This window comes from Cryptomeria japonica, chromosome 3, assembly GCF_030272615.1.
Source record: "Cryptomeria japonica chromosome 3, Sugi_1.0, whole genome shotgun sequence".
NCBI classification, from domain to species: Eukaryota; Viridiplantae; Streptophyta; class Pinopsida; order Cupressales; family Cupressaceae; genus Cryptomeria; species Cryptomeria japonica.
In genome coordinates, this window is record NC_081407.1 from 188,415,800 (window position 1) to 188,487,888 (window position 72,089).

The window sequence follows — 72,089 nt, forward strand, 5'->3', positions numbered from 1 at the left end:
TAATATGTTTCTCCTTTGTACTTGCAATATGTGTCGGTATATCGTAATATGCACCAACTGCTGCAAGTCTATCAACATGTTTGTTCTTTCTTTTAGGAACCCTTTGAATGTTGAAGGCCTCACATCCTTCAATAGCATCCCAAATTGATGTTTATATGACTTGAACAACTTGTTCTTTTTTATTCTTTGAGCTCTGATATGATTAACAACAAACTCATTGTCTCCAAAGACCATTAGAGCTTTGATCTTCCTTCTTTGTGTCATTTGGAGACCCTGAATTAGGGCTTCATACTCAACAACGTTGTTAGTGCAACTAAAATGAAGTCTAGATCAAAAGTAAAATTTCTCCCCATTAGAAGAAATGAGCATCACACCAGCACCTACACCACTTTTGTTTCTTGAACCATCAAATAAAATATTCCATAATCCTTCTAGTTCCTCATGTGCTTTCATGAGATTTGGGATAGGAGTATCCTCTTCATGAATGCAATAAGTGCCGAGGCCGGTTTCTTCAACTTCACTGATTGGATCAAATTGAAAGGCATTATCCCACTCATCCAATAAGAAATCAAGGACCTCCTCCAAGAGAGGAGCAGGCTCATGGATCATACCCTCCTCATCATCATCATGCAAAGTACAATTCCTTTTTATACGACTAGGAGTATAGGGTTCTATATGATCATTAGCAATAGGCTCTACTTGAATGACAACCTTTGTGCCATATCTATTTCTAAATAGCATATGGGAACACTCTGAAGACAAGTACCTATTGTTAGATAGTTCAAATAACTGGAAGACAACTGAGAGGGGGGGTGAATCAATTGTCACAGATTACCAGAACCATTAGCAATTAAAACTTTAATATAGGAACCCAAAACATTAATACCGGAATAGCAGTTAAACCAATTAAGCATAAAAAATAATCATAGAATAAATACCATCCACATGATACCAAGATTTATGCGTGGAAAACTTGGTAAAGGGAAAAACCATGGTGGCGAGCCTACCCACAGTCAGACAATACTTCTGCAGTAAGTATGTGAATTACAATTGAGGGGCCTGCACTTGCAAGAAGGCCAACAGCCTAGAGCGCACTGCACATCACAAAAGGAGCCTCACTGACTACATAGAAATCCAGACTACAATCCGGAGAAGTGTTGAACTACAAAAGATAGCATCTCCTATGCCTGAGTACAGTTCTGGTTAAGCTCAACATCGGAGGACTAAATCCTCTTACATAAACCCAATTTGATCTCCAATGATCAACCAAATCCTTTGCTTGGATGATATTACATTATTCACACATTACATTCCTTTCCCATAGCCATATATGATCTACAATGAGATCTTACATCTATATATACAAACCCTCAACCATAAACAATTAGGTCGGTCACCAGATAATAAACCAATTACATAATTACAAACCATGTTAACCTTAGACCAAACAAATAATATCCAACACATAAGACATCTCAGAAACACATCAAGAGGGCCAATCCAAACGTTACATTAAAGTCGGTCCATAACCTAGATCAACTAGGACCCAGTATAGGTCCATGCACTACAGCCATGATCTCCATCCACCAAGTCTCGAACGTGATCACCAATAGCATCCTAAAACTCAACTAGAAGCTACACCAACACCACTTATGCAATTCATCAAAGATCTTCGTCAAAAGCTCTGCCGGTGAAACCCTTGCCGGAACCAGAAACTAAGCTTCTAAGCAAACAGGATAGCATTTGATCACTAGACCAAACCAACTTACTGAATATGAGCATGAGTATCATGAACAAGCCAATTCCATAACCAAACTATAATGGAGCCTACCAGATCATGTCGGATCCAAATCAACCAGAAACTACTCAACCTACCGGGACCAAAAGGGTGTCGGTAAAACATCCAAATAGCTAGTGTTGGCATCAATGACAAAACATCAATGCAACACATAATCAATTCCACCAAATGGCCAACAATCTCCCCCTTTGGCATTGATGGAAACACTAGATGTGAAAAACATCTAAGTACCAAGAAATGCCAAACAAGTCTCCCCCAATGGAAGACAACCAGCAATCTCCCGCATACAATTCTGAAATAAAGACCAAACTCCCCCTGTGAATAATATCTCTGTAAAGCTATGAATCTTTTTCTTTTTCTTTTTCTTTTTCTTTTTCTTTTTCTTTTTCTTTTTCACATCAATATCACTCCCCCTTTGACATCAATGTCAGAAATCGAACAAAATAATCAAAGCAAAAATATACACCACTAAATCAAAAAGATGACTACTCCCCTAAGCAGTAGCATTCCCAGATCAATGCCGAAATGAATAGTATCTATGATAATGCATACCTGATTGATGCCAAACTGCATCAATCAAGTCTCTACCGGAGGGGCAGAAACTCCCCATCTGTCTCTTAGGTACTCAAATGATTCCTTAGGTAAAGGTTTAGTGAAAATATCTACAATATGCTCTTTAGTGTTCACATAAACCAATCTAACTTCATTTTCTTCCATCTTTTCCTTCAAAAAGTTGTACTTGATAGATATGTGCTTTGTCTTAGAATGAAATACCGGATTCTTTGATATATCGATAGCAGCAGAGTCATCACAGTGAATAATTACCGGTGCATTACAATCCACTTTTATATCCTTCAACATTTGCTTCATCCATAAAACTTGTGTACAGTTAGTAGCAGTAGCAACATACTCACCTTCAGCAGTAGATAAATAAGTACATGATTGTTTCTTATTGATCCATGAAACCAACTTCTTTCCAAGAAAGAAAGCTCCACCAGAAGTACTTTTCCGGTCATCAACATCTCCAACCCAATCAGCATCTGTATATGAATTTAAAGTAAAGTCATCATCCTTAGGATATCACAAACCATATTTTGATGTACCTTGCAAGTATCTAAAAATCTTTTTCACCGCAATCTCATGATTTTCTCTAGGATCACTCTGAAATATTGAAACAATACAAATAGCATTCATAATGTGAGGCCTAGTCTGAGTCAAATAAAGCAGACCTCCAATCATAGATTTGTATCTTGTAGGATTTATCTGTGCAGAAACATCTTTTCTTGTCAATTTCTCACTTGTAACCATAGGAGTACTTACCAGTTTAGAATCTCCCATACCAAATATCTTCAACAATTCCTTAGCTTACTTAGTTTGACAAATAAAAATACCTTTGTCAGTATGAGTAATCTGCAAACCTAAGAAAAATTTCATCTCACCAAGCATAGACATCTCAAATTATTTCTCCATATTCTTAGAAAATTCTATGCACAACTTATCTTCAACAAATAATTCAATAATTAGTATATCATCATTAGTGATCTTATAATATAAATTACTGTCTGCATTACTCTTAGTAGAACCAAGCTTCAAAAGATATTTATCCAACCTTGCATACCAAGATTTGGGTGCTTGTTTCAATCCATATAAAGCTTTCCTTAACCTGCAAATCATGTTTGTATCATTTGATAGTGAAAAACAATTAGGTTGCTCAATATAAACTTCCTCATCAAGATCCCCATTCAAAAAATGCACATTTAATATCCATTTGATAAACCTTGTAGTTTTTATAAGCAGCATAGGCAAGAAATAATCTTATAGCTTCAATCCTAGCTACAGGTGCAAAAGTCTCTCCATAATCAATTCTTTCCTTCTGAGAATATCCTTTACAGACCAATCTAGCCTTATTCCTTATAACTTGACCATCCTCATTCAATTTATTTCTAAAAACCCATTTAGTTCCAATAACATTTTAATTTTTAGGTCGGGGAACCAAAGTCCGTGTGTTATTTTTCTCAATCTGATATAATTCTTCTTCCATAGCTTTCAACCAATATTCATCTTTACATGCCTCAATTACTGATACTGGTTCAACTTGTGAAATTAAACATACCTTATTAGTTATCAGTCTTCTTCTTGTCATTACTTCATAGTTCTTATCCCCAATGATCTGATCTTCTGAATGATTCAATCTCACATACCTAGGAGTCCTCTGACTCTTTGTTCCTCTTCCCTGTTCTTTAGTCACTATAGAATTTTCTGATACTGCCAGAGTAACTAGTTAAACACTTTGTGCCAATAAAGGTGCTATCGGTTCAGATATAATCATTTCCACTGTTGATTCCTTCTCACAAACTCTGATTTGTTTGACTTATGTTCAGCTCATCTACTTTGACATTAGCACTCTCCACAATTCTTTGCAATCTCTTGTTATAACATTTATATGCTTTGCTTTCATTAGAAAAACCAGGAAATGTGCCTTCATCACATCTAGGATCAAATTTTCCAATAATATCATCTCTCCTAATATAACATTTACTACCAAAAATTTTGAAATACTTAACTGTAGGTGCATTGGCAAACCATAATTCATAAGGTGTCTTACCATTTTCTCCTTTGATATGTACTCTGTTGAATGTATAAACCATTGTGCTCACTACTTCTCTCCAATAGATATGAGGTAGACTAGCTTCCATCATCATTATTCTAGCAGCATCCAAGATAGATTTATTCTTCCTTTCCACAACTCCATTTTGTTGAGGTGTTCAGGGAGCAGAAATTTGTCTTCTTATACCATGCTTCTCATAAAAGTTATTAAACTCACCGGATGTGAATTCTCCACCATGATTTGACCTCAAACATTTAATATTCAATCTTGTCTCATTTTCCACTTTAGCCTTAAAGATTTCAAACTTTTCAAATGCTTCATATTTTTCCTTCAAAAAAGTAACCCACATCATTCTAGAATAGTCATCAATAATTAGCATGAAATATCTATCACCTTGAAAGCTTTTAACTCTAGTAGGGCCACACAAATCAGTATGAATAAGATCAAGAATGCCATTTGATTTATATTTATACTCCTAAAAGAGGTTCTGACTTGTTTACCCATTTGACATTCTTTAAATACCGAATTATAGGGCTTCATAATCTTAGGTATATCCCTAACTGTCTTAGTTGAACTGATCTTTACAATGCAATCAAAATTCACATGACATGGAATTTTATGCCATATCCAACTCTCATCAATCTGTGTAATCAAACATGTCTTCTCACCAGAATTCAAATGAAATGTGTTACCTTTTGTCTGTGTACCGGTTGCAATCTCCAAACTAGATCTGTTAATGATTTTGCATTTTTCATCCTTGAACTATAATTGAAATCCCTTATCCACTAATTGTCCTACACTCAAAAGATTATACCTTAAACCTTCAACATAATAAACATTATCAGTATTGTTCTTACCATCCAATGATATAGTTCATTTTCCTTTGATCATACATGCTTTGTCATCTCCAAATCTAACTAGACCACCATCAAATTCTTGCAAAGATAGAAACTTCTCTTTATCTCCAGTCATCTGATGTTAACAACCACTGTCAATTACCCATTCATCCTTGTCTTCAATTTTAGCAGCAATTGCCTTCTCTTAAGGTACATTCTCTTCCATTGTCAAAACATCTTCCTTGATAGCCAGTAACACCCATTCCTTCCCATTGTCAGAACCACTAGCAGAGTCTTCTGTCGATTCATCATCAGAATCAGTAATGCCTTCCTCATCCACTATGTAGCATGATTTATCTTTTTTTTCCTTGTACTTATACATGTTCTGAAATCTAGGATTAGGCTTAAATGATCTTCTAAATCATTCTTCAAATCTTGAATTCCTTTCAGGACATCTAGATGCAAAATGACCAATTTTATTACATGCAAAACATTTAAAAGGTGCTTTTCCTTCATACTCACTTCTTATCGGTCCTTTAGGTACTCTTCTAGCAAATAGTGCTTCAAGTTGCTAAAACTCATCATCTTCTCTCTTCATATCTTCCAATTCCTTTGCATACAAAGTTTTCCAATATTTCTTACCTGTTGCAGATGTAGATGCATGAAAAGCAGGTTCAGTCTTCACAGCTCCAGAAGGTCCAAATTCTTCAAGCTCAAAAGCAGATAGTTTCCCAACCAAAGTATCTATGTTGACAAATGTATTAGCCATTGTTCTTAATTCATTAATAGCAGTAGGCTTCATTTTGTAAGCCGGTGGTAGGGCTCTCAGAACTTTAAAAACAATTTCATCTTCACTCAGAGTTCCACCACAACATTGAATTCCCATAACAATCTCATTTACCCTTTCCATGAATGCAGTAATCCTTTCATCTTCTTCCATCTTCAGGTTTTCATATCTCACCCACTAACCATCAAGTTTAGCAATCTTCACTATAGGATCACCTTCATTAAGAGTCTCCAACTTATCCCATATAGCCTTTCTAGATGATTTGTCGGTTAATCCCATTATTTGCTTATCAGAAAGTGCACACAAGAGGTCATCTATTTCTCTACAATCATTCTCAAGCTCCTTATCCAATTTTGTCGAAGGAGGATTGCCAGATGTTGGATTATAAGGAGTGACACCATTCTATGTGATTTCCCAAATCTCCTTGCCAAGACATCTCAGATGAGTCTCCATCTGAATCTTCCATACAGTGTAATTTGTTCCATCAAGCCTAGGAATGTCTCTCTGAAAGATATCTCTAGATGAACTAGATGAACTTGAGCTATTAGTTGTCATAGGATCTTCCTCAAGCAGTTAAGCTTTCTGCAGAGAAAAACAAAGCTCTGATACCAATTGTTAGACAGTTCAAATAACCAGAAGACAACTGAGAGGGGGGGGTGAATCAGTTGTCATAGATTATTGGAACCATTAGCAATTAAAACTTTAATACCAGAACCCAAAACATTAATACCGGAATAGCAGTTAAACCAATTAAGCATAAACAATAATCACAGAATAAATACCATCCACATGACACCAAGATTTATACGTGAAAAACCCAGTAAAGGGAAAAACCACAGTGGGAAGCCTACCCATGGTCAGATAATACTTCTATAGTAAATATGTGAATTACAATTGAGGGGCCTGCACTTGCAAGAAGGCCAACAACCTAGAGTGTATTTTTCATCACAAATGGAGTCTCACTGACTACATAGAAATCTAGACTACAATCGGGAGAAGTGTTGAACCACAAAAGATAGCATCTCCTATGTCTGAGTACAGTTATGGTTAAGCTCAATACTAGAGGACTTAATCCTCTTACATAAACCCAATTCAATCTCCAATTATTGACCAAATCCTCTACCTGAATGATATTACATTATTCACACATTACATTCCTTTCCCATAACCATATATGATATACAATGAGATCTTCCATCTATATATACAAACCCTCAACCATAAACAATTAGTCTCGCCACTAGATAATAAACCAATTACATAAATACAAACCATGTCATTCTTAGACCAAACAAATAAAATCCAACACATAAGACATCCTGGAAACACATCAAGAGGGCCAATCCACACGTTACATTAAAGTCAGTCCATAACCTAGATCAACCGGGACCCAGTATAGGTCCACACGCTATAGCAGTGATCTCCATCCACCAAGTCTTAAACATGATCACCAACAACATACTAAAACTCCACCAGAAGATGCACCAACACCACTTATGCAATTCATCAAAGATCTTCATCAAAAGCTATGTCGGTGAAACCCTCATCAAAACCAGAAACCAAGCTTGTAAGCAAACAAGATAGCATCCGATCACCAAACCAAAACCAACTTACTGAATATGAGCATGAGTATCATGAACAAGCCAATTCCATAACCAAACTCTACCGAAGCCTACCAGGTCATGCCAGATCCAAATCAACCAGAAACCACTCAACCTACCAGGACCAGAAGGGTGTCGGTAAAGAATCCAAACAGCTAGTGTTGGCATCAATGAAAAAACATCAATGCAACACATAATCAATTCCACCAAATTGCCAACACCCACCTATCTTGGCTGTGAAGTCTATGGATAAATAGATGGAAAAGAGAGAGGAGAGGTCTATGACTGAAATATCTTGCAAAATAGTACAACTAGGGCAAGCATGGAAGGTCATTTCCAAATTTTTAAGTATCCTCGTTGTCTTAACTAAAGTACCATCTAATTGGACAACACCTTTCATCACAAGTTCATACTTTATGCCAAGATTATCAACTATACTTTTAGGCATAATTGAGCCACTAGCTCCTAAATCTATCATGCAATTATGAACTAAACTATCTCCTATTATTAGAGTGAGCTAAAAAGAAGGTGTCTTGTTGATTTTTCTTGAATTTTCCTCCTCCTTGGGTTGTACTAGGCTGGTTGAAGCTAGAGTATTGCTTGTTGTTGTTGCTTCCTCTTGTTGATTGATGTTCTTTATGGCCTCTTGTAGCAAATCTCTATGAGATGCGATATAGAGAGAATCTCACATAGAGACATTGAGGCTAGCCTTCTTCATTTGTTCCATAATGTTGAAAGGAACACTTTCTGGCTTTGAAGTACCTTGAGCAACAACAAGGTCTATCTTTGATATAGGAGCAGCCTTAGGCTCATCTGGTTTCTTTCTACTCAGACTTGCATTCTAATTTATGTCTAGAGTAGCAACTTTGTCTAGTGTCTTTGGGGCTGAGGTGTGTGTGGTAACTTGAGAAGTTGAATCTTGACACATCATGAAAGGTGTACCATTTTCTACAACCCTCCTCTTTGATATAGTGTTGTATGCCATAGGGTCACTACTTGACTAGTTGACACCACAAAAATCTGACTCTTGCCAATTGGAAAAACTTGAATCCCATTGTAGATGATCTTGGTTACCAATGTTGGACTGATTGTGTTCATATTGTTATCTCGAATTCATTGTTTCATTATGAGCGACTAGACCTTGAGAAAGCTCTCCATTTTGACATGCAATCTAGTTATGAGGCTGATTGCATGGAAAACACCACTCTTGCTCTCGAGCAAGGTTATTTTGCACTAGAACCAATGCTTTTGAATTATTTGCAGCCTGATAGCCCATACTATTCAAAGGTTTTGGATTAATCTATTAGTTTTGCCCTTAAAAAGGAGGTCTATTCTACTAATAGTTCTAATTATGTGCCTGATACGGTTTATTGTTCTAAGTTTGTTGCATTTTCATTATCACCATTTCATTGCTAAGATTGTGTAGCATACTCTCTATCCTATTCATCCTTCCATCTTGTTCATTAGAGGATGTGGAGGGTGTGGGGGGCTGAATGGCAGGTGGAACAACTACTGGGATAGGAGTCAAAAGGGGCTGAGAGACTAGAAGCTCTAGGAATAAAGACATTGGAGGCCTTGGAGCTATCTTACCGACCTATATTAAACAATTTTCTGCCCTTATGTCTATATCATATGCATTTGGTAAGGAATCCCCACCCATTGACTAAATCATAACAACAACATCGTTATTAAGAGCCCTTAATAAGTATAAGAAGGCCTGGTTTGGGGATGGATTTAGTAAGGAGGGAATTATATTCCATGTCCTCTGATATCTGAAATCTGAAATTGAAGTCATCTGTGATCTCATGAGGTGATCTTTTAATGGTAGACAATTGCTCTATAAGTGATAGGTGATCACTATTATCTTCAAAATGCTTGCATAATTTCTCTCCTAACTCATCCAATTGTGAATGGAGTTATGAGGTATATCTTTGCACCACTGCAACTTTCCCTTTCAATGATGAGGCTAATAACCTAATAGCTACATCATCCTCAATAAAGTCATGAATATTCCAAATTTTTGAAACCTCTTGAATGTGCTCTATTGGAGTGAAATCGGGTATAGTTTTTAATGCAACTATAGGAATAGCATGTTTTTGAGCTAAAGCGAGAGGACTTCCTCCATTAAAGGTAGCAAAAATTTGATTTCTAGGGTGAGTCATGTGTAATAATGGTCTATTTAGCTAAGTGACTGGAACCCTAGGTTGTGAGGTTCTAACAGGTGGAGAAGTAGAATGAGATTCAGGGGAGTGATTAACTTCAGCTCGAATTCCCCTAACTGGTGATAAAGAAGATCTACTTCTCCTTCTTCTAGAATTCAAAAATGAGAGTGTTTTGAATATTGAAAAATACCTCTAGAAAATGACCAAGTTTGAATGTTGGGCATGAAGATAGTAGGCCTACTTTGAAAACCAAGATATAAACAGAGAGTCACCAAATGCTTGAAATTAAACCTCTTCTATGTTGGTATGCTAATAATAACATTAGATCCTTAGCATGGATGTTGAAATGCTTTATCGAGCACCATCTAACTAGCAAGTTGATGAAGAACTTGATGTAGTGGTCCCACCAGGTGTGTCAAAAACTTTTGTCATAAAATTTTGCATCCTTCTCTGACCTATTAACTCAGACAACCTTGTGAAATGTTGAAACAACCTCCAAGTGTGGGACCTTGCGCATGTGAGGCTGAATATTTAGAGGAGGCTGACTTCCTTTACAATTAGGGTGCAATGTTGAACCAACCCAACACTTATAAAAGATACCTCTAAACCTATTCTAATAACTTGCAAAGAAAAGGGAAAGAAGGAATGCAAAAAAGCAAAAGAGGTGATGCACCAAGACTAGAATTAGTCTTCCCTTGTCTATGAATGCACAAGGCATAAATAAAACTACCCTAACATACACAGATTTTCCATTCTAGTCAACTTTTAAAGACATATTGCAAAGGTTAGAATCTGGTAAGGTGGTAAGGAATGAAAACAATTCACCAAATGGAACCTACAAAGATGTTAACACAATCACACAATCTGGAAACAAAGAAAAATAAATTCAAACAAAAAGGTAAGATTCATTACACAAGGTGTTTCAATTGAAAAGAGGTAAAATAGATAATTCTATTGATATAAATGCAAGGAAAAATTACAAATACAGAAAGCATAAGTTCTATATGAGAATTGAAGGGAGTATAACTTTTGTTGATTTACAAAATTTGCCTTTATAGTGTAGGCAGAAACCCTAACCAACTAGGGTTAGGTTACAAAGAAGGAGAAAAAACATGGATCAGATCAAAGATTCAATCTCTTGCATGTTGGAACAAGTCCTTGGAATGTTGATGTAGTTGATGCAGGCAGATGGCCACAAAATCTGGGTGACATGTCAGGAGATGGTGTTTGAATGTTCTCTGCTAGGCCAGAATGTCCTATGTATGCAATAAATGGGCATGGGCAGTGTGGAGAAGCGTCTACAAAGTCTGAATGGAGTAGTGGTGATTACCCTACATTTCTTGATGGTATTTGGATCAATATCTAATTGGATTTGGGTTGTCGATGAGGTTAGAATTGATTATTGACCTGCCAGTCGGCAACCACCTCGGGCAGCAGTTTTAATTTTAACGTTCAACTCAACTTTGAATGGGGGTCGTTGTATTTGGTCTTTGCAAGCAGATGAATATCTCTAATGCACTATGGAAATATACATAATGGGCAATTAGAACATCGTCGTCGATCTAGGTCTGCTTACAAAATGGACAACTGAGATACCTTACAACTACCCCACAACTTCCTTTTAAATTTTTCCTTCCCCTCTTGTTGGGCTACAGTAATAGGACATCTTTACTGCTCTACCGCAGGCTTCCTACAAGCAAGCTATGTAACTATTGTGGCCTAGTGGGGTTTCATTTCCCACCCGCAACAGTCTGGTCTAGCATCTATGTCTTCGTCATGGGATAGTGATAAGATTACCGCAATACCGCGACCGTTAATTGGATGGTCTTCTCTCCCCCTACAGGATGGCGAGGTTAACTTTGAACTGCTACTTCACCCTTACTGTTGCCCCACAAGGTACTTTCCTCTCAGCCATGTGAACTTTGCGGGTTAGCGGTAAGCTCAACGCAATATCGCAAGGTTGCGTCAGCATTGACACTTGAACATTGGGAGACTGCAAAAGAGATAACATTGCATCGCCAGCTCGCGAGCTTGTCAATATTTTGACTGCTGACCTCTGTGGGACTATAGGAAATAAAGCTAACCCTACCACCCCACAAGAAAAATCTCGATGACATCATCACACCCGCAAGGATGTAGGGTGAGGGAAGAGATATGGGAGTCGGTAGCAAGTAACTTGGGGTCGGTACTACTAACAATTAAGTGACCTTCGATTAGTTAGCTTAAGTGATGCGGCCAGTTGGACAAGTCAACATGAAAATAGAACAGGGCTAAGAATCAAGGCTTGGAGGTTAGGCTTTAAGGCCCTTGGGGTTTTAGACTGACGAAGGTTTAAGTCATTGAAGATATCTCAGATCGGTTATAACGTATCGCTTAAGGGTGACATAAAAATGTCTCCACTGTGGTCTTGGAAAGAACAGTGCTAATTTCTTGATGAAAATGGAATGACTTCTCGGAAGACATTCAGGCACAAGGAGAGAGGACATTGGCAAAACAATTGGTTTTATACATGCCAACTGCATTTGTTTGAAATTTTCTAAAACCTTTTCAACACATCCATTTTGTGCAAATCTCGTGATCATTTCATTTGATGTGACAAACATCTCTTTGGGGCATTTTGTCAAACAATTCTCATGCCTTGTTTGTGCTTCAACATTTTGCATAGATAAAAAAATGTCAAAAAAATTTGAATCAAAGAATAGAATCACCTTTTGGCAAACAATTTTGTTATTAATATATAATTTGGCGTTTGCTAGGGTTTTTCTTGTTTGTGGTTTTATAGCCCATATTTGTTGTTTGTGTAAATGGTCTTCTCTAACCCATCCTATGCATGTTGTCTGTGACAATCTCTTGATTTTAAAGAGACATGTGTGGAGATTAAATAGGTGTCTTGAATAGGGGTTTTCCAAATTCTACAATCTAAAGAAAATTTGTATATAATGATGGATCATTTAACGTTTTAAGAAATATGGATTTAGATAAAAACAAATGCATATGCATCATCTACTTTTCTCCATATGCAATATCAGCACAATGGTTGTTTATAGTTTTGGGTTTTCTATAATTGCAACATAGTATTCTATTGTCTCATAGTGTAGATAAAAGCTAACTATTGAGTTTGATCTTTGGTACAATTCAAATTTTTGAGTAAAATAATTTTCTTTCAAATTCCATAATTTTTTGTCCTATGCCAGACAAGCTTCAAACTAAAGACTAATTCGATTTAGTTGTGAATATATTTCATGTTTAAATTCCACAGTTGTGTAGTCCATGTCCACCAATAGTGTGGATTCACCTCTATAAGTAAAATGATTCCAGTTTGATTCCCACGGTGTTAAGGATATAGCTTCATTCGGATTGAAGCAAGTAATATATAACGACATTGAATGAAGGTTCATGACTCTACATGGCATAAGCCACATAGAATTCATGCCCCTACATGGACATGACTCTTCATCCTTTTATTTATAGGCATAGACACATGTTGTGAACTAAAACCAATAATTGTGGCAGTTTCATGAACCAGCAAGCTATCGATATTATCATAGAAGATTAATAGTTAGAGTTATATGTATATACACATCGGAGGTAAAAAATATTCATTACAGTGATCTTATTAAAGTCTATCCTCACCACATATTACCAGACTATTGTATTCTCTATCTCTGAACTAAATTCCTTAACATGGTATCAGAGCCATGTTGGTAGAGAAATAATAAAATAGTGACACCTCTTTTCTAAAAAAATTTTGACTTGCACTCAGAATCAAAGGAAAATCAATCATGGTGAACAGTGTTAGAGTGGAGGATAGACTCGAAGGTGCATCCAACTTCGTCTCATGGAGAATTCGAATAACAGTAATTCTTCAAGAACTTGAACTAGATGCATACATAGAAGAAGATACTAAGATGCCCGAATATGAGCCAAACAAAACAACCTAGAAAAGACACAACAACAAGGCTAAGAAAATCATAATTGATGTTGCTAAAGATCACATTCTCCCAACCATCTCAAAACTAACTACAACTTATGATATGTTCAAGACCATTCAAAACTCATATGAAATAAATAATGCAAGCAGATTGCTCACTTTAAAACAGCAATTAATGCATATCTACATGAACAAAGGAGAAACAATCACATTGTATTTCATGAGGATTTCATAATTAAAAGACCAATTGTCAGCTATTGGGAATAATATAGATGATATGGAGCTATCTCTAATAGCACTTAAGGGATTACCATCCAGATGGGAATCCTTTATTCAAGGCATTGGTGCTCGTCCAACACTACCAAAATTCGATCAACTCAAGAATGATTGTACTCAAGAAGAATCTCAACTAATCACAAGAGGATTGGATCCAAACAAAGGGGGCGAAATTCAAGAACTACATGCTAACACAAGCAACAAAGGGAAGAAAAGGAAGTTCAAACGGAAGAGAGGAAATAATCACAAAAGCAAAGACTTCTCCAAGATTCAATGCTACAAGTGTGATAAATTTGGACACACTCACAAGTTCTGCCCAGAAAGAAAGAAAGCTCAAGCAACCATAGCTGAAGTCAAGGAAGTAGAGAATCCTCTATTTTTCTTAGCCTTATCAAGCGAACTAAACTGAAACAAAAATATGTGGATAATCAACAGTGGATCATCTCGACACATAACCAGTTTTAGAGATCAAATCGAAACCTTTGAAGGCCACTCAACTGAAGAAGTTACAATAGCAAACAATTCTACCTATCTAGTGAAAGGAATTGGAATCTGCTCAATTCAATTAAGAACAGGAGTTACATTACAATTGAAAGATGTTCTCTTTGTACCAGGTATCAAAAGGAATTCAGTCTCTATTTCAAGACTAGCTGATCAAGGATATTGTGTCACCTTCCATGAAGATAAAGTTCTACTCTGGCCTAAAAACTCTAACATAAAGAATGCTATTCCTATAGGATCTAGAGATGGTAGTTTATATAAATTATGTAATACTCAAAAACAAGCACTAAATCATGAAGTATAAAACTCTAATGAAATTTGGCATAGAAGATTAGGACATCTTCGATTTAGTGCCCTACCTTCTATAGGAAAAATTACCACAAGATTACCCAATCTAAAATTTGATCATGTTGGAACTTGTAAAGGATGTTCTCTAGGGAAGAACTCAAAAGGGTCATTTCCCTCAAGTGAACACAAATCAAAAGTTGTACTAGAACTTGTCCACACTGATTTGTGTGGTCCAATGTCATTACCATCACTAGGGGGATTCTTGTATTATGTGATATTTGTTGATGATTACTCTAGGAAAACTTGGATCTATTTCATAAAACTCAAAGAATCAAATGAAGTGTTATTAAAATTTAAATAATTAAGGCCCTAGTGGAAAATCAAACTGGGAAGAAAATAAAGACTCTAAGATAAAATAATGGGGGTGAATATATCTCTGAAAATTTTAAAGAATTCTACATTTCTGTTGGGATTAAGAGGGAGTGTATTGTACCTTATAATCCTCAACAAAATGGAGTTGCAGAAAGAAAAAATAGAACCATCATCGAAGCTCCTAAAGCCATGATGCATGATCAAAATCTACATATCTCATTTTGGGCTAAAGCCTCAAATACAGTTGTGTACATTCAAAACAAATGCCCTCATTCAACCTAGAGAATATAACACCTGAAGAAGCCTTTACAGGAAATAAACCAAATTTAAGTCATCTAAGAATCTTTGGTTGCCACATGTATATTCACGTTCCTAAAGAAAAGAGAACCAAACTAGAACCCTTCGGGAAGAAAGGCATATTTGTTGGCTACAGGGAAACCACTAAAGGATACAGAGTCTATATTTCAAGACGAAAATCCATTGAAATCAGTAGAGATGTCAAATTTGAAGAAGATGTTGCTTATAAACTATCTCTAAGTGCAGAAGATGATCTAACTGTAGAATCAAATGAGAATCCTACAATTGAAAATCAGGGGGAGAATAGCATAGAAAATCATGAACTTCAATCACCTAATTTCGAGAATGCTGAAAATCCTAACAACAAGAAAAGACCACTATGGGCAAGAAAGATGATTGAAGAAAATAATGTGGAACCCGATGAAATATTCAAAGAGAATAAGAAAACAAGAAGTCAATCATGCTACGTTGCCCTCATGACCGAACTTACAAAATCTGAACCATCAAATGTTGAAGAGGTTTTAACATGTCAAGCTTGGAAAGATGCAATGACTGAGGAATACCAATCTATCTTAAAAAATGATGTCTCGGACATTCTACCTAGACCAAAAGACAAATCAGTTGTCTCATCAAAGTGGTTATTCAAAATCAAATATGCACCAGATGGTAGTATTGAAAAACACAAAGCCAAATTCGTTGCCAGGGGGTTCTCTCAAAAGGCTAGAATTGATTACGAAGAGACATTTGCTCTAGTTGTCTGATATACTTCTGTAAGAACCATCATTGCCATTGCAACTTCCAAAGGGTGGAAGATACACCAAATGGACATTAAGACCGCATTTTTGAATGGTGTTATTGAGGAAGAAGTATATATAGAACAACCTGAAGGCTTTGCTACACAAGATAGAAATCTCTATGTGTGTAGACTAAAAAAAGATCTCTACGGCCTTAAGCAAGCTCCCAGGGCATGGCACGAAAGGATAGATAGTTATCTCTCCAAACTAGGATATTCCAAAAATGAAGCAGACTCTAACATATACTTCAAAATACTGAATGGTGACATGTTAATACTTGTTCTCTATGTTGATGACTTGTTGATAACAGGAGAAGATCACCTCATTGCAAAATGCAAACAAGATCTTGTGGCTGAATTCGATATGAAGGATCTAGGTCTACTGCACTATTTTATGGGCCTAGAAGTATGGCAAAAAGAGAATTATATTTTCCTAAATCAAGGAAAATACACCACTGATATCCTGACCAGATTTGGTATGATAGATTGTAAGCCTCTATCGATTCCAATGGAAACAAATCTTCATAAGCTCAAAAGTGAAGCAGTACATTCAGAAACTACAGATCCTACATACTATAGATAAATTATTGGATCTCTTATGTACCTGGTAAACACTCGCCCTGATATTTGTTACGCTACCAATGTGTTAACTCATTTCATGTGCGAACCTAAGAAGATTCACCTAATGACTGCTAAGCATATTTTGAGATACTTGTGTGGCACTATTGGACTTGGCCTGAAGTATAAAAATGTTGAGATACAACTCCAAGGGTATTATGATTCAGACTGGGCAGGAAGTTTCATTGATCGTAAAAGTACAATGGGGTGTTGCTTTAGTCTTGGATCAGCTATGATATCCTGGTTTAGCAGAAAATAGTCAGCAGTTGCTCAGAGTTCCACTAAAGCCGAATATATGGCTGCCTCAATGGGAGCACATGAGGCAGTATGGTTAAGGAAATTTCTAGTTGGACTATTTGGGAAGCCCCTAAACCCCACTGTGATTCACTTTGATAATCAAAGTTGCATCAAACTTTCTATAAATCCAGTTTTTCATAATTGATCCAAGCATATAGAAATCTCATACCATTACATAAGAGATATGGTAGACAGAGATGTCATCAAATTGACCTACATCAACACTGAAGAGCAAAGTGCCTACATATTCACCAAACCTCTTGCAAAGTTGAAAGTGGAGTACTTTAGAGGTAAACTTGGTATGACTAAATTATAATGGAAATTTATGATATTAATCTTAATCATATGTAATTGATATATTCATGAATATCTTGAATGCAATATTGCATGTATGTGTTATGTCATGGAAGGTGACAATCTTTCATGTGATGTAAGTGTAAGATCGCTATTGTAAGGTGACGACTTTCACAATAGCCTGATCTGTTATCAAGATTGACTACATCAAGTTGTTGTCCCGGAATGTGCCAAAAATCTTGATACTAAATTTGCTATGATGAGTTATTGAATTGTTATCATTAAATGATTGTTCTGAAATATGTCAAAAATTATGATAACAATCATATCATGATTGACTACATTAATTTGTTGTCCCAGAATGTGCCAAATATCATGATACTAAAATTATTTCACCTGTGATAATGACAATGTTACAATTGTCACTAGAATCAAGGTTGTAATATGATAAGACTTCAAGTAGTTGTTGTCCCAGAGTGATGGATATCAGATAATCTATATCTCTCTGAGATATGAAGTATTTCACTAGTAAGTGTTACTAAGTGAATGATCATGTCAAATGAATGTGTATATCTAGAATGTTGTTCCTTAAAACTTAATTATGAAATTCAATCCTCTTTTGCTAAAAGGGAGTGTTAAGGATATAGCTTCATTCGGATTGAAGCAAGTAATATATAACAACATTGAATGAAGGGTCATGCCCCTACGTGGACATGACTCTTCATCCTTTTAGTTATAGGCATCGACACTTCATGTGAACTGAAACCAATAACTGTGGCAGTTTCATGAACCAGCAAGCTGTTGATATTATCATAGAAGATTAATAGTTAGAGTTATATATATATATATACACATCGGAGGTAAAACATATTCATTGCAGTGATCTTATTAAAGTCTATCCTCACTACATATTACCAGACTATTGTATTCTCTATCTTTGGTCTAAATTCCTTAACACACGGTACCCTGCTCTAAGAGAATTGTAGCTTTTTTGTGGGGATTTACATTTAAACCTACATATTCAGTTCAAATTCCAAAATGGCCTATTCTAAGTGAGACGCTTATGCTTTTTGTGGGGATTCACATTTAAACCAACCATGCTCTGTTCTCGGAGACATTTGGTATCTTAGTATGTTGATATGGAGTTATATTTATAAGATGATTCGAATCTAGAATCTTTTGTTACTCTATGCTCTTGTCTTATTCTAGTTTTTTATCACTTATTTGAAGGTGCACAAGTCACTTAACATTGTGTTCTCTTTGGACCAGTTTATTACCAATTTTGTATCAATTTGATGATATGTTCATTTTGGATTAAGAAACTTTTCATCAATACAATTGGCATACTTAGCAACATAGACATATGAAAATCGATTTCTTAGAATAAAATATGTTGTGTTCGCAGTCTAACTTTTTTCATGAAATTTTGCATCCAATTGCTCTAGATCATGCAATTTGTATATATTTTAAATCAAATTAGATTACACAGAAATTCATATATGTTTTAAATTAGATTAAAATATGTTTTATGTTTTAGTTTTAGTTTAAAATTAGAAAATTTACATGAAACAAGAATAAGAGACTAATGATTGAGAAGTTTGATGGAGGATGGGATGATTATGTGATGCATTTGGATGAGAAATCTAGCAAAAGAGAATGAACAATAGAGGGATAGCAATAGGTGTGATGAGCTTGAGAAAATGACCTAGGGTGAAGCAAATGAGAGGTTGAGGGATTGGGCTAGAGGGGATGGGATAGATGGATTGGTGCCTGCTCATAGACAAGAGTTTCCTACTACACATAGCATATGTTTGCTATGTTTTCTTCATGGTACCTACCAATCATCATAGAAGTGGTTTTCAATATTGGATAGATTATTTCGCTTTACTATTTTTTATTTTTTGAGTTTTTTGGGATTTTGAAGATAGTTATGTGCTTAGAGAAGAAAGTATTTGAGATGCATGATGTTCATATTGTCATATAGCTCATTGAATTCTAATGTAGTTAGCTTGTATGATCTTGATCCAAACTTAGAGATGATGATACAAGGACCCAACCAATTTGGTTCAAACTTTCCTTTCTTTTCTCTATCTTGATTGGTACTCCTTTGATTTTCCTTAGGAACAATGTATCCAACCTCAAACTCTTAAGTTTGGTTGTTGTAGCAATGATGCAACTAGTTTTGGTGTGTTTTAAGGTGATTAAGATCATTTAGATGATTTTGATCAAGTAGATCAATCTTATTTAGTCGTACCACTCTATAGTATTTATCAAAGTTGAGGTTGTGCAAAGAAAAACACAATTACAATATCTCAAATGCAGTCAATAAGATGTCTTTGACATTGTGAATAAGAGTATATGGTGTGGTGCTTGTAGGGGTGTGGATGTTGGTTTGGTAAGCCCAAATGATATTATTAGGTTAAAGATGACAGTCAAAATCAACATTATTAACAAATTTCATGATCCTTTTATTGGATGCCTCAACTTAACTATTTTCATATGAGTAGTATGGGGTGTACCACTTGTTCTTAATAAGGAATTGTTCACATAGAGCTCACACTTTGTGATTTTCAAAGTATTTTCTATTATTGATCGTCACAGTGGGAGGGATGCCAAATTGATAGATGAGGTGGTTAAGAATGAACTTGGATATTTGGGTACTAGTAATGAAAGTGAGTTAAATAATGACTGTTGGAGGATGTGTGATTAAAATTATCAGTGAGGTCGAGACTCCATGTAGAAAAAGGGTCATGAAGGATTAATAGGTTGTAGATCTTGTGATTGATAATGAATTAGGTTCCTGTGCTTCTGGCATGCTAAAACTCTCTTCATGCATTGATAGGCATTTGATTCCATTGCAACCCAATAATATCTTGTTTGAAATAGCTTCATGGCAAGGATAATGCTACTAGGGACTTCTTGAAGTGCTAAGTTAGCCTTGTATATGTTGACACATCTAAGAAAAGTGTTATTGTAGCCCCTACAATAGAGAATGCCACCAATGTCAATGTAATAGGAGGCACATTGGATAGGTGATTTGTATTTTTAGATGATAAGTAGGATGGGATGGTATGGTCTTGGAGGTAAGCATAGATGTCACTATACTATGGGGTGTCAAGATCAACAATGTCATATATCATATCTAAGTAGGAAAGACATAGTCAAGGATGAGAAGTTGTTCTACAAGCAAATGGCATTCATGGTCATCATTTGGCATATCTAAGAGAGATCCTATTATGTCCATTATCTTTGCATCTTTATTATTGATATAGGGGACTTGCTCAAAAGATGTATCTAGCAAATATTGTTTGAAGCTATCCACTATACACTTATAGGGCACAAGCTTATCATCGTTAGTTAGGAACTCATCATTGACCCATCTAATAACTAGCTATGAATCACCAAATATATATAGGTATTAAATTTTCCATTGTACTACTAACTTTAGGCTAGAGATAAGAGCTTCATACTCTACAATATTGTATTTTTACGAGAATCCAATTAAGAATGCCTTAGGGGTGAGATCATCTTGAGAGGTGATAAATAAGATGCTTACACTAGAACCTTGAAAGGTAAAGGATCCATCAAAGTATAGTATCCATGGTTTGTAATCTTCAATACAAAGGATAGATTCATCACAAAATTCTATCACCGGTGGTTAATGAGCTTGAAGTGGGCCTCTACCAAATGATATACAATTACTTACCCTTTGATTACCTTTTGATTCATACATTCAATATCAAATTCACTAAAAAGAATGACCCACTTTGCTATTCTTCTTGTTAGAGTTTCTTAAAACAATAACTATTTAAGAAGGTTGATTTTGGTGATAAGATGGATATTAAAATTGAACGTGTAATGCCAAGTATTTTGTGAGGAAAATCCACTGATGAAAAAATATTTCTCTATGGGAGAGTAATTTATCTCACATCCCATTAACATTTTGGGAATGTGATAGATGACATTATCTCGTCCTTGATCATCATGTTGTACTAATAGAGCACCTAAATCATGTTGTGTAATGAAGATGTATAAAAGTAGAGGCTAGTTAGGAGTAGGTACCACTAGGATTGCAATATTGGAAATATATTACTTAATTATCAATTGTTGAGTGGCACAACTAGTCCCATTTAAAGTTGGCATTCTTCTTAAGCATATGTAAGAAAGGTTGGCATTTATTTGCAAATTGAAAAATGAATTATTAAATGAATTAGAGTTTTCCTTTTAGGCTACACAACTAGCTACGGTTATGTGGGAGTGGCATTTTCATTATGACAATGCTCAAACATCAAACTGCAAATTGTCCTTCAAACACTAGTCAACTAATTCAAAACATGCTTTAACCCAAGCAATACTAATCGGCCAAGTTGTGTCAAGAGTAAACACAAGTGGGGTTTTACAATGATGCCACTAATTCATGTGTAATACACACCCAACATGAAGTACATGCAAAGCATACAGCACAAACCTAACAAACACCTGCTCTTGACTTTGAATGATCAAAATCAATTGTTTATTGACTAAGACTTCTGGGAGACTTTAAAGCCTTAAGATGAAAAGAAACATTTAAAATTTAAAAACTATATGTAAATGCTTGTTACAGAACTCTTAATGAATGCAAATTTGAGAGGTAGAACGATATGCCAATAGATCTCAATTTGAGATCCCTGCAAAGCCTAATTGTTTTGTCTTCCCTTCTTTGGAATGGATGCACACTCCAAATCCAATTAAAGTGCTGTCAGAAAGCATGACTGACCAACATATTCATAAGATCATACCAAATTTTATTCAAATGACTGCTGCTATCATGGCGTTGTTTCGTATTTTTCTGTTACAAAATCTAATTGCGTGACTTGACCTTTATACCCTGTGGGGTCTTGAGTCTTCTCGAATATATTAACCAAAGGTCTAGTGATGGTCAACCCAGGGTTTCCATTAAACATATAAACACCATATTTATCTAGCATGTAATTATGCAAAATCAAATCACCGTTCAACGACTGAATATAGAAAGGAGGATGGTCCATATGATTTAATTCATTTCAATGTAAATTTCAGGTAACTCATCCAATTTGAGCTCTTTCAGCAAATTATTTCTTCCAAAAATGTAAATTTCAGGAACTCCATGAACATTTATATAGGTTTCTTTAAACGATGAAACCTACAGAACAAGGGAGGGAGATTTTTTTTAGAGTCGTCTGGAAGATTTGAGTTGTTGAGAAGCATCTCTCAACAGACAGTAGTAATTGCTTCTTTGACTCCCTTCCGTGGGAATTACAGTCTTTTGAGCTGCTCGTATTTCCAAACTTTAAATTAAAGATCTTCATGGTTTAGTCAGCTTGACCACTTCTGTAGCTTTGATTGAGTCTTCATTCAGGTAAACTGTCTTTTTCTGCGTCATTTTGCCTCAGAGACTAAGTTAAACCGAAAATCATCCGAACTGTCTGACATCGTTGATATCTCCTCAGCACCTCTCTGATTATTACAAAACAATTTGAGAGATTGAGGCTTCTGATTCTGTTTCTTTTTCTAGAAGACCGTAATCATCCTCCACACTCGAAACAACCATTTTCCACACAATGCACCCTGTTATAATGAAAGCCTCTGTAAATAACTTGGTTCACTCAGCATCACCAATAGTCTCCACAAGAACATTGCCCATGTTCAAAATGATGGAAACGATTTGCATCTCTCACAACAATTTTCCTTTCAACAATCTTCGAGATAAACTTAGTCGCAGTGTGGCAGTCACCACATACTCGAAGGTTCTTGACAACTGTAATAGTTGTTCCAGGGGATGTGTTTAACAACCCAAATGCAATAGCCAACTTCTCACTATGGTGGCAGAGGAGTAATTCCTTTTCTTCATCCTCCACATCATTCAGCACAGGTTTTGTATCGGGAATATACCCTGCTGCCTTCATCTTCCAAGATAATTTATCCAACTCTGCATAGATCTCCTGTGTTTGTGGGTGTAATCTGTCTCCTACATAAAAAACATGTACCATTTTATGGACTTCAATCCAGCTACATCCAGGTGTCTTAATAATTCCTGTATCTTTCATCACTCTCCTTAACTTTTGAAGTTCACTCCACCTGCCCACTTCTGCATAAATGTTTGACAGAAGAACATAAGATGCAGCACTTTTAGGTTCAAACTCAAAAAGGAGTGTCGCCACAAATTCTCCTAGCCCAATATTCTTATGTGATCTACAAGCACCAAGTAAACACATCCATACAACTAAATCAGGTTTTATTGGCAATTTGATAATAAAATTTAGAGCTTGCTCAAGATAGCCAGCACGGCCAAGAAGGTCAACCATGCATACATAGTGATCTGTATTGGGGATTATATTAGAGTCAGTAATGCAATTGAAGTATTTACAGCCATCATCGACTAGGCCTGCATGGCTACATGCAAATAAAACAGAAACAAAGGTTATATGATCGAGCTCAGTTCCAGAATGCTTCATTAGTTGGAAGAGTTCAAGAGCATCCTCGCTATAGCCATGCATTGCATATCCTGCAATCATTGCATTCCATGATACAACATTGGAATGATCAATTTTGTCAAACAATACACGGCTCCTCTGTATACTTCCACATTTGCCATACATATCTATTAGAGCATTCACAACTGCATCTGACAAAGATCCACTTTTGATAATCTTTTGATGGATTTCCATACCCTGTTCTAGAGCTCCAAGTTTGGCACAAGCTGGGAGGATGCTTGCGAAAGTTAATGAGTCTGAATTTATACCTATCAACTGCATTTGCTTAAAAATACACAAGGCTTTATCAACAAGTCCATTTTGTTTATATCCTACAATCATTGCATTCCATGAGACCACATTTTGTTGAGGTAGTTTATCAAACACTTTCCTTGCTTTCTGTAAGCTTCCACATTTTGCGTACATGTCCAGAAGGGCGTTCAAGACCACATCTGACATGTATCCGTTTTCTATTAGTTTTTCATGGACCTCTATGCCTTGCTCCAAAGCTCCCATTTTGGCACATGCTGAAAGAATAGTGGCAAAGGTTGCTGAGTCAGGCTTTATTCCCGCCAATTGCATTCGCTTAAAAAACTCCAACGCTTTTTCAACAAGCTCATTTTGTGTGTATCCAGCAATGATTGCACTCCATGAGACCACATTTCGTTGAGGCATTTCTTCAAAAATCCTTAAAACCCCATCAAGATCTCCATTTTGAGCATATCCAGTAAGTATCGCATTCCACGAGACAAGGTTTGCATTTTTCATTTTCTCAAACAGTTCACATGCTTTCTGTATATATCCACATTTTGCATACATGTCTATCAGTGAAGTCGTGGCTACCGCTTCTGACAAACATCCTGTGTCGATTATTTTTTGATGGATTTCCATACCCTGTTCCAAAGCTCCTATTTTGGCACATGCTGAGAGGATGCTGGAAAATGTTATTGAGTTTGGATCTACACCTGCAAACTGCATCTGCTTGAATATCTCCAAGGCTTCTTCAACATACCCCTTTTGCACGTATCCAGTAATTACTGCAGTCCATGAAACCACATTTCGAAGAGGCATTTTGTCAAATAATTCACGCGATTTCTGTATGCTTCCGCATTTTGAATACATGTCTATCAGGGCAGTCACAACTAGGACATCAGACAATAATCCGCTCTTAATTATTTTTGAATGGATATCCATACCAAGTTCTAATGCTTCCATTTTGGCACATGCTGGAAGGATGCTGACGAAGGTTGATGAGTCTGACTTGACACCTGCCAATTGCATTTGCTTAAGAATTTCTAGGGATTCATCAACAAGCCCATTTCGAGTATATCCCACTATCATAGCATTCCATGAGACCACATTTTCTCGAGGCATTTTTTCAAACAATTTGCGCGCCTTCTGGATGCTTCGACATTTTGCATACATGTCTACAAGGGAATTTGAAACTAAAACATTTGACAAAAGTCCACTTTCAATTATTGTTTTATGGATTTCCATACCCTTTTCCACATCTCCTTTTTCGGCACACGCTGGAAGGATGCTTATAAAAGTCGCCGGGTTAGGTTTTACACCTGCTAATTGCATTTGCTTAAAAAAGTCTAACCCTTCTTCAACAAACCCGTATTTTGCATGCCCTGTTATGATTGTCGTCCATGAGACCACATTTTTTTGAGGCATTTTATCAAAAAGGCTCAAAGCTTCATCAAGAGCACCATTATGTGCATACCCTGTAATCATCGCATTCCACGAGATCACATTTGCATTAGGCATTCTGTCAAACAATTGACGTGCCTTCAGTATGCTCTGGCATTTTGCATACATGTTCATCAGAGTATTCATCACAATGAGGTCGGATTGAAATCCACATCTAATGACTTTTCCATGGATCTGCCTGCCATTTTTAAGAGATTTCGTGTCGGCGCACGCGGGAAGAATAGTCGAGAAAGTGAACTGATCTGGTCGAGCCTCTGATAGTTGCATTTGCTGAAACAATGTCAATGCCTGTTGAGGAAAACCATGCCTTCTGTATTGTCCAATCATCATATTCCATGAAAAGACGTCTGTGTCAGTCCTGTGTTCAAAAGCATTGCGAGCGTCCACTAAGCTCCCACACTTGGCATACATATTGAAAAATGTTCTGTGTGAAAAGAAATTTGTGGGAAATGTAAGCCTCGTGTCATTGATGTGAGTGTATATTTTTTTAGCCCACAGTGCTCTGGGTTTAAGATTGATACGGGAAGTGGATGGCATTGAATTAATCTGCATTGTCATTCATTCTACCATAATTGAACACATTCTTCTGATTCTGATTTCTTAAGAAGAGGAACACTCTGATCTCTCTCATTCTGTAAATCAAGCCTATTGATTTTTCCCAGAACCTTCTGATACCTCTTCGGCATTTTTGATTTGCTAGCGATAGTAATGAAACTAGTTGTAAAGAACCGTCGAAGTTTTTGAAGTGCCGATTTTTGCACTTTCCTCCTCCTATTAGCACCTTGTCTGATAAGCACAATAATTATATTTCATAATTGTTTGGAGTATTAATTGTGATTGAACTTTTAAATTGCCCATAGCACCTTGTTTGATAAGCACAATAATTATATTTTATAATTGTTTGGCTCACTTTATATCACAATTAAAAAATTAATCTGAGCATTCCAACCTATTAAATTAATCTGAGCATTCCAATCTATTTACTTTTTATTAAATCTTGGATAGTATTGTTTACTCGCATATATATCTTAAGGACTATCTTAAGATAATCTATATAAAGTACTTCGATATATATCTTATTATATTATAATTTATATTAAATTATGATTATAAAAATAAAAAATGATTTTACAAATAATAAGAATTTTATTTATTTATTTTTTAATTTCATCTTAGAAATAAAAATAAATAGAAAAATGATTTACAAATACTTAATATTTATCTATTATAAAAATAAAAAATAAAAAATTATTTATTTATTTATCTCATTGTAGGAATAAAAATTAAAATTAAAATGTTTTACAAATACTTGGTGTTTATTTCTTATAAAAAATATAAAATATAACTATAAATGATTTTACAAATGTTTAATGCTTATTTCATTATAGAAATAAAAATAAAATAAAAAAGATTTACAAATACTTAATGTTTATCCCTTATAAAAATAAAAAAATTATAATAACAATTGTCTACATATCTATAGTTAAAATAGAATTGTTTGGCAATCTAATTATTATCTTTGTCCCAAAATAATTTTAGTATCTATCGATTTTAAATCATTTTTTAATGTTTAAATTGCTTTATGTTTTTATGTACACAGATGAATGGGGTGCATATGCGATTGTAGACTTACATCTATCGAAGTAATAATAACATATTTATATTTAGAAGATTTATGTTAAAGATATTGAGAAATATCATTCTCCGTATGTTTATTTGTTTGAGTAAAACATTTAAAACAATAGACACAATTTAATAAAAATAAACACTTAAAACAATGATATTTCTTGCCTCTTCGAGAATGATGCATCTTACCTTTACATAAATTTTCCTAAAGATCAGGAAAAATTGCAAAACGAAAAAACTTAGAAATGAAATTTTTTATAAAAAAAAAATGAGATCACATTTCCTTACCTTAGTCATTCCAAACTACTCTAGTAGTTTTTTGTTGATTACTGATAAAAAACCAACTTGAGGATTGTTTGAAGTGTTGGAAACTCAATAGTATAATAAGTAAAAGCAAGCTCTTTCAAATTTATCAAAAGGCATAGCCAATTTGACATAGAGAATTAAGATAGATAAAATGTTTGAAGATCTTTTAAAACTTTCATTGTCTCCAAAAAAAAAAAAAAAAAGTAGTGGAAGAATCAACTCTATATCATGCTCATTTTTAGGAATGTTATTTCATTATTCAAGATGTTGCACCCTAACACTAACTCTAACTATAACCCAAACCCTAATTTAATCAATAATTAAATCGTAACCATAATTGAGCCTTGATCAACTAACTTAGAGTAATAATTTTAGCCCTATGAAGATCAAATGCCCAATTATTATGTGTGCTTGTAAATAGAATTTGCTCTACATAATTTACACAACATGTATCTCGGGGAGTTTTGAGTGAATACCAATGATACATATCAATTGACAAAAGATTAAGTAAATAATCTACACTTATGGTTGGTATGATAGAGTCTTCACCATAAAGAATATGAAGAAATGGAGAATGCACAATGAGAAAACACACTTCTCCATGAGGAAACTCCATATTGTACTCCATTTTTGTAACATTACATGGTAAAAAGTGTTAACAAGTATAGATTTAGGTCATTATCTAACTTTTAGAGTATGTTATTTTGGTTATGTTGTGTGGTTGTGTTGTTTAGCAGTTTTTTTACTATTTTAGACTAGTTTTCAACTTAAACATATACCAAATATTGTGGGAATATTTGTCATCATTGACAATGGTATGGAGGTCCATATATTATTATGTTTTGTGTGTAAAGATAGATGGCAACCCTATTGTTTGTCATTATAAGCTCTATATAGGTGAAGTTACAATTTTTATATAATTAAGATGTTTATTCTTGTTTGAGTGTCAATAGGTTCTAAATTAAAATCGTCTTTAGCTATATGGAAACAAAGTACTTTCAAGTTTCCTAAAATGTTATTAAAAAGTAAGCCCTAATAATCTAAAAGAATTAGAAGAAAATAACTATTGAATCACTTTGTTAGGCTTAGTTATAGACAAAATTGTACTATGTAGCCCATGCAAACACCAAATCTTTGAGTAGACTCAACAATAATATCCACTCCAAATTCCCAAGGTAAACTTGAACTTGGATGAGTAATTTGAAACTCATGCACTCAAAATTTGAATATACCAAAAGAACATGAATTGTAGTAGACTAGTTTCTAAACTACTAAAGTTTTTTGAAAGAGGGTCAAATGCTTCACATACACAAGTGTTCCTACTTTTTAACAAAACATAATGGTGTCTAGTGTCCACCCCCAAATTTTTGTGTTGCTTTTAAAATTTTGAGAAGCCAATTGGTAGGAATATAGTTAAGAGTGAGAACTAAAAGTTGTATTTTTTTTTGTAATTTTTTGTTGAGTTTTTTTTTAATGATTTTTCAAAGTGGATGCATCCTAATAATCAAATCGTTAAACGTGTGCATCACATAACTTGCTCAGAAAAAATCGAAAATGCAACAAAAAAAGTGTATAGAATGAAATGTAGAACAATATTATAGAATTTATTTCAAAGTTTGACAAGTAGGTCAACAGTAATTAAACAAATGGTACACATATGGCAAAAGAAATTTTAAAAATGTTATTGTTGTTCAAATCTATAAAAAAATGATATGGTTGGAAAGCTCGAAAGACGTGTGAAGTTATGGTGGCAATTTTACTAATACCTAGTTAATAATGTGTAAACTTGGTGACGAGGAAGGTTAGAAACAAGAATAGAAGAAAAAAACATCAAAATGAGGGAAATGAAGCTCCCAAGCCTAAGGTTTGTCATCCAAGGCTAAGTACAAAGCAAAACACATGTGTGTTATTTGAAATAAAAACACATACGTGTTTTTATGAGAGTAAACCATGTACATGTTTTTTCTCAATAAGCATAACACGTGTGTGTTATGCTAAATAAGAAAAACCCATTTGCATTATGCTGACATAAAGCTACGAAAGGAACACTGCCCCTACTCGAATTTTTAGTTCCAAAAAGCATAAACACATTTTGAATGCTAATGTCTTTAGCCTTCCATTAGTTTTTTTCATTGGGAGATATACATAAAATATAACATTTAAGTATAAATTATATTTTTCCTTTGTCTTTTATCTTATTAAGTTATATTTTATGTATATATTGGCAAGATGTTTGTGAATGGTTTCAAATCTCTAGGAGTCATAATGCAGATTCTAGATTTTAGGAGATCTTATAAGTTTTAGACTTAGTCATATTTTAGTAATCAGTAGGCTTCTATCATCATTCTCTTGATATTTCTCTATCTCATGCTTTTTGCCTTCCCCAAGCTCTAGACCTTTCAATTTTCCTATCTCTCTCCTCCTCCCTCTCTACCTCTCTCTATCTCACTATCTCCTCTTTTCCCAATCTCTAGATCTTATAATTTCTCAAAGTTAGTCAAGTTTTAATAATCACTAAGCTCTCTCTCTCTCTCTCTCTCTCTCTCTCTCTCTCTCTCTCTCTCTCTCTCTCTCTCTCTCTCTCTCTCTCTCTCTCTCTCTCTCTCTCTCTCTCTCTCTCTCTCTCTCTTTGTCTCCCTCAATCTATAAACCTATCTCTCTTCCTCTCCCCCTCTCACTCCCCCTCTCTCTCCCATCTCTCTATCTCACTCTGTCCTCTCTCCCCAAGCTCTAAACTTATCTTTCTCACCCTTCTACTCTATATCTCCCCTCTCTTCTCTACCTACCTCACACACATACTCTCTCCCCTTACCCACCTCTCTCTCTCACTTTCCCTCTATCTACTTATCTCTATCTCTTCTCTCCCTCTATTTGGATACTTCCCCCTGCTCCCTCCCTACCTCTATTTCTAGATACATACTTCTCCCTCTCTCCCTCCCTTTCTTTTTTCTCACCTTCTCATGCTCCCTCTCCACTTATTTCTCTCTCTCACTCTCTCCCCCATTCCCTCTCTATTTCTCTTTATCTCACTCTCTTTGTCTCCCTCAAGCTTTATATATATCTCTCTCTTTCCCTATCACTCTCTCCCTACCCCTCTCTATCTCATTCTCTCCTCTCTCCCTGAAGATCTAGACTTATCTTTCTACCTCTCAAGCTCTCACCCTTCACTCTCTGTTCTCTCTCTTTCTTTGTCTTCCTTTTTATTTCTCTACATAACTCCCCCTCACTCTTTCCCTGCCTCTATTTCTCTACATACATCTCCTTCCATCCTTCCCCCTCTCTCTCCCCTTCTATCTTTACTTGCATCTATCTTCCCCCCTTTCTCTATACATACCTCTCCTTCCTTCCATACCTATCTCTATTTCTCTATATACATCTTTATCCCACCCTCTTGCTTTATACCTACCTCCCTCCCCCCTTTCCTCTCTTGCCCTCTCTACCTATCCATATATATATACTATCTATCTCCCCTCTCCCTTTCTCTTTTTCCTCTCTCTCTATCTATCCATCTATGAATGAAATTCATATCATCATCTTGTCTCAAAATATGTTGATAATTAAGAAAAGCTCTTGGACAATAAGGAGGATCTAGATTGATAGATGTGTTAAGATTAACATGCTTACCTTGTCCTCTTGCACCAAAGCACCTTTGTGAGAAGAGAATCCATCATTATTCTTCAATGTTACATCTCCATTGGAGAGATCATTTATAGGAGCATTAACTTTTTCCTCGTGATTTTAAAAAGATACCCCAGGAGAGATACAAGTATGATTTATTTCAGTATCATCTCTAGGATTTTCAAGGGTGCCATTTGAAACATCTACCAAAGCTTTTTTGAAATCCAAATATTACATTAACTTCTTTAAAAATATCGTCATATAGAAACATGAAATATGTATGCAAGCTTTGAGAAATGAATTGAATGTAGGAAAAATCTTTGAAATCCTCATAATGCAATGCGTTAAAGTGGTATGAATGAATGCAAGCAACATAAAAAGAAAGAGACTATCATCCAACACATGATTTTGGTAAACATAGCTAATAAGCAATGTAATCACATGTAAAATAGCAAACGAAACAGATTTTCTAAATTCCATTATGAAAAATCAAATTTAAAAGCACCCAATCAGAAATATGCAAAATGTTAGAAGCGTCAAGTTCACCAAAATGTATGGTGGTGGAAATAAGGATTCTCTAGTTTAATTATGTAAACAAGGAATTAAACTTACTTCCAACCAATATACATTAAAGAGAGAATGAGATCCAATAGGCTTGACCTCAAAGACCTATGGTGAAAGGGTTGAACACATATTGGACTTCAATCTCCCTTTGCTTGAGTTAAAACTGAATAATTGAAGGTGAGGACTAGGATTAATGATGCAAAATTGACAATGATCAACTTGAACAAAGAGTTTCAGAACAAATATTCAAACATAGAGTATAGATCTGGAAATGTAAATAAGAGAACATGTACCTAAAATTTGGGTTTGGAAATGTGGGCCAAGGATGCTAGGCGACCTTGACCCAAAACTATCAGATGCAAACAATGGAAATACTTTTGAAATTAGGATGTCACTCTAAGCATCTCCCTAAAAAATTGTCAGAACAACGTCGAACACTAATGTTAGGTGACCTTGACCCAATGCTTTAATTTCTGTAAAATTTGGTTTTGTGTGCCTCTATCTACTCTTCTTAGATCTATAACTATTATCTCCAAAACCTATCACTTAGACACACGAGGGAAAAATGTTGTTGTGTTGATAGGGGTTTGTCTAGGTCAAACCTTAGGTTGGAATTAACCTTTGAATGAAATAGATAAATTGAAATGGAAGGCTCTAAAGTAAAATATTGAATGTTATACCTCAAGCTTGTTGTAGTTGATAATGACGATGATACAATGCTCTTTGAATGTGATCCACAAGTTTTGATGCAATAACATGACATGACATGACAAGGCATAAAGAAGATCAATCATGAAAACATGCTTGCATGAAGATTGTTGCAACTTGTTGGTCCATAATGATTAGATCTAAAGGATATGGTGAGATGAAATTATGTCTCCTTGATACTCTATAATATGCTTGTGATTAGAATGTTTGAGGATGTGGTTGGATGTTGATTGTGAAAAATGAATTGAAAAGATGCTCTTATATAGGGTTCTTAAGGTATTTCATAAATTAAGCTGACCTCCAACAGTCATATTAAAATATCAAGATTGGGAATCAACTAGTGAGAATTAGGCACCAACATATTTAAAAATTGGCTACTTTTGCATGAGCAAAGGCACCTAGTGCCCTTGACCACTAGGTGACCTCCCAAAAAGGAGTGAATCAAGGATGGCTTTGGTGCACTTAGGCTTCAAACAGAGATCTGGATCACCATATAAACATATGCATTAGTTTTATAGTGCAAAGGTCAAAAATATGCTTTGATAAGAGCTAGGAGGAAGCACGCTAAAGAAAGGGCACAAAAAAGAATGTAAAATTGTAAAGGGTTACAATTTACGACAGGTCACATAAGACCTCGTCTCAAATTTCACATTTGACAACGACTTAAGTGTAGGCACATTGGTGAAGCTTAGGACATCATACAACATAAATGGTCTTAAAATGAACCAAGGGAAAGTCACACTAAAATAGGAGAAAAATAGAGAGTGAAATTGTTAGGGTAAACAATTTACAACTCTACAAAAGGTTAAAAAACTTTTTGATTTTTTTGCACACACAATCAATTAAATTAATTAATTCTTATTGACTTGGTCTATCAAATAATTGTGATAAATAAAAAAGAAACAGAGATGTTGAGTGAGAATAATTACTCCTCAAGATCTGTTGGAAAATACGGATGATGGTTGCAGGTTTCATTCTTCTGCATTTACTTCCACAGAGAAGGCAGCTCATGCGGAGAGAAGCTATAATGATGCATGTTAGGACCTGGTGTTCCACCAAGTATTGATTCCAAAAAAACTTAATCTAAAAAAATATATAGAATTGATACTATTTTCTTTGTAGAAGGAAAGTTACCAAACGCATTTGCATCATATTGATAATTAAAATTCTCTCCGCTTTCTTTACAGAGACTCTTTCTTTATAGAGGATTATACAAATATGTGTGTTTTTGGTCACATCGAGACCGTTTTCCAATCAGAAAAATGAAAAATTGAGTAGACCATGCTTCATAAAAGTCTTTCAAAACAAAGAAGTTTGGTAGTACTATCGTTGAGATTTGTAACAAAACTTAGGATATGCTGATGATTGAAGTAATTTTGGTTTAGGTTTGCAAGAAAATTCCATTCTTTACTAGCATAAGGCAGGTATGCAACACATGAAATAAGTCTCCCATTCATGTAGCGCATGAAGAAATTATCCATTTTGCCCGGGTTATGATCTACAAGTAGGATGTTCCCCTCGTTACTGGAAAGCTCTTTCGGGCGTCCTAATTACTTTTGCTCCTCGTGAACTCCTACTTTTTCAGGCCTGTATTCACCAAAAGTATATTAGCTCGCCAAGAAAGTAATGGGCAAGAGAAGCCATATTGGACACCTTGAACCGTTATTTAAGAGGTTTTCACTATTTATCATCTACAAACACTGTCATTTTCAAAAGAAATCTACCCAAATGTGGTGCTTGTGTGTGAAAGCACATATAACAGTATTCGAGAAGTATCTTTGAAAGCCAGAGAGAAAATCTTGTGATTTTCCACTCCTGTTTACAAAGGAAATCTAATAACTAGACTTGAACAGAAGATGTTTGCAAATACCTGTACCAGAAGATGGTATCATTCAACTGGACACAGTGGCATTCCATGATCACTAATGACACAACACATAACGCCTCGATGAATATATAGTTGATATATATAATTTAAACCCCTATAGCAGACCTGACCTTGGCACAAGATGTTAACATTAATACAGGCAAAAAGACCATGAAATTTGACAAAAGGAAGGAAGGAGAAAACAACCATCATGAAATGATCTCCTCATCGTTTCCAAGTATTAGCTTGGTAGGAAATCATCCTTTCACATTCTTGTTGGCTCACCAGAATTCAGTTTTCCTTCTAGTACTCCACACATTGCGTATCCAACTCTTCGCCTTCTCCTTGGCGTTATCAAATTGGGTTTCAACCAATACCCAATCAGTATAACTAGACGGTTTGGCATGTTCTGCAACATATTTTCATTATGTCAAAAGCATAGTCTTGCACTTCAAGCACTCGAAAACAGCAAATTTTGGAAAGCCAAAAACAATTTATGATACCTCCTTGTCTCTGTAAATCTGACACGATGCACCTAATCAAAGTGCAAGCCTGTGTTGTGGCTCGTTTCACCAATAATCTTCACATGAACATCGTCCATATTTGAAATGATGGAAACGATTTGCATCTCTCACAATAATTTCTCTTGAAATTATCTTGGAAATAAACTTGGTTGAAGTGTGGCAATCACTGCATACTCGGAGGTTTTTGACAACTCTAATGGTTGTTCCAGGGGGTGTGTTTAACAATCCAAAAGCAATTGCCAACTTCTCACTATGGTGGCAGAGGAGTAATTCCTTCTCCTCCTCTTCGACGTCATTGAATATAGGTTTTGTATCTGGAATATACCCGGCTGCTTTCATCTCCCAAGACAATTTTTCCAACTCTGTATAGATCGCCTGAGTTTGTGGGTGTGATCTATCTCCCACACAAAATGCATGTACTATTTTATGGACTTCAATCCAGCTACATCCAGGTATCTTTTTAATTCCCATTTCTTCCATCAATTTCCTTACCTTTTGAGCATCACCCCACTTTCCCGCAAGGGCATAAATGTTTGACAAAAGAACAAATGGAGCAGGATTTTTTGGATCCAATTCAAAAAGGCGCGTTGCCACAGATTCCCCTAACCTTATATCCTTATGAGTTCGACAAGCACCGAGCAATGACATCCACACAACTACATCAAGTTTAACTGGGATTTTGATGATAAAGTTTACGGTTTCCTCAAGATAGCCAACTCGACCTAGAAGGTCAACCATACACACATAATGATCCATTGAAGGCATAATAGAATAAGTTTCACTCATGGAATTAAAGAATTTACAAGCATCATCCACTAGACCTGCGTGGCTGCATGCAAAAAAAACACAAACAAAGCTTACATGATCTGGGTTGGTTCCAGAGTGCTTCATTTTTTCAAAGAGTTCAACCGCATCCTTTGTATAGCCATGCATTGCATACCCTGCAATCATTGCATTCCATGAGATTACGCCTGGATGATGGATTTTGTCAAACAACGTGCGTGCCTTGTGTATGCGTGAACATTTTGCATACATGTCTATCAGTGCATTCCAGACTATCTCGGACATATATCCCATTTTAACTATATTTTGATGGATCTCCATACCCTGCTCCAAAGCTCCAAGTTTGGCACAAGCTGGGAGGACACTGGCAAAGGTTGACGGACTTGGCTTTGCACCCGCAATTTGCATTAGCTTAAAGGTCTCCAAGGCTTTGTCACCAAGCCCATTTTGTGCGTATCCTACAATCATCGCATTCCATGACACCACATTTCGCTGAGGCATTTGGACAAACAAATCACGCGCCTTCTGTATGCTTCCACATTTTCCATACATGTCTATCAAAGCACTCAAAACCACAACACTTGACAAAAAATCACTTTCAATTACCTTTTGATGAATCTCCATACCTTGTTCCAAAGCTCCCATTTTGGCACACGCTGGGAGGGTGCTTGCAAAGGTTGCCGAGTCTGCCTTTTCACCAGATAATTGCATTAGCTTAAAAGCCTCCAAAGCTTTTTCGCCAAGGTTATTTTGCGCATATCCAGCAATTATGGCAGTCCACGAGACCACGGTTCGTTGCGGCATTTCTTTAAAAAGCCGCAGAGCCTCGTCAAGAACACCCTTTTGAGCGTACCCTGTAATCATGGCATTCCATGAGACAACGTCTCCATTAGGCATTTTGTCAAACAGTTCGCGCGATCTCTCTATGCTTCCACATTTTGCATACATGTCAATCAGGGTATTCGTCACAGTAACATGAGAATGAAACCCACATCGAACGACCTTTCCATGGATCTGCATACCAGTTTTAAGAGATCCCAAGTTGGCGCATACAGGAAGAATAGTGGAGAAAGTGAAATGATCAGGTTGGACAAGCGTTTGTTGCATTCGGTGAAACAGGGCGAATGCTCCTTGAGAAATCCCGTGCCTTCGGTAAGCTGTAATCATTATATTCCATGAGGAGACATCTGGTTCAGTCATGTTATCAAGAACTTTACGAGCATTCTCCAAACTTCCGCACTTTTCATACATGCTGATAAGTTTATTTTGTAAAAGTGGGTGTGTGGAAAATGTAAATCCCCTATCGTTGATGTGAGAGTGGATTTGTTTACCCTCTGAAAGGGCTTTCTTATCAATGCATGCCTGCAATAGATTAATGTATGTCGAAGAATGTGCAGGAAACTTGCGTGTATTGAGCAGAACGTGTAGCGCCTCCTTCAAGTGGCCTTCTGTACAGAGTACCTTGAGATTGAGATTAAAATGGGCTGTGGATGACATTGAATGAAATGGCTGTTTTATTCATTCTATCACAGCAAAATAATTTTGCTTCAGCATGATTTGATACAAGACAGATTGGATAACCAGTGACCAAAATCTGAATTCATATTAGTCTACGTTTTCTTAATCCACTTCTGAAGGCATTTTTAGGAGTCCTCTTTTAACATTAAACTAGCGCTTGCATCAAAATGAGGTGCAATGATTAGTCGATAGTAATATATGTTTTGGAAGTACAAAATCTTATAATATAAAAATTATATTTATTAATAATAAAATATTAACATTTAACCTAAAATCTTCAGAATAGAAAATCAGCTACATTTTTCATATGCTCTCTCTTCATAAATAAGAATATACTTAAAAAAAAATTACTTATTTTTATTATTAGTAGAAAGTTAACTACAATTGGAAGATATCATAATATATAATATAAACATATAATTATATTTAAATTTATTATATTAAATTTGTAATTTTGTATTGTATTTTTATTTAGAAATAGTTTTGCATTTAGAAATAAGTAGTTTAGGTTAGAGTTACTATTAGTATTTGGATTATAAGTCTAATGGAAGGTTAGCTTGAACAAAATGCCTAAAACCTCATATTTGATTGCCTGCATTCCAATATTTCCAGCAATTCAGCTATCAAAGTTTATAAGGTGAAGCACTATACATTTTTTTAAGGGTTGGGGCGCTTATTTCTAAGCAAGCTATTTTCAGTGCATAAAATTTCGTTCGAGTATAAATTTTGCCATGGTTCCCTTGGTAGTGATAAAATTGAGGGAAAAAAAATTGTAAGGCAAAGCCAGAATGCAATCATAATAATGGCATCCAAAGCATAGCTAACTCAAAATTGAAGACCATGGAAACTTTCATGTAGTTATGATTAGCAAAAGAAAGCAAAAATTGGATTTGATTAAAAATATTTAAGCAACATTCAATCAAAAGCGATTCAACAAGTGTACGAACAATATGAACATCCATCAAAACATTAAAAGATAGAAGAATTTGACATACAGATTAGTTGCAACCGCATTGGTACACATGTATACAATGACTATTTTTAAAATATGAAAATATGTGTATGAACTCTAAACTACAATGGAGTGGTTTGCATATTGAAGTATGTGTGTGTGGATGAACTATAAACAAGAGTGGAGTGGTTTGCATATTGATTTTCATCTTTGCATGCTTTGTATTGTTGGAAGTCATATTTTGTAAGTTTTGCATGCTCAATTTTTTCATTTCTTCACCTAACATTCTCTGAGCCATATGATCTTGATTCCAGATGAGATATATGGTTTACGGTACTTTATATCCATGCCTTCTTAAAAACTTCTAGAATCTTATACATGTCTTTGATTGGTGTTGATATTAGAGAATCTTGTGGTTGTCACTTTATGTTACTACCTTTTTCACTAAAATAGTAGAATGAAACATTCATTGAAACTATGATAAGTGATTTACTTCAAGATTTTGCACAAATTGTGTCATGCTATGAACAATGTCAATGAGAAAAGATAAGCTCACACCAAATTTTAAGCTTAAGAAAGATATAAAAAAACTATAATCTTGATTGATAAAAAATAATATTTTAAATCAAACTTTAAAACTAATGTGAAAATTACAATTTAAATTTAAAATATTTTAACAATTCTTAAATAATATTTTTTAATAAATTTCTTATAAGTATGAATGAATATTCAATAATCACTCTAAATCACAATTATAAAAATAGTATTATAAAATATTAAATATCTATTTATAACCATTTTAATTATTTGGATCTACTGTTGGTGTAAATAAATATTCATTTTGGATATTATTACACTTACTTAAGTTAACTTAGGATAATGCATCTCTTCGTAGTTTGGATTTGAGACACTTAGGGAAGTGTGCACATAGGGATAGAGCTTGTAGAAGAAATTCCACCTTTTGTGGTCTTATTTTGCTGTTACACTCCACATTCGGTGGGTCATCCACCTCTTGTGGAATATTATATTATTTCTCCTACCTACCCCTAGTATTTCTTACCTACCCTTGTTTTTCATTGAGCCACATGTCATATTTGTGTGCTCATACATCCATATGGCCTTGCCTATATAAGCAGGCCTCTATTCATTGTATTGGTTAATCCAGTTGATCATTTGTATATTGATGAGAATACATTTTGTTCTTGTCATTCTATTGTCTCTTTTATGCTTTTCATTGTGCCCTTGATCTTGGCAAAATCCTACATGGTATCAGAGCTATTGGGGCTTCATTGATTGGTTTTTGGAGACATCGTGGAAGGCTTCTATTTTCGGATTTGGGGATCTTCATTTTTTGGGGGTGTCATACAGCGATTTGGACATCATCGTTGAATCCGGGAGGCCATTTCCATAAATTTTGACTTATTTTGGTGAGAAAATTTTTTTCCCCATTTTGGCTATTATCGTACGGATTTCGAAATTTTTTTCAAAAAAAAATTTATTTTTCAAAAATTTTGAAAAATTAAATTAAAAAAAATCAAAAGGTGAATCAAAAAAAAAAAAATCAAAAAAAAAGTTTTTTTCACTGGTTTTTTTGGGGGTCCGCAGACCCCCCTATGCAGTGTGTACCTACGTGTCGCAGGTGTTGCAGGCCGCGTACCTGTACCCGCCGCCGCCCACGCCTGTACCCATCGTCCCCATCGCCCGCCGTCGCCTAAGCGCCCAAATCTCCCCGTCGCTCAGCGACCGCTCGCCCGCCGGTCTCTGCACGCCGCCGCCGGCTTCCCTCGGCTCCGACCGCTTCCTCTGTCGGCGACCACCAAAACAGGCGGCCCCACGTCCGCCATGTGGCAGGCGGCCACTGGCCCGCGAGCTAATCCATACACATAGTCATCACGCCACGTCGACCGTACGACAGCACAGTCATCGCACCATATCATCCATACGGCCTGCACAGTCACCTACCCAGTCAGCAGTCCGTACAGTACGGACGCCCAGTCAGCAAGGAGGTGAAGTCTTTGCGATGGTCATACGGTCGTCAAATTTAACACAGTGAATTGCTGACATCAGCGCCACATCAGCATTTTTTGAAAAAAATTTGACCCCTCTCCATTGAGCTTTTTAGTTTTGCAGTCCAACTTTGAAAGGCCATATCTTGCTCATTTTTGCTCCTTTTTTGGTGCAATTTTTTTTAAAATGGGCTAAAATTCGTGATCTTCGCAGTGGTGTGGTTATTTTCTGATTTTGGTGCACAGGTTTTTCAGAATTTTTGGATTCTCTCAGCTGTACCTGTCCAATCCTCAATTCTGCAACTTCAAAGGCCTCGTTTGAGCTCATACGACCTCCTTTTTAGGTGCCGTTTTTTTTTAAAGTGCTTATTTTTTCATCTACTTTCATAATATATGATCAGATTTCAGAGATTTTGAGTGGAAATTGTACTTTCAGATATTGGTCTTATTTGGCCTATTAGGTACTTGTAAATTGCTTGGATCTTAGTTAAATCTCTTGCATTATCAGTTTGAGACTCTTTTGGCCTTATTGAGACAGTTGTAAAATTGTAATCAGAAGTCCACTTTGCCATTTTTTGCAAGTGGCCCATTGTATACGCACTACTTATAAAGTGTCAAATCATCACATTTGGGGGGGGTTCTTTGATTGAGTGAATTTGGGGGGGGTGTCTTGTGTGATTGTGCCTCTCTTTGTGCTCTTTCCATTTTTGTTGCAATTAGTCCTAATAAATTTCCACCTCTAACTCCACATAATTATGCATCATGGAAAATTAAAGTATGGAGTAAATTAATGGAAAAGGGTCTCACACACTACATAGATGGAACAATTACAGCACCACCTGATCTTAAGACTGATCCAATTGCTCAATTAGAATGGCTCACAAATAATTGCATGGCTCTTGGAACCTTACGCAAGTATGTATCAGATGACCTCATTTTTCACATTGAGAAGTGTAAAACAATCAAAGAGGCTTGGGATATGTTTCAGAAATTGTATGGACAAGTTGATGAAATCAGAGGCTATTAGATTGACAATGAGCTCACCAACTTGGATCCCAAGAGTTTTGATACAATCCAAGATTATGTCACCAAAGCAAATGAGCTAAGAGCAAAGCTTAAGGATTGTGGAATTGACAAAAAGGATGCTCAATTGATATTCAACTTGTTGGATAAGCTTGCACCAGAATATGCAGCATTTGTGTCTAGCTTACAAACTCATCGTTTGATAGTGGGGAGTTCTTATGTTATGCCTTCATTTGATGCTTTCACAGAAATATTAATATTGGAACAATCTAAGTTGTTGAACATGGGGTTTCTCAAGTCTTCAAAGTCCAAGGCTTTGGTGGCAAATCAAGGGAATCAAGGAAGTCAAGGCAAAGATTCCAACAAGAAGAAGAAGCAATCTAAGTCTAAGCCACACCAGGAAAAAGGGCAATCACCCTCTCCATCACAAGGTGATTTTTCATCCTCTTCCAAGAAGGGGACACCACCTAAGAAGGATAAACCAACTTGTGCATATTGCAAGAAGTATGGTCATGATGAGCATCGATGCCACGCAAAGCAAGTTGATGAGTTAACCAATCTTCTTAAGAAAAACAACATCAACTTGCCATCCGCCTGCACAAAGAAGGATTCATCTCCTTCCTCTTCCTCACAGTCTAAGGGAAAAGGGCAAGCATTTGTGGCTACAACAGGTTCTTCACAGCAATGGATACTTGACTCGGGTGCCTCATAACACATGGGTTCTACAAAGGAGCAGTTTTCTTCATTGGAGCCATCTAAGGTACCTCACATTTACATAGGTGATGACACACAAGTAGAGGTTGAAGGGAAAGGTTCAGTTGACATGGATGATGGAACATTTGAGAATGTTCTCTATGTTCCTAACTTGTCTACCAACCTTCTCTCCATCTACCAAATCACTCACTATGGGAATGGGAAAAAGGTTGAGTTTACCCCAGATTCAGTTGTGGTAAAGGAACTTGATGATGATGCCTTGGTAGCAGTGGGACAAGTCAATGACAACTCAAGGCTTTATTCATTCTCCCACTTTGTGCCAAGTTTACCTTCTAGGGCCTTGCTTACTCATTCAAATTCAGAAAGTAAGCTATGGCATGAGCGGTTTGGTCACCTCAACTACCGCTATCTTCAGCAGCTAAGCACTAAAGACATGGTCACAGGTCTACCTCGAATTAGTTTTTCAGAGGGTGTATGTTCAGGTTGTTCCATGGGCAAGCATCCCAAAGAGAAATCTGATAAAGGGAAAGCTTGGAGAGCTTTGGAAGTTCTTCAACTTGTTCATAGCGATGTAGCAGGTCCATTTCCAGCACCTTCATTTAGTAAGGCTCGCTATGTTCTTACCTTCATTGATGACTACTCCCGCTTCACTTGGGTCTACTTTCTCATTCATAAGAGTGAAGTATTTGACAGATTTCAGGACTTCAAGACTCATGTGGAGAAGCAATTAGGGAAAGTGGTCAAGATTCTTCGCAAAGATAATGGAAGGGAATATGTGAACAAAAGACTTGAGGATTTTTGTACATTTGAGGGGATTGATCTTCAGCATTCTGTAGCATACACTCCACAGCAGAACGGGGTTGCAGAACGCAAGAATAGAACTCTCAAAGAAATGGCTAGCTGTATGATACATGCATGTTCTCTTGATCCCGCCTTTTGGGCAGAGGCTATCAGTTGTGCCACACACATCCAGAATCGGGTTCCTCACAAAGCTTTGCAAGGTATTACTCCTTTTGAAGCTTGGGCTGGTAGGAAACCGATTGTGAGACATTTCAGAGTCTTTGGGTGTCCAGCATGGGCTCGCATACCTCCACAGAAATGCAAGGCATTGGAACCTCAAAGTCGGCCTTGCATATTTGTTGGATATCCTGAGAGTGTTAAGGCATACAGATTGATGGATCCAGAGACACATGAGGTATTCATTGAGAGGAGTGTTCACTTTGAGGAAAGCTCTCCTAGCTTAGCCTCTCTACCTCCTCCACCTTCCTCCATTGTGGATAGTGATGTTAGTGATTCAGATGATGAGACTCCCTCAACTCCGACTCGCAGGGTTACACCTCCGCAGGGTCCACTTGTAGTAGAGGAGCCTCGTTCTCCACCTCCACCTAGACCTCGATGGGCTCGACAGACACTTGAGTCCGCGAGTTCTCTTGTTGGGGATCCTTCAGATACATGGAGAACTCGATCACAACATCAGGATCTTCCACATGCATTCATTGCTACCGCTTCCGATCCATAGACATTTAGGGAAGCATCAAGGGTTCCTGAGTGGGACCAAGCTATGGAGGAAGAGTATAGTTCCTTGATGAGGAACAACACATGGGATTTAGTCCATCTCCCTAAGGGCAGAAAGATGGTTCGATGTAAGTGGGTCTATCGGACCAAGTTTGCAGCAGATGGTAGTGTGGATAAGTATAAGGCTCAGCTTGTTGCAAAAGGTTTCTCGCAGCTTGCAGGTGTTGACTATACTGAGACCTTTGCACCCGTAGCCAAGATGAACTCCATTTGTTTGACACTTGCTATTGCTGCAGCTCATGGTTGGGTTGTACATCAGATGGATGTGAAGAGTGCTTTTCTTCATAGTGATCTTGATGAGGAGATTTATATGGAGCAGCCACAGGGTTTCATCTAGGATACTTCCTTGGTTTGCAGACTAAGGAAACCTCTCTATGGCCTTAAGCAGGCCCCCAAGGCTTGGTACGCCAAGATGGATTCCTTTCTTCTCTCCGTAGGGTTCACCAGGTGTCATTTCGATCCGAATGTCTACATTTTGCAACAGGATGACTCTCACTTGATACTTGTGCTCTATGTTGATGACTTGATCATTACAGGGAGTACTTCATCCATTATTAGCAGGGTCAAATCTGCTTTGCATAACAGATTTGCTATGACTGACTTGGGTCTTTTGCACTACTTTCTCGGGATAGAGATTTCACAGTCACCTTCCGGGATTACACTATCGCAGCCCAAGTATGCTCTTGATCTACTTGCACGCTTTCATATGGCTGATTGTAAGCCTGCCCCGACTCCCTTTCTTTCAAGAGTCAAGCTTGAGGCTCATTGTTCTTCTCCACCAGTTGATGCCACTTTGTATCGTCAGCTTGTGGGTAGTCTCATCTACTTGACTCATACACGCCCTAACATTTCATTTGCAGTTGGCATGGTTTCCCCCTTCATGTAGGAACCGCATGAGCTTCATTGGAAAGCCACCAAACGCATCCTTCATTACATCCAGGGTACACATCACTATGGGATTCCCTATGTAGCAGGCACAGGACTTCGCTTGGTTGGTTACACAAACTCCGATTGGGCTGGCGATCTAGTTGATCGTAAGTCTACTTCTGGTTACAATTTTCACCTTGGTTCGGGCCCCATTTGTTGGCAGAGCAAGAAGCAACATGCTATTGCTCTCTCTTCGACTGAGGCTGAGTATCGAGGCGCTGTTAACGCAGCGACTAAGACAATTTGGCTCCAGCAGATCCTCACAGAGTTTGGATTCACCACTCCACGGCCGACAGTTCTACATTGTGACAATCAGAGTGCTATTGCAATCTCGAAGAACCCGGTCTAGCACCAGCGAACCAAACACATCGAGATTCATATGCACTATATCTGAGAGCTCATCTAGGAGCAGGTCATTGATATGCAGTATTGTCCTACAGCAGAGCAGGTTGCTGACATATTCACCAAAACTTTCACCGAGAGTAAGTTCCAGCAGTTGCGAGCTCTCTTGGGGGTGTGGGATGTGTCATTAGGGGGGGTCAGCTGACTTCTCCTTCCTCTCTTATGGGGGGGACTTTTTCCTCTTTGAGGTTTTGTCCTTCTTCTTTGAGAATCTAATGTGGTTTTACCTTTACCTAAATTTGATTCTGCTTGTCAATGGCTTGAAAGTCACACCCTTGTTGGGTATTTTGTTGGGAGAACCCCCCCTGAAAGTGTGCTCAAAGATTGGGTCAACAAGGCCTGGGTCCCTCATGGGGTCCGCCTTGAGATGGTCCAAAACCTAACCAAGGGTTTTTTTTGTTCTGCTTTTCGGAAGTTAGCCATGTGCAGGCCATTTTGGGTCACGGTCCCTGGTATGTCCGGTCTTCTTTGTTGGTTTTCCAAGCATGGACCTGTGACTTCACTGTCTCAAATGAGACCAAGCTCCAGGTCCCCGTTTGGATTGAATTCTCTGGTCTCCCTTTGCCTTGTGTGCCTTTTTTGAACCATATTGCTTCCTCCTTGGGGAGAGTTGTCTGTGTGGAGCCGGATAGGTTCTTCCAAGCCCGTCCCCAGAAAAGGGTTTGCGTAGAAGTTGACCTTTCCCATGATCTAAAAGACTCCATTGATATTCAAATAGGATCTCTCCGGCATACCCAGAAAGTCGCTTATTTCAACTTACCCAACACGTGCTATCGATGTTAGCCCACATAACACAAGATCAAGGACTGCCCTTTGGCAGTGCCTCGTACACCCTCTCCACCACGGGAAAATGCTCATTCTCGTCAAGCAGATTCTTCTGCTCCTAAAGAGGACTCTGCCTGGACTACGGTCACAAGTCATAGGAATAAATCCTCTGGCTCGACGTCGGCTTCCAATGTCGTTGAACCAACGAAGAATGTTTCAAACCCTTCTCAGAAGGGGACAACACCTTTGAGCAAGGTCAACAGCATGCCTCTTCAGCCTCGGCCTGAGTCCACGCCTCAACACGCTGCCATTATGATGGCACAGCCGCACAGCTCTGCTCCTATTTTAGGAGCCCAAAGGCGCTCTCGTAGCCCCTCTCCGCCCAGGAGGAAGGGGAATATGTTCAGGAGAAGTGGAGGATTTCTTCTCCTTCTATCCAAATTGGCTCAGTTCCGCTGGAATTTTTGCAGAATCATTTCTCTTACCTGGATAGAGAGGAGTCGGAGTCCGATGATATGGATGCACTTCATCCATGAATTTCCTCTCATGGAATGTTCGAGGTCTTAATGACCTCTCCAGAAAGTATATTGTTAGAGATACTTTGAAAAAGTTGACTGGTATTGATATTTTGTGCCTTCAGGAAGTTAAGGTTTCTGGTTTTTTGCTCGCTTCGGCTTGTCGGTCCATCTGGCCAGCTAGTTATATGTTTAGTACTACCCATGAGCCTGGGCATGGCGGAGCTGTCACTCTTTTGTCCCCACGGTGGCACTCCTGCGTGGTCGACCATGGGTCTGATCCCACGCAACGACTTGTCTGGATTTTGTTCAATATTGATAATCATTCTTTCGGGGTAATTAATGTCTATGCCCCGAATGATGCTGTGGAGCGCTCATTACTCTGGCGATGGATTGTTGACTCACTACCAGTTGCCACTTGGATTTTATGTGGGGACTTCAATATGGTTGAGATGGCTTGTGATAAAGATGGCATCCTGCCCTTCAGATGGGCAACTGGCGAGCGCGAGGCGTGGTTCTACATGCACAATAAATTGGGGCTTTTTGATACCAATATGGGTCGCCGCCATTCTCATTCTCCCTGGCACACCTGGTGCAATTTCAAGGCTGGTTCTGACAGAATTTTTAAGCGCCTTGATAGTGCCATGTGATAACTCAATGATGAACCACTAGTACCAAACCGGTACTGAGAGGGGGGTGAATCAATACAAACACCAATACAGTCCAAAACCGGTTTGACAGTAAATACTCCAAAAGACTAACAAATAGGGATATCGATAAAACAGAGTGCAACCGGCAACATCCAGTATAGCTCAACCAGTCATGAACCGGTCACTCAATAAGCTTTCCTCTTGGCTCAATACCACAGTATCATTATATTCTCAAGCATAAACAAGTAAACTTAACCATCAGATCTTCACAACAGTGAGTTCAATATGTTTTATAGATAGGCATAAAACATAGAACCTTCATGTGCTTAACAGGTAAAACAAAGCATCACAAGACAAAAGCATTTCACATGACACACATATTTTTTACATGGAAAGCCAACTAGGAAAAAAACCACAGTGGGGATGAATACCCACAAGCTGCTTTTTAAACTCTTTAGAAGTCTGCTCTGTTAGGAGCCTTGTTCGGTTAAGGACATTACAATAGGTTCGGGTAGGAACCGATCCTGTTAGGGATCACCTGGTTAAGGGATACCCGGTTAAGGGTTAAACTCGGTAGGGTCACCTTGTTAGAGGATTTCAAGAACTCAATAGCTGAAAGGATCTCCTAAGCTTCTCAGAACTCATTAGCCTTGAGTTACCCGGTTAAGGGATTTGAAACAATCCGGTTAAGGCCACTCGATTTAAGGGATTTTGAATCAAGCCAGTTAAGGCTACCCTATTAGGGAATTTTACAACTATTGAAGTGGTTAGAGATCAACAGGTATTACAATGATCTGTTAACAACACTCAATGCTAATGCAGATCCATTTTGGCTCCTCTTCACCTTCTGCACATTCACTTTATAGATATCTCTTCTCTCCTTTGGTCTGGCAAGAATCATGTATCACTTCCCTTGGATACACACTCACAACTTTTGCCAACAACCTCAGAAAGAAACACAACATCGACCTTATAGGAAACATACAGGTCGGTAGCAAAAACCCTAAACCCTAAACCTATTAGGTTAAGCAATTCAAATGGTTCGATCCTGACCATTGAATCATACTGCATTAAATCCAACAATCTTGAATCGATCTCAAGACATTCTCCATTGTCCATTATCCACCGTTTTCATGGCGGGTGATAACCCATCACGCATTATCACCATTTGACAGACTTCGCACTTTCTCGAGGTGGATAGGAATAGTCTTCTTCATGCAAGATCCTTCACGTGCATAGAGCTTACGTGGCAACACGATCTGTCCTCCATCATACTGCTAACTCATCACATGAAGATTACGGATTGAGTCACTTGAGTTGCTCCAACCGAAAACCCTGAAGTGGAAGCTACCTACCAACTGGTAACCATACAATGCTTCCATGTGCCGGTTCACATAACTACATGCCGGTTCACCTTGAACAAATGTGCCACTTCACTTTGGCATATAAACCGGTTCATACATATGCCGGTTCCTCTCTCTTCACCTATCACATGTGTCGGTTCTCACCATGTCTCATATTGACATCAATGACAACATACAATATCATTATGTCTTCATGCCGGTTCACATAATGCCAACACCATGATCTCGACACAATCTTTTTTCTCCTTCGCCAGCTCCTCCCTTCTAGTTAAGTCGTTAATGGATGTGACATTATCTGATCACTTCCCCATCAGTTTTTGCATTGAATGGGAGACACGTCAGCCTCACGCGTGCCAGTCGCAATTCTTCCTCAACACTTCTTTGCTTGGTCATAAAGCCACTCTGGCCCACATTCGCAGAGTTTAGAACTTGGAGTGCAGGCCAGCTCATAGTACGGGCTGGATTAGGTGGTGGAACGATGCTATCACCCATACCGCGCGTTTCTTGCGCATTTATGGGTGCCAGCTGGCCATCTTTCATCGGCGGTCTTACAAGGCAACCACTGCTGATCTACTTTCTGCTAACAAGGCCTTAGCGGCTAGCCCTTTTTCTCCAACTTTGCAAGTTAAAGTTGCAAAATTACGACACAAAAAGCAAGTTGCAAACAATTATACCGCTAGAGGCGCACAAATCAAGGTCCGTTTGCACTGGCTCAAAATTGGTGATCGTGCCTCTAAGGAGTTTTTCTTGGCTTTGTGTGTCAGGCACTCCTCTCCAGGCATTAAAAAGATCAAAGATGGCGTACAAGTCCTTTCGGAGCTTCTAGACATTTTGCAGGCTTTTATGCGTCATTACGAGCAAGTCTTCTCTGCCCAAGACCCCACGCCTGAGCACGAGCAGGATTGCCTTGCTGTCGTGCCACATAGGTTGTCTGCAGCCCAGAAAAAAATTTGTGACCAGTTGCTTACACTGAAGGATCTGAAAGAGGCATTACATTCCATGGTCGATGATAAAGCCCCGGGTCGTGATGGCTTTCCCTGTGAATTTTACAAAGCTCTCTAGGACTATGTGGGTCCCAACTTGTTTCAGGTTTATTTAGAAGCTTTTCATTCTAATTCTCTAGGAGAGCTAATAAATAAAGGAAATATTAAGTTCATACCTAAAATCGGTGATCCTGAGGACATTTGCAATTGGTGGCCTATCACGCTCCTTAATGTTTCTTACAAAATTATTGCTAAAGCTCTTACTTTAAAAATCCACCATCTTTTGCCTCTCATTGTGCACCCGGAATAGACTGGATTTATCAAATCCAGGTATATTCTGGATAACATCATCATCGTCTGGGAAGGCATGGAGTGGGCCTGGCGCTCCAACCAGAAGGCTGTTTTCATCAAATTTGATTTTGCTAAAGCCTATGATCGTATTGAATGGACTTTCATTCTTGCCATGTTGCAAGCTTTGGGTTTTAAGCCCAATTTTATCCAGTCTATTTGAATGCTCTTTGCGGATGCCTCAGCCTGTATCACCATCAATGGTCAACAGTCTTCAGCCTTTGGCCTCTTCCGCTCTATTAGGCAGGGTTTCCCTTTAGCTCCCTCGCTGTATGTTCTTGTCGCTGAAGGGTTTGGTTATCTGTTGGCTAATGCTGCATCTTTACAACGTGTTAAAGGCATTTCATTGCCTAATTCTCAGTTGTAGTTACTCAATGGGCACTTTGCGGATGACTCTTTTCTCACTCTCTTGGAGGAAGAGGAGACTATTCGAGAGGCACTCTAGTGCCTCAATATATTATGTCTTGCCTCGGGCTCCGCCATTCAGTGGCACAAGACATTTTGTTACCGGTAGTCTATTCTGCCTTGTCCTGCTTGGCTGCAACCCTTTGGCTGGAAGTGGATTGGGTCAGGCGAAACTTTCCACTTTTTGGGCATTCCTTTTTCTTTTCAAGCCTCCCCAGCGGAGCTTTGGCAGGTTGTGCTTGCTCGGGTGGAGAAAAAGCTGGCTTATTGGATCACCAAGCCTCTGTCTTTAGCAGGAAAGTTCCAGATTTGTTCTAAAGTTCTGGCCGCTACTCACATTTATTATTCTTCTTGCTGGGCGCCTTCTAAAGCTGCTTATAGCAAGCTTGAAAAATTACTTCGGGATTTTCTTTGGGCCTCCTCTGATACTCATCATGGCTTCCATCGTGTCGCTTGGGATTTTTGTTGTCTCCTTAGGGACTCTGGAGGCTTGGGTCTGATGTCCACCCAGAGGCGGGGAATTGCTTTATGTGTCAAATGGGTTATTCGCACCCTTACGGGTGACGAGACTTGGAAAATTCTCCTTCACCACTGCATTCAGTCCGGTTTCCCTGTCACCAGACCGGCCTGGAAAGGAATTGGCCTCCAGACCCTTCTGGTTATGAAAGACCCTGTTCAGATAGTTGGTACGTTTGTTGCCAAAAGCATTTGACGTGCCTGGGAGTCTGTCAAACCCTGGCTCCGGTGGTTTGGCTTCGGCTTTCGGAACGGGCTCTCATTGAACCAACACAATGTGTGGTGGTCGCCCCTGTTTGCCAAAAACGGCTAGCCCTTGGCCAAAGTGCCCTGGCTCAAAGCTCTCAAATTTCATAAGAAGGGTATTCATACTCTTCATTAGCTTTTTCTCAGACCTGCCATGCGCATCATGAAGTGGGACGAGTTCCGTGCTTTGTATAGTTTTCAAAACTAGGACCGGGCTACTTTTGAAGGTCTGGTGAGTGCTATCCCAGATGAGATGCTTCATAAAATTGGTATTCATGGGCCCAAGCCTTGGTGGAAAGATTGGAAATGGTACCCAGATACTCCTTTGAGAAACTACAAGCCTCAGCTTGGTTACAGGTGGCTGTCGCCTCACTTTCCCATGATCCAGAGTCTAAATCAGAGGTGGTTACTTCAATCTCCTGAGCCTGTTTGGTGTAAAATATTTGCTAACACTTGGTCTGCAAGTGTTGAGCCGAAGCTGGCCCATTTTCCCTAGTGTATTCTTTTCCAAGGCTTGCCTGTAGGCTCTCAGCTTGTTCATTTGGGGGTTCCAGACCCTCGGTGCCCATTTTGTGGGTAGTCTGAGACTTTTAAGCATCTCTTTTGGTTTTGCCCTAGGGCCCAGCAGTATTGGAACTAGATACATGATTTTTTTTGGCCATTTCGACCGGAGCCGTTCTCTTGGCACATGATTTTGCTGGGGGATTCGCCCAGATTCCCAGCTAAATATACCCAGCTTTGGCACACTTTTAGGGTGGAAATCCTCTTTACTATTTGAAAAGATAGAAATGTCTGCATATTTGCTCATTCTCAAATGGATTGTCAGATTTCTATGTATTCTAAAGCTACCATTTTCTCTAATGTATTATTTCAAATACAGGTGCAAGCCAATAAAGTGGCACTTGAAGTGGCTCACCTCCAGGTCCTCCTGGACCATTGGGGCAATGCCCCGTGTACTGTGGCCTGGGTCCTTGACTCGCCCTCCTCCTCCCGCCACTGGTCGCCCTCTCGGGGCTGGCGGCGGAGTGGCTCTGCGCGCCCCCGCTCTCAGCCTCCACCTCGGTGCGACTCCCGCCCCCCTCGACGCGCTCGGTCTCCTCCGCCGCGGGCTAGCCAAGGGTGGTTTTCTAGTGGGTCGTCGGGGAGTGGGGGTGGTTGGCCCTTTGATGATGCTCCTGCTCCTGGTACTACTTCTGGTTCAGGTTGGCCAGATTCGGATAAAGTCTTTCCGCAGCTGGCCCTTGCAATCTCGCCCCTGCGCGAGGAAGAAATCAAAGAAAAAGAAGATAATGATGGTTGGGCTCCTCCTGACGTCAATCCTGACCCCACTGATGTATGGGGAAAGAGGGATGACAGAGACCCTCCTGGCTCTGCTGGCACTGCCTTGGTCGCTTGATGGCCTTTTTTTAATGTTTGTTATCTTAGATTTCTGGGCTTGGCCCATGACTTTCTAATTTTCTAGGCTCTGCCCATGTGACTTTTGGGGTGTGCTTTCTTACCACCCAACCCTTTTTTTGTGAATATGTATTTAATCTCTTTATTAATATAGATTAGAGGCTTATTCATCAAAAAAAAATGGTCAAGGCATATTTATGCATGTATTATGTTTTCAAATAGTTTAAATAGTTATTAATTATTGTCCTGGTTAACCAATCAATTTTTTAATTTTTTTGAAACTCAATTAAAGTTTTATCTTTTTAAAAATTAACATGCAAAATTTATTATAAAAATTATTTTAAATCTGACTTTTCTTTGCTTTGATTGGTCCATATCAATTTATGTGGACATAAATTCAATTTTCAAAAGCTCAAAATATAGATATTAAAAAGGTGAAATGAGATTCTCATTTATTACTCTTTGTTAAAAAGTACTTTCCACCAATGGTCATTTCAGTTGTATGAAACTAACAATATAATAATAAAAAATACAATGTACTAAAAAATCAAACAAATTATTAGATCTAAATTAGGGACACTAATTTGTGGGGCCCAGTGTGCGGTGTATGTGTTGGTAGTGCTTTTTCTGTTTCTTTCGGGTCAGCCCCCTGTTTTAGCTGCTTTATAATCAAAAACAATTTGTGGGGCCCAAGCGCATGAATTCAAAGGCACCCACTTCTAAATTCGTTTGGATAAGACAAGTGAGGAATGACACGTTATCTTTTTGGTTTGTGTGTTATATTAAAAATTTTACATGCTTTTTAAGCTCTTTTATTTTAATATTTCATGGGCATTTTTTTTATGTTAAGATTTTAAAAATAATTACAAATAACAAATTAGTCATAATTAATATCATTAGAAAAATATAAAATTTAATTTTTAAATAAATTTATTAATAATAATATTTAATAAGATTTTTTAATATACTAACAACTATAATAAGTAATGAAAAATATTATAAGTAAAATTTTAATTATAAATAATATATCATTTAGAAATTATTAGTTAAAATTAATTTCACATAATAATTTTAAATATTGAAATTAATATTGATGAATAAATTATTTTGAAGATAACATTATAATTTTATTTTTTTATTTTTTTTTGCTCGATAATGATCATGATTTTATTGCAAATATAAAGGAGGTACAAAAGTCTTAATCTCATAAAACTCCAAACACCACATCAAAATTGTCTACATGGCATTCAACCAAACAACCCCAGCCTCAAAACATGTTTATCAACAGTATTAATAGAAAACCAAAAATCCTAACACTACTCAAATACATCAATAAAACATAGATAAGCATGTTAACCACATCGTTCAACTACAACCGAACTGGACATCAAACTACACAACAACAAAAAAATAGCCTAATGTATCATCCCTTGTGAGATGAGTTCACTACACCACCCGGACCGGAGCCAACCTTTGCCTTCCACGGATGAAGAACGCGCCTTCTAGCTACTGCCTCCTCTGCCTTCACTTGTTCAATGATCTCCTCCAATTCCTTAATTTGAATTAACAGCTTCAAAGCCTCCCAACCCCGCCAAGCTTCCAACCTATGATGATATTTGCACTGTCCAAGTGCCCATCTCAGAAACGGGATAATAACCACCTTTATCCCTTCACCCTCATTTTGAACACATTCACCAAAGTCAAAGCCCACTCTTAGGACTGCCCACTCAAGCAATGACTCCAATTCACCCAAGTAACCAACAGGAACCAGAGCCTTCATCACTCTTCTCACCATCCCAGTGTCATCACCGCACTCCAAACCCCATGCCATCACTAAAGAATATACGTCCATTCTAGTCTTATAACGGTGTTTAATACCTTTGAATGCACTGCCAATTGTTGGCATTTGACACTCAATTGGTTGGTTTCACTATGTTGTCATTCATAGCAACATGATATCTTGTTCCGGCTTCATGTTTTGGGTCAGTTGTGTACCAACAAGCACTTCACCAACAGGCACTTCACTGGCACCGACAAGATGGAAGGATTTCTTTTGTTACCGGCAATGTGGGCCAACATGGTTTATAATCAGGTTATCGGTATTGGAGGCCGACTTCTTTTGGATCCGGCATCGATAATTGTTTTTGATATTCTTGTATTTATGTTATCTAGCCGACATGTATATTGATATTGTAACTATCTTTGTAAGTCAACATAAGGCATGATAAATTGTATAGGGTATATAGGTCAGTTGGTTAGATCATTTTTGATATCATCATGTGAATATGTAATTGGAAGGAAATAATGAATGAGATGTGAAGTATATCAGAGAGATCATGTATGTGAGGATGTTTTTGTAAAGGGTTATTCCGGTAAAAGGGTTTAGGGTTTCAGATCGGAACAAACAGAGCTTAACCAGAACTGTATTCAGGCATAGAAGATGCTATCTTAGCAGTTCACTCATTTTTTTGGATTATAGTCTGGATTTATATGTAGTCAGTGAGGCTCCTTTTGTGATTGAGCAGTGTGCTCTAGGCTGTAAGCCTTCCTGCAAGTGCAGGCCCCTTATATTTTGTAATATCTCTTCATATGGCTAGTGAATTGATATTGTGGGTCACAAATCCCATCGTGGTTTTTCCTCTTTGAGGTTTTCCACTTATAATTTTGTGTGTTATGGTGTTCATTTATGTGATTGGCTTATTGGCTAATTTACTTCTTTTAATTCTATATGTACTAGTATATCGGTTGGTGTATGCATGTTTTAATAAGGTTAAAATTGATCATACCAGTAGAACACTAATTCACCCCCCCTCTAAGTGTTCTTGGATTCCAACAATTGGTATCAGAGCTTGGTGCCTCAGAGGAAGTTTAACAACTTGAGGGAGATCCTGAATCCGGAATCAATGGATATGGGTTTGGAAAAGCAACTTGAGATGGCACTTGAAGATTATGATGCTGAAAGGATGAAGAACTTAAAGCTACCAAATGAATTGAATTCTGCTAAAGAATTCATTCTTGTCCTATAGGAGAGGTTGTCATTTGTTCAGGCTAGGAGGAAGGAACTTTTGCAAAATCAGTATGATGAAGAGAAAGATGCACTTAAGGAACAATGTCAAAAGCTGAGTTAGGAGAATTTGGTCTTGAAAAATGAAATGCAAGCTATAACTATGAGAATGTCTAAAGAGATTGAGGACCGGAAGAAAAAAGAAGAAAATCTTGTTGTATCTCTGAAAGAACAAATTTGAAGAATATGGTAGGTTGGTTCATGAGAATGATATGTTGAGAACTGATTTAGTATAATCCCAGAGTAATGAACAAGAGCTTGAGAGACAAAAGATAATTATAAGAGATGATCTGACTATTGCAAGTGAGTATAAAGAAAAATTCAAGATTAGTTCAGCATAGCTAGATGAGTTATTGAAGAGACAAAGTCAGAATGGAGATTCCAGTGGGCTTGGATTTGAGCTAGGACATAGTTATGGTACTACTAATGAAGATCAAAACCATAAGGCACCGGTAAGGCAGTTTAATGCTTATAAATATAATGGTAGATGTTTTATTTGCAATAAATTTGGTCACATGGCTAGGCAATGTAGAAACAGAGCATATCAGAACCCTGATTCTTCTCTTGGTCAATGTTCTAAATTTAATAAGTATGGTCATAAGACAAAAGATTGCAGAATGAATGTTAAATGTTATGCATGTGGAAAATTTGGACATATGGCTAATCAGTGAAGGTCAAACAATTATAATGGTTTTAGCAAAGCAATTCAAAGGAACAATGTTACATGTTATGCATGTAATGAGGTTGGACATATTGCTAAATTATGTAGAAGCATAAATCCACGGGTTGGTAATAGAGGAACAAATGAGAAAGGAAAAGAGAAGGTAAATGAAATCCGGTAAGATCATACCCAGAGATGGGTCAGGAAGACTGAAGATCAATTTGCAAATGGGAATGCACTAGTTACTTATCCAGTAGAGGAGGTTGCTCCTACACCGACAGGTAGCTCAACCGGTAACTGAGGTAGATGTCTTAGGGGTAGGCAAAATTCATGAAGATACTCCATATACCCCAGGAAGAGGTTCTAGAAGATGTTCCAGACATTGGAGATGCTTATCCGGCATGGAGATGTTCAACAGAGATCTAGTATCTTTCATCGGAAGTCATTTATGTCAATGAAAGATTAGGTTTTTTCTTGGAGGATAAAAGGTTGAATCCACTTCATTTTTTATCACCTTGCATTCAGAGCAATTAAGAGCGATTCAGAGCGATTAAAGACAATTCAGTGCGATCAGATATCTTCTTGAGCAATTTCATCGGCGACTGAAAGAGTTTGTTAGGGTTTCACCGGTAGTGATTAATAGGTACTTTTCTTTAATCATGGAAGCAGGATCATCTTTTGTTCCTATCTTTGTTTCAAACCTGACTGTTGTTGAGGTCAAGGACCGTCCCAAGCCAACTTTCAAGTGATATTCGCATGTGGCTACCCTGGATGACTCAGTTGGAGCATTTTCCCATGTTCTGGAAGGAGTTGTGTATGTCGAAGATGTTAGGGCATACATACACTATCACATTGAGGATTTGGGGACATCTGATATAAAGGGCATGTACATGAGTGAGCTAATGGGAAATTATGGAAAGGTCAAACCTGAATACAAGCACATTGAAGACTTAGGGTTTACCAACATTCTGGACATTCCAAAATTAGAAGATGAAATAGTTAGGTATGTTTTAAGCAGAGTACATGGGGAGTTTATCCGATTGGACATACCATACAAGATCACCAAGGAATCCATCAGAGCACTCATTGATTTGTCATAGGTTGGGCAACGTCTAGATAAGAAGGTTTCTAATGATTATGTCAACAAGATTACTAGCGCAACATCAGACAAGTGATCCGTGAGAATCAATACTATTACCGACCTAGACATCAGATTTGGTAGCATGGTCATCGATTATAAGGTAACTTAGTCAAACCGACTAAATTCTATTTCTAGCTCGTGCATTTACATAGCTTATAAGATGATGAGAGAAAATGAGAAGTTGGATCTATGTGGTTGGATGTTAGATGAATTATTGATAAACCTAGGAAAGATTAAAGGAGAAAAGAAAGTAACTTTCTGGTATGGAAACTTAATTGTCTCTTTAATGCTATTTTTCATGAATGAGACTCCCGGTTTTGGGAAGAGACAATGGGCATTTGATATCCCAATAGGGAGGCAATTAAAATAGTCTATTGCTACATTAGGCAGTCAAAGAGATGATAAAGTATGGGGATATTTTAAAGCATTCCAGAAGTCTATGAAATCTAGAGAAAGGATTCCTAAGTACATTGTTGAGAAATACTCAACTGACATATGCTTCATGGTGAAGAAAGATGAAACACTCACGGAAGTGGTTAAGCCCTGAAAGATTTGGATTGAGGAAATGGGCTATGAAGTCGATGGACAAATTTTAGATGCCTATGCAAAGATGTTAATTGATGCACCGGTAGATGAAACTGTCCAATCCTTTGGCACTGCAAAGAAAAATACACAAGAGGTTGAAACAAAGTTCAACCAAAAGAAAAGAGAGAAGTAGGATGGAAGGGCAAGTAAGTTTGTTGAGAAGGTCTCACAGGACATTAAAGAATTGATTGATGTTGTCCTGGACAAAGGTAGGAAGAGAAAAGAACTAGAAGTGCTCATTGAGCCTATTGCAGCGGAGTCTACATCTGAGGATGACATGCCCCTGGCTTTCAAAAGGGTTATAAGGAAGAAAATAGAGGAAACCAAGGTAGAGGCTAAAAAGAAACCGATTAGGAAAGTTACATTCAAGTTACTAGCATAGAAACAAGCACCAAAAGTAACACCTTCAGCTCCATCCAGTACTGCAAGAAGTAAGAAGAAGACTGACATTGATTTGGCAATTGAATCTCATAATGTAACTATCATTCCACCAAAAACTTGTGCATAATTAGTTGATGAGATCACTAAAGATGGTATGTTAAAGAATGTATAGTTTTATTATCAAAATTTAGAGGATGATGAACAAAGAGAGATAAAGGAAGCAGATTTGTTATATTTGAATATTTATAAGAAGGCTTTGATAGAAATTGAAAACCAAATACCGACAGAATTGCATAATATGCTAGATGTTAGGAGACTGTCAACAATGCAAGAAGACGGGCATATTAAGATTCAAGAGTTGTTATCTATTTGTGTTTCTATTACTCCAGAGGAAATGGATAAGACACTTGAGGTGGCAGATAGAAAAGTCTTTAACAACAAACAATAACAAGTCTTATGTTAGGTAGAGTAAATGAGATAATAAAGGAGACCCACAAGGCATGGATTAAGTTCTTTGAAGAGAACTGATGTTTCTTTACTTCACCAGAATCAAAGAAAAACACTGCAGAAATCCTAGTTGAAGGGAAAGAAAAGGGTATTATGGGTACTTCACCCTCAATTTTGAAAAACATTAAGATAGTGGAAATTAAGCCCCCGGTAGATACAAGTGTACATAATAATATTGAGATACCGACAAATACAAAGAGTGTAAAAGTTCATAATGTACAAGATACTAATGTTGAGGACAATAGTCCTCTAGATACAAATGTACAGGATGAGGTTATATTTCCTAGGGAGGAACCGACTGTTACTGAGATTGCACCAAGTGGCGAAGCCACCAGTGCAAGTGAAGAAGCTATTAAGGATAAATCATCAGAGGAGAAGAAAGGGGAATCTGACAGGGAATTAGTAGTGAGTCCATCATTGTTGTCAATTGACACCTCGCGGGTTGTAAAGAAAAACATAACCAGGATGAGTTCTACTAAACTCATGATGATGGTTGCACACAAATTGATGAAGGAGGGATCTATGGATAGAGGAATTATTGATTAATCTATCATTGTTTTGTACAAACTAGTCCCCGATTGCAAGTTTGACAGAGAAGCGAGCCCATCCGGCAAGCTTAAGATAATTACTGAGCACATTTCAAAGGATTTTCAATCCTTGCAGCATATTTCAAACTGACAAGCACTAGAGAGGTTCACACAGGCTAAAAAAGTTGCATTTGATTAGATGATTGAGTCTGAGAGAAAGGAAATTGATGAGAAATTCAAACTGATAGATAATTCTTTGAAGCAGTTTACAAATATATACAAAGTATGTTGTAAGAAAGATGCTCTTACATTTAATTTGGATAAGAAGATTAAGGAATTCTAGGAGAAAATTGCAAGTATAGCTAATTCTTTTGATGAATTGAATTCACTGACTACATCCATTGATGGTCAAATTTTGGTTTTGGAAGCCCAAATGTTTGTTCTTGAGAAAGAAAAAGACAAAATCATAAGAAGACCCAGAAGTCTGAGAGGTTTGGTGAGTCCTCGGTTGAATTCACTTAGTGTACATGAGAAGTAGTGTATAAATATGGTTGGTAAGCCCACACTGACAGAGCTAAATGAGAAAGAGTCCTTTGCCCATATGCTAAATGGACTTGTATCTATTTCAAGCAATTTCAAATATGGTTGGGATACTTCTCTTGAGCTTTTGGAGAAGGTTTACCCAGATATTTTCAAATATATTAAGCTCCGGTAAGATATTTTTGGGATATTCATTGTACAATATCTTTCATTCTTTGTCCCGGTTTTGGATCTTTGGCATTCTTTTTGGAAATTTTGATGGCATTGATGTCAAAGGGGGAGTGATACAGATGTGAAAAATTAAAGAGGGAGTTGTATACATTAGGGGGAGTATGGAGTATTTTGTATTGATATTCAACTCAGGGGGAGCAAGCATAATGAAACCGACAGATCAAACCATGATCATTTTTCACATGAGTGTTTCCATCAATGCCAAAGGGGGAGATTGTTGGCAATTGACACTCAATTGATTGGTTTCACTATGTTGTCATTATGGCAACATGATATCTTGTTCCGGTTTCATGTTTTGGGTCATTTGTGTACTAGCAGACACTTCACCAACACCGGCACCAATAGGATGGAAGGATTTCTTTTGTTACCGGCAATGCAGGCCGACATGGTTTAGAATCAAGTCATCGGTATTGGAGGCCGACATCTTTTGGATCCGGCATCGAAATTTTTGTTTTGATATTCATGTATTAATGTTATCTATCCGACATGTATATTGATATTGTAATTATCTTTGTAAGTCGACATAAGGCATGATAAATTGTGTAGGGTATATAGGTTAGTTGGTTAGATCATTTTTTATATCATCATGTTAATATGTAATTGGAAGGAAATAATGAATGAGATTGGAAATATATCAGAGAGATCATGCATGTGAGGATGTTTTTGTAAAGGGTTATTCCGGTAAAAGGGTTTAGCGTTTCAGACCGAAACAGACAAAGCTTAACTAGAACTATATTCAAGCATAGAATGTTATCTTAGCAGTTCACTCATTTCTCTGGATTGTAGTCTAGATTTATATAGAGTCAGCGAGGCTCCTTTTGTGATTGAGCAATGTGCTCTAGGTTGTAAGCCTTCCTGCAAGTGCATGCCCCTTATATTTTGTAATTTCTCTTCATATGGCCAGTGCATTGATATTGTGCGTGACAAATCCCACTGTGGTTTTTCCTCTTTGAGGTTTTCCATGTATAATTTTGTGTGTTATGGTGTTAATTTATGTGATTGGCTTATTGGTTGATTTACTTCTTTCAATTCTATATGTATCGGCATACCGGTTGGTGTATGCATGTTTTAATAAGGTTAAATTTGATCATACCGGTAGAACACTGATTCACCCCCCCCCCCTCCCGCCCCCCCGCCCCTTAGTGTTCTTGGATTCCAACACCAACAGTTAGATAAATGCAGGGTATCAAATACTCATCCCAGAACTTTTAAAAACTCCTCACCCTACGGGAATTCAACTCCCATGAAACAGACACAATTGTTTCTATGTCTTGAGAGTAAAATCTGCTTCCATTACTAACCCCTGCTCAAAACAACCACCGTCACCACTTTGCAACTTCACCATAGAGCTTAACCAGAATAGACAGAGCTTAACCAGAACTATATTCAGGAATAGAAGATGTTATCTTAGCAGTTCACTCATTTTTCCAGATTGTAGTCTGGATTTATATGTAGTCAGTCAGGCTCCTTTTGTGATTGAGCAGTGTGCTCTAGGCTATAAGCCTTCCTGCAAGTGCATGCCCCTTATATTTTGTAATATCTCTTCATATGGCCAGTGTGGGTCACAAATCCCACCGTGGTTTTTCCTCTTTGAGGTTTTCCACGTATAATTATGTGTGTTATGATGTTCATTTATGTGATTGGCTTATTAGTTGCTTTACTTTTTTCAATTCTATATGTATCGATATACGGGTTGGTGTATGCATGTTTTAATAAGGTTAAAATTGATCATACTAATAGAACACTGATTCACCCCCCCTCTCAGTGTTCTTGGATTCCAACACCAACAATCAAATAAATGCAGGGTATCAAATACTCATCCCGGAACTTAAAAAAATTCCTCACCCTATGTGAATTTGAACTCCAATGAAACAAACACAATTATTTTTGTGTCTTGAGAGTAAAATTCGCTTCCATTACTAACCCCTGCTCAAAAATAACCATCGCCACCACTTTGCAGCTTCACCACGACACTCAAAATTCCCTAAAAAACCCTACACAACCATTTTTTTGCTCTGTTTGCACATTAATTGAAAATGAGGAGAATGGAAATCTCCCTAATTTTATCTCACACTCCCTCATAATGACTCTGTAAAACATTAAAGTTGTGTCACCATCCAAACCACCCATCAACCTCTATCGTACTCTTCAAGTACTCGAGAGACTCCAAGCCGCATTCACTGACATCATCGCCTTTACAAGCAATTATTATTCAATATTTAAGTGACGCAAGTCTTCAATTCTTATTTCTCCAGTTTCATTAAATTTTAAATCCCACTTTGATAACACACCGACTTCTATGTTACCCATTCGATTTACGTGCCTAACTATAAAATCTTCAAAATTATTTAAATCTTCCACTATATTGAGTATTGGGTTTTGTAAATGCCACACATCAATTGACCCTTTCATGATTGCATGTATGATCACCAATATATCCACGCTTCCATGATTAAAGAAAAGTACCTGTTAATCGCTATCGATGAAACCCTAACAAACTCTTTCAGTCACCGATGCAATCGCTCAAAAAGATATCTGATCACACTAAATCATCTTTAATCGCTCTTAATGCAAGGTGATAAAAAATGAAGTGGATTCAACCTTTTATCCTCCAAGAAAAAACCTAATCTTTCATTGACATAAATGACTTCCGGTGAAAGATACTAGATCTCTGTTGAACATCTCCATGCCGAATAAGCATCTCCAATGTCTGGAACATCTTCCAGAACCTCTTCTTGGGGCATATGCGGTATCTTCATGAATTTTGCCTACCCCTAAAGCATTTGCCTCAGTTACTGGTTGAGCTGCCTGTCAGTGCAGGAGCAACCTCCTCTGCTGGATAAGTAACTGGTGCATTCCCATCTACAAATTGATCTTCACTCTTCTTGACCCATCTCTAGGTATGTTCTTTGCAGATTTCATTAACCTTCTATTTTCCTTTCTCATTTGTTCCTCTATTACCAACCGGTGGATTTCTGCTTCTACAAAGTTTAGCAATATGTCCAACCTCATTACATGCATAACATGTAACATTGTTCCTTTGAATTGCTTTGCTAAAACCAGTATAATTGTTTGACCTGCACTGATTAGCCATATGTCAAAATTTTCCACATGCATAATATTTAACATTCATTCTGCAATCTTTTATCTTATGACCATACTTATTACATTTAGAACATTGACCGGGAGCATAATCAGGGTTCTGATTTGCTCTGTTTCTACATTGCCTAGCCATGTGACCAAATTTATTGCAAACAAAACATCTACCATTATATTTATAAGCATTAAACTGCCTTATGGTTTTGATCTTCATTAGTAGTACCTGTAATACCCTAAAAATGGTCATCTAAACCATGAGCCCCTAATCTCGACAACGTCACCAAGGTCCTAACCAAAGGCAATTAAATCAATCTTGAGCACACAATGAATTCTTTAATCATCAAATGTCACATGGCAAATTAATCAATAACTCAATATTAATTAAATATATATTTAATTAATTAAATCATTCCAAGTAAATCATTTTAAACAATTATCTTATTTATTTTATTAAATATCCTAGCATATTTAATTAAATAAATCAATTTGCCATTAAATCATCAAAAAGAGGAATTAATTTGAAAATAAATCAATTTGCCACAAATCTTCAAAAAAGGAAACAAATCAAGAAAGAGGAATTGGAAATTATGAGCACAAATCTTCAAAAATGGAAATAAATCAAAAAAGGAATAATTGACCAAAAAAAGAATCAATTGAAGACAATCTTGAAAAACAAATTGATAAATAATCTCAAAGAAAGCAATTAAAATAATTAAATCTTAAAATTGAATGAAATAGAGAATAAATCAGTTTTATCTTGATTTTATCTTAATGTTAGTTCAATTTCCTTTAAAACTGAGAAAAGCATCCAATCACATCAATTCACCTGGATTGTGCTTCCTCTTTGAAAATCTTGACCGCTCATCATCATTTGACTCAACCTTTGGTTTGTTTCTGAATTTTCTATAAATTTAGGCCTTCATCTCTCATTCAAAAAAAAATGCTGGAGAATATATTGTTAGTATATTGTTTTTGCTCTAGGTTCATTGAGAATATTGCATACATATTTAGATCATTTATCTCATTTATTGCTTAAATCTTGTTAGATTAATCTTGCATCCATCTAGCATTAATATCATGCTCATATAGATTAAATCCTTCATCTTGGTGTTGTCTAGTCACTGGTATTGTTTATAATCTGAGAGCAATCTTATACTCACATCTTTTAGAAGGCAATGGGTCGATTTGTTATGGTTTTCATATTCATATTTATATATGTCTAACCATGCATGTAATGTCTTGATTGAAGTGTTGTGCTTACAGATACAGGTCCACTTTTCACACACACATTTCTAGCACCCACCGTGGGGCAGAAAACTACTTTTTCGGCCTCAAAAACATTCTTTTTATCCTGTAGGTTTCGTCCGTACAATCTCTGCAAAATTTCGTACGAGTAGTTTCACTACATCGTATGACATTATATTGAAGCCTATCATTTATCGTATGACATAATATTAAATCCTGTTATTTGTCGTACGAATCAGAGTATGGACTCGTACAACATATTGTTTCTAGTTATTTGATTTTATCCTTTGTCGTCCTGTGCTAATTTCTGACTCATACAATAAAAGTTATTTCGTCATTTCATTTTATGAGAATTGTCGTACAATTTTGTTCTCTATTACATTAAAATCAAGTTTTAGTTTTTGAGGTTTTTCTTGAATTAAATTTGGATTATGTTGACACTAACCCTGAATTGTCTTTTGTCTGCCTGGTATTTTCACAGCCTGACCAGTTTCTTGCAGGAGGCTTGTCAAAGAATTTATCAATCAAACATACGCCTATCAAAGAATAAAAACACCATGACTACTGATGCGTTGTTTCTGCAGGTTGCCTAAAGAGAAATCAATCAAACATCATGTATTCTTTAATTTTTTAGGCACCTAACTTGCTATCTGGGTAATGAACAAATCTGTCTTTTGTGTTTTTTTGGAAAATTCTGAGAGGTAGGAGAGTATGCTCTTGTCTTTCTAAGACAATCAGAAATCTAGACCCTTGAGGCTTTTTCTTTGTTTGAGATTTGTACATCTTTAACAGGCCTGCCCTCCCGAGAGGTTGAAAAACTCTTAAAGTTGTTACAGCCGATGTGAGAGGAATGACCTAAGTGGGAACGGCTAAATGCCAAGTACTCCAACCCACTATAAAATAAACGTGATTTGATGAAAATCAAGTCAACGACAGTGCTCGGGAATAGCTCTCCTCAGTACCTTCGGGTATATTGAACCTTGGTTTTCAAGGCTGGGAGACCTCTTAATTGAGTTTATACCTCGACGTGCTGAATGGAACCCTTACTAGATCCAATTAAAATTAGAAGCTACCCAATTCACCTCTGAAAGGTTGATAATCTTTGTGCAAGAGAGATAGTAACTCTCCCAAGACACCCCATTAGCGTTTCGAGTCGGCTAATATGGCGTTGAGAATCCATTGCATGAGAATCAGTGACCGTATTCTGATTAGCTATTGGGTGTGTACCTAAGTCAACAAGTAAAGGTTTTCTTCTCTGAGCCAACGTCCATAGGGTTTGCATGTTGTGATTGGAGTTACTATTCATAATGCGTGTTTTTTATGTTTTCATTCCTCAAACTAAAACTAGAATACTAAAACTGGAGAAAAAAAATCAACAAACTCAGTGATCAAAACTCTGTCCGTGTCACAAACTAGTCTATCCTAGTCAAAAATCAGTCCATCTCAAAATTGGTCATACTCAGTTGTCATAACCGGCCATTGAAAAACTCAAAATTTTTGTCTCTGTCCTGTTACCAGTTGTACGAGCCTGATCATTTATCGTCCTACACCATATTTTGTGTCGTACGAGTCTGCTAATTTGTCGCATGAAGCTAATCCTCTGTCGTATGAAACCTAGCAGTCTGTCATTTAAAGCTAAATCATGCGTCATACGAGACAGAACTACACTGAATTCTTTGTCATTCGGGACCTACCCATTTGTCGTACGATACTAGGTAGCAACTCATACGAAACAGAACTGTTGTCGTCCTGAACTTGTTATACTGTCATACGGTCTCAGAAATTTTTTTGTACGAGTCTCTGATTTTGCCAGTCTAGAACAGTCAAACCTGTTCAAAACAGTCTACAGCGAGCCTAAAACTAGTTATCATCCTCCTGAGCATAAACAACCTTGATAGTGTACCTCTACCATTGTGTTGCATGATTTTATCGGTCATCTTTAAGCTAGTTTAAACAAACAGCTTATCAAACCTAAGTTAACTTAGATAACGTCTCACACAGGATAGATCATTCTTGAAACCAGACCATATCTTAGTTACTTCTCTCAATCACTACATTAAACAAACTACTAGCTACAATTTGATCTTGACCTCTGCAACACATCTCGCTCTCGATCCTGTCGGTTACAAATGCCTGTTCAAACTAGAAGCTCTTGTAGCAAAACAGACAAAGCAAAAGAAACACCCTTTTCATCAAATGACAATCCATTCTTCAAACAAAACCCATTTCAAAGTAAACCATCCTCATCACAAATACCAATTTATGATTTACCAATCTTTGGTCAGCCCCTATCTCCCACCATGTCTGGAGAAAGGCAAGAAAGAGAAGCTAGTAAATGAGATACTCATGATGATTTCAACAATCATGCCACTGACAGCGATTCCTCATCAACTGAATCTGAGCTTCCTGAACCTCCTGAAGCCAAAGTACATAGATGTCAGAATGATAAAGAATTCCAGAAAATGATGAAGGTCATCATGGCTAGGGAAAAAGAAGACTATTTCCTAGAATTAGCAAAGCAAGGCGCCAAACTCCCTACTGGTTATAATGTGGAGGCCCTCATTGCTAAAGAGGAAGAGACACCATGGGGAAAAATAAGCAAACAAATGCAAGCATTACAAACTGCGGTCACAAGAATAGAAGACAAAGATAAAACGCCAAAACAATATTCTCTGGACACAATATGCCTATTCCCATATGACAAAAACCTTTACATGTCTCCATTTCCTTCATGAGTTGAGATCCAAAAATTTGACAAATATGATGGTACCTCAGATCCTCAAGATCATGTCAGAGAGTTTTGTGCTGCTTGTATGGAGTTCATGCATGATCAAACGTACCTCATGTGCCTTTTCCCAAGGAGTTTAGGGGGTCAAGCCATGGAATGGTTCTCAAGTCTACCCAAAGGGATAAAAACATTTGAAGAACTAATCCAGCTATTTTTGCAACAATACTCATACAACATTCGACATCCTATGACTATGATAGATCTTTGCAATACTAAACAGATATAGGGGAGCCATTTCTCACTTTCCTCCAACGTTGGAGAAAGATGTTCTCTAGGTATCCACGACCTATCCTAGACTTTGAGAAAAAGGATATATTTGTCAATAACCTAGTCCCAGAATTGAAATACAGTATACAAATGCAAGTACACCCATCATTTAACAAAATGGTAGATAATGCTATTTGGATGGAAGATGTGCTTATAAAGAAAGGGGATATCTCACTTTGGAAGGAAACACAACAAGGTTCTAGCTCTAAAAAAAAGAGTAAATACTGGAAATATGGAAAAGATAGCAACAAGAACATCGTTAATGATGGAGTGGTAGATGATGTCCAAGAAAAAACAAAATCCACAATATTTAACTTGGCCAGTGGCACGCAAGCACTCAAGGCAGCTAAAACTACAACAGAGAATCCCCCAAAGAAAACAAGAGAATGGTTTAAAGAAAAACCTTGGCTTTCAAAGCCTAAGCGTGATTTTACTCCTCTGGATGAATCATATGAATCGGCTTTTAAAACTTTATTGGCAAATAATATGATAACATTGCTAGACAATTCTAGACCATATGACCCAGAAATTAGACCCAAATGATGGAGAGAAAATGAATACTGCGACTACCATTGGAACAAGCGACATAACATAAACAATTGCATGAAACTCCGACATGAAATCCAAGATCTCATTGATGCAAGCAAGATCGTTGTCGGAAATCATGCAAGTAATACCGATCATAAGGCCTTTAAAGATCCCTTACCCACTTATGAACAAGGAGATTCCTCAAAATCCAAGGGAGGAGCTAGAGTCAATTATACATACACTAACAATGATAATGTAATCAACATGATTGAATCTGCTCAAACTGAATATTGCAATGTGATCATAGTCCAAGATCACCAAATTCAAGCACAAACTGCTAATGTCGTGACTCGCGCTCGTGACTCGCGCTCAAAGGAAGATTACTCTCCCAGGAGCTAGTTCCTCAACTTTCGATCAAACAACATCAAATCTACCAAATAGACAAACAAACACAATCATGGATAAATCAAAACAACTGGCTTCATCATCTTCTCCTGGTTATAGTATTGTCGAACAATTGAAGAGAACCAATGCTCAAATCTCCATTTTGGAATTGCTTAAAATCTCTTCTGCTCATAGAGAGGTCCTAGACAAGGCTCTACTTACCACCAGTGTCCCTAAAGATTTAGATGTAGATTGGTTTCAATCTATGGTCGGTCACCTGACCTCACCTCATTACCTCACTTTCTCTAAAGAAGATGATAACTCACTGAGTCACCCGCATAACCAGCCATTACACATTGAAGCCATGATCCATAAACACCGTGTTAAACGTGTTTTGATAGATGGAGGTGTTGGGTTGAATATTTGTACCTACAATCTACTGACACAGCTGGGATTTTCTGAAAATGTTATTGATCCAACAAAGAAGATAAAAATCAAGGCTTATGATGAAGAAGAAAGAACTTCTAAGGGTCTGGTACTATTACCAATCAGAGTAGGACCTGTGGAAAGAGATGTCATTTTTCAAGTCCTGGATCTTCATCTTTCATACAACATCTTACTAGGTAGGTCATGGATTCATGAAATGAAAGCAATACCATCTATGTATCACCAATGCCTGAAATTTCCTTATAATGGAGTTGAAGTCAGTATTTCGGCCGATGCAAGCTATACCTGCAATGCATTAACGCAGAGTGTTGATGCTTTTGTTCCTCATAATAGAGCAGCTTTTGCAGCTAAAAGTTCATAATCTTTGCTGAAAGATTTACAAAAGAAACTAAGAATCACAAACATTGGCATGGATGGCTACAAGATAGAGCCTATACTCTCACTAACGTCTCTTCCTCCATCACCAAGACAGTCGAGAAAACCATCAGAGGTTATGAAGCCACAAATTTCAACTCCAAAAGTCATTTATGATGGTCTCTTTATATAGTCCTATACTTCTCTTGCAAGTGAAATAGAAGAGGATGATGTCCTCAAATCACTTTTCAAAGAAGATAGTGCAAACAAAGAAATACGACATTGTGAGATTTCCTCGACAAAATATGGTCCAGGATATAAGATGCTTCAACACATGGGATATTTCGGTGCTGGTCCTCTGGGCAAGCGTCAACAAGGTATTGTTGAACCTATTCAGTTACAAACTAAGTTTGTCAATGATAAAGCTAGTCTGGGATATGATCCAAGAAAGCAATCAGATCAGAAGCACACGTCTCACCATCAACATAAGTGGAAGAAAAAGGTACTACCTTTAGCAACACAAGAAATTAATACTCACCAAACTCAGGAAGAGTGTGACAATGAACAACAAGAATTGCCCACCCAGAGAGAGGAAACAGATGGTAATCAAGTTCCAGTTATATCAGCTATAATACCATAGGAAGTAGAAGTCCCAGAGGATATTAGAGACGAATTATACAAAATCAAAGATTTGTTTGCACCACTAAAAGTTCCAGTCACATATATTGGCAGGCAACAAGTAGATGATTTAGAAACTGATTCAAATGAGTATGAATGGGGTCCATACCACATCTCAGATACATCTACTACAGAAACCCTTGAAGAATCTAGCGATATCACAAATGACGCACAAGAGCTGATATGCCTAAGAATGCAAAAGGAAATAGAAGAAATCAGACTAAAAAGACAAGAAGACTATGAACGACAGTTGGAGAAAGATCGGACACAAGCAATTCCTTCACCTACCAACCCTCCTTATGAGATAAGGACAAATCAAGTACGGAACTACAAAAGAAGAACTAGAAGCTACAGAAATAGAACCAGTCATCAGTCCAGAAGAAGCTGAATGGAACAAACGACAAGGATTCACAGAACCATCAAAGTTATGCCCACAAGTGTGTCAAATACAAGTAATCAATGAACCAAATCATGAAGGAACTTGCAGCATCAAAGATGTGGGTGTTGATACTATATATACCTTTACTAAGCCACTTGAAGATGAGTCGGCAACTTCATCCTATGACTCTGATGACTCAGACGGGAGCTCTATTTATAACAACAACTATTCAACAACGCATTATGACTACTCTGTCATGAATGATGAGATACTGTCTATTGATCCTATTACTATTATACCATGGTATGTAGTCCAATCTGAAGTAGGTGATGACGCTAGAAGTAGGTCAGTTGGGTTAGGTCCAATAAATACTAACATGAATTTCGATAATCGTGTCGTAACTCTTCCTGGTCTCGAGACACATACGCAAGGTATTCTTCTGGAACTCGACTGGTCGGTCTGAAGCCATGATGATAGTATCGTGAACTCCCTTGAGCCTGTTCCAACCTTATCCTTAATGCATCCGGAACTGATTGATTGTACTCTTTATAACCAACCCTTGAATGTACCTACTTTTGCCAATGACTATACATTAGCCTACTATCTCAATGCAGTTGAACCCATGTACTCTTCCACCAGCGAATAGAATGAAAACATGACTGAAGCGGATATCAAGTATCTTAGTCGCAAAAACAAGAAAAATAAAAATAAAAGATCTGATGGCGAAAACCACATTGTGGCGGTGTCAGAATCTAAAAAAGAGAAAATAAAGGACGTACCTAAAGGTGAAAACCTCTCTAAGGCACTTGAAGGTGAGATACTCGATATACTGCCAAGTCACTTCCAGGAGACATCTTCCATATTGATCAAGCCAACTCAACCAGTGAAATTGGGAGTCAAGAGACACCGCACATCATTCATTTAGCTCAATCACTATTAGCAAAAGAGTTAAAAGATTTCAGCAACCTTTTTTTAGAAAAGAAGATCAACTTTGCATGGACATACTCAGATATGTCAAGATTAGATCTTGATCTCATCATGCATCACCTCTCTATTACACCAAGAGTTAAACTAGTCAAGCAAAAACCCCGTAAGATGCATCCCCATGTGGCACTGCTAGTCAAGGCTGAATTAGAGAAGTTGCTAAAAGCTGGATTTATCAGAGCTATAGACTATGCAGAATGGGAATCAAATATAGTACCTGTATCAAAAGTGAACAAATCTATTAGAGTTGGCACAAACTTCAAGGATCTCAACAAGGCATGTTCGAAAGATGATTTTCCATTGCCCAACATTGACATGATAGTATATATGACTGCTAGATATGAGATGTATTCATTAATGGATGGATTCTCTGGTTACAATCAGATCAAGATAGCACCTAAAGATCAAGAAAAGACAGCTTTCACATGTGCATGGGGAACCTTCTGCTAGAATGTTATGTCATTTGGTCTAAAGAACGCAGGAGCAACTTACCAAAGAGCAGTAACCACTATCTTCCATGATATGATGCATAAAAACATGGAAGATTATGTTGATGACACCCTAGTAAAGACTATGAAGAGATCTATGCATATTCAAGAGCCAGGCCTCATACTAGATAGAATGGAAAGATTCAAGCTCCGATTAAATCCTAAAAAGTGTGCATTTGGAGTAACATCAAGAAAATTGCTTGGTTACATAATTTCAAAAAAAGGAATTGAGGTTGACCCTGAAAAGGTCCAAGCTATAATGGAAATGTCTCCACCCAAGAATATCAGTCAAATGAGAAGTTTACAAGGTCGTCTTCAGTCAATAAGGCATTTTATATCTCAGCTAACAGACAAAGCTCAACCCTTCACGAAGGTATTAAGGAAAGGGATTCAATACAACTGGGATAAAGATTGTGAATGACATTTACAAAAAATCAAAGAATATCTTTCTAATCCACCCATATTAATGCCACCGATTCAAGGTAAGCCACCGATCCTATACATATCAGCTACAAATACTTCACTGGGGGCACTTCTGGCACAACAGGATGACAATAAAAAGGAATGAGCTATCTATTACATCAGCAAAACATTGGTGTCGTATGAAATGAACTACACTATAATAGAGAAAGCATGCTTAGAATTGGTCTTTGCATCACAAATATTAAGGCAAATATAAGTTGGCACACTCTATTAAGCTAGTAGCTAAGATTGATCTACTCAAATATCTTCTTAGTAAAGCAACGCTTACAGGAAGACTGGCCAAATGGGTCATGGTCCTTACAGAATTTGATATTGAATATGTGGAATGTAAAGCCATCAAAGGACAGGTTATTGCAGACCAACTT

The 72,089-nt window shown here is 37.4% G+C and overlaps 2 protein-coding genes across 9 annotated transcripts; both read right to left on the minus strand.

The window, feature by feature from the left end:
- Nucleotides 1–21,844: 21,844 nt before the first annotated feature.
- LOC131037373 (pentatricopeptide repeat-containing protein At1g08070, chloroplastic) lies at nt 21,845–26,442 on the minus strand. Its single transcript, XM_057969497.2, has one exon. It carries the CDS (start codon nt 26,219–26,221, stop codon nt 23,090–23,092), a length of 3,132 nt encoding a protein of 1,043 aa, XP_057825480.1. The 5' UTR covers nt 26,222–26,442; the 3' UTR covers nt 21,845–23,089.
- A 7,170-nt stretch (nt 26,443–33,612) lies between these two features.
- Nucleotides 33,613–37,325, minus strand: LOC131037367 (pentatricopeptide repeat-containing protein At1g08070, chloroplastic). 8 transcript variants are annotated; one of them, XM_057969488.2, is made up of 4 exons: nt 36,682–37,325; nt 34,856–36,513; nt 34,356–34,761; nt 33,613–34,072 (listed from the first exon to the last, which is right to left on the minus strand). In XM_057969488.2, exons 1-2 carry the CDS (start codon nt 37,154–37,156, stop codon nt 34,922–34,924), a joined length of 2,067 nt encoding a protein of 688 aa, XP_057825471.1. In that variant the 5' UTR covers nt 37,157–37,325; the 3' UTR covers nt 33,613–34,072; nt 34,356–34,761; nt 34,856–34,921. The 8 variants fall into 8 exon arrangements, with proteins under 8 accessions (XP_057825471.1, XP_057825472.2, XP_057825470.2 ...); XM_057969489.2 differs by having other exon boundaries at nt 34,856–36,117; nt 36,286–37,325; XM_057969487.2 differs by having other exon boundaries at nt 34,856–35,817; nt 35,983–37,325.
- Between the last annotated feature and the right edge of the window lie 34,764 nt (nt 37,326–72,089).

Bases quoted from the DNA above. Each gene is read 5' to 3' on its own strand.
- LOC131037373 (XM_057969497.2), bottom strand. From the start codon at position 26,221: ATGACAATGCAGATTAATTCAATGCCATCCACTTCCCGTATCAATCTT.
- LOC131037367 (XM_057969485.2), bottom strand. From the start codon at position 37,156: ATGTCATCCACAGCCCATTTTAATCTCAATCTCAAGGTACTCTGTACA.